Raw genomic sequence first — 72,089 nt, 5'->3', positions numbered from 1 at the left:
GACGGGAGCGGCACAATTCAGAAAAAGTGCTCAGCTCGCCGAGAAAATGCGATTTAAGCAATAAAATTAAAAATGCTTATTAAACATAAACCAAACGTTGGAGGTGGTCATTTCTTCATGCGCAGTGAATAACTCGGCACTCTAAAGCACCCGAGAGCGTTTTTTTCGATGCCAACCTAACCAGAGTGACGGGAGCGGCACAATTCAGAAAAAGTGCTCAGCTCGCTGAGAAAATGCGATTTAAGCAATACAATTAAAAATGCTTATTAAACATAAACCAAACGTTGGAGGTGGTCATTTCTTCATGCGCAGTGAATAACTCGGCACTCTAAAGCACCCGAGAGCGTTTTTTTCGATGCCAACCTAACCAGAGTGACGGGAGCGGCACAATTCAGAAAAAGCGCTCAGCTCGCCGAGAAAATGCGATTTAAGCAATAAAATTAAAAATGCTTATTAAACATAAACCAAACGTTGGAGGTGGTCATTTCTTCATGCGCAGTGAATAACTCGGCACTCTAAAGCACCCGAGAGCGTTTTTTTCGATGCCAACCTAACCAGAGTGACGGGAGCGGCACAATTCAGAAAAAGCGCTCAGCTCGCCGAGAAAATGCGATTTAAGCAATAAAATTTAAAATGCTTATAAAACATAAACCAAACGTTGGAGGTGGTCATTTCTTCATGCGCAGTGATAAACTCGGCACTCTAAAGCACCCGAGAGCGTTTTTTTCGATGCCAACCTAACCAGAGTGACGGGAGCGACACAATTCAGAAAAAGTGCTCAGCTCGCCGAGAAAATGCGATTTAAGCAATAAAATTAAAAATGCTTATAAAACATAAACCAAACGTTGGAGGTGGTCATTTCTTCATGCGCAGTGAATAACTCGGCACTCTAAAGCACCCGAGAGCGTTTTTTTCGATGCCAACCTAACCAGAGTGACGGGAGCGGCACAATTCAGAAAAAGTGCTCAGCTCGCCGAGAAAATGCGATTTAAGCAATAAAATTAAAAATGCTTATAAAACATAAACCAAACGTTGGAGGTGGTCATTTCTTAATGCGCAGTAATAAACTCGGCACTCTAAAGCACCCGAGAGCGTTTTTTTCGATGCCAACCTAACCAGAGTGACGGGAGCGGCACAATTCAGAAAAAGTGCTCAGCTCGCCGAGAAAATGCGATTTAAGCAATAAAATTAAAAATGCTTATAAAACATAAACCAAACGTTGGAGGTGGTCATTTCTTAATGCGCAGTAATAAACTCGGCACTCTAGAGCACCCGAGAGCGTTTTTTTCGATGCCAACCTAACCAGAGTGACGGGAGCGGCACAATTCAGAAAAAGTGCTCAGCTCGCCGAGAAAATGCGATTTAAGCAATAAAATTAAAAATGCTTATAAAACATAAACCAAACGTTGGAAGTGGTCATTTCTTCATGCGCAGTGATAAACTCGGCACTCTAAAGCACCCGAGAGCGTTCTTTTCGATGCCAACCTAACCAGAGTTACGGGAGCGGCACAATTCAGAAAAAGCGCTCAGCTCGCCGAGAAAATGCGATTTAAGCAATAAAATTAAAAATGCTTATAAAACATAAACCAAACGTTGGAGGTGGTCATTTCTTCATGCGCAGTGATAAACTCGGCACTCTAAAGCACCCGAGAGCGTTTTTTTCGATGCCAACCTAACCAGAGTGACGGGAGTGGCACAATTCAGAAAAAGCGCTCAGCTCGCCGAGAAAATGCGATTTAAGCAATACAATTAAAAATGCTTATAAAACATAAACCAAACGTTGGAGGTGGTCATTTCTTCATGCGCAGTGATAAACTCGGCACTCTAAAGCACCCGAGAGCGTTTTTTTCGATGCCAACCTAACCAGAGTGACGGGAGCGGCACAATTCAGAAAAAGTGCTCAGCTCGCCGAGAAAATGCGATTTAAGCAATAAAATTAAAAATGCTTATAAAACATAAACCAAACGTTGGAGGTGGTCATTTCTTCATGCGCAGTGAATAACTCGGCACTCTAAAGCACCCGAGAGCGTTTTTTTCGATGCCAACCTAACCAGAGTGACGGGAGCGGCACAATTCAGAAAAAGTGCTCAGCTCGCCGAGAAAATGCGATTTAAGCAATAAAATTAAAAATGCTTATAAAACATAAACCAAACGTTGGAGGTGGTCATTTCTTAATGCGCAGTAATAAACTCGGCACTCTAAAGCACCCGTGAGCGTTTTTTTCGATGCCAACCTAACCAGAGTGACGGGAGCGGCACAATTCAGAAAAAGTGCTCAGCTCGCCGAGAAAATGCGATTTAAGCAATAAAATTAAAAATGCTTATAAAACATAAACCAAACGTTGGAGGTGGTCATTTCTTCATGCGCAGTGATAAAGTCGGCACTCTAAAGCACCCGAGAGCGTTTTTTTCGATGCCAACCTAACCAGAGTGACGGGAGCGGCACAATTCAGAAAAAGTGCTCAGCTCGCCGAGAAAATGCGATTTAAGCAATAAAATTAAAAATGCTTATTAAACATAAACCAAACGTTGGAGGTGGTCATTTCTTCATGCGCAGTGATAAACTCGGCACTCTAAAGCACCCGAGAGCGTTTTTTTCGATGCCAACCTAACCAGAGTGACGGGAGCGGCACAATTCAGAAAAAGTGCTCAGCTCGCCGAGAAAATGCGATTTAAGCAATAAAATTAAAAATGCTTATAAAACATAAACCAAACGTTGGAGGTGGTCATTTCTTAATGCGCAGTAATAAACTCGGCACTCTAAAGCACCCGAGAGCGTTTTTTTCGATGCCAACCTAACCAGAGTGACGGGAGCGGCACAATTCAGAAAAAGTGCTCAGCTCGCCGAGAAAATGCGATTTAAGCAATAAAATTAAAAATGCTTATTAAACATAAACCAAACGTTGGAGCTGGTCATTTCTTCATGCGCAGTGAATAACTCGGCACTCTAAAGCACCCGAAAGCGTTTTTTTCGATGCCAACCTAACCAGAGTGACGGGAGCGGCACAATTCAGAAAAAGCGCTCAGCTCGCCGAGAAAATGCGATTTAAGCAATAAAATTAAAAATGCTTATAAAACATAAACCAAACGTTGGAGGTGGTCATTTCTTAATGCGCAGTAATAAACTCGGCACTCTAAAGCACCCGAGAGCGTTTTTTTCGATGCCAACCTAACCAGAGTGACGGGAGCGGCACAATTCAGAAAAAGTGCTCAGCTCGCCGAGAAAATGCGATTTAAGCAATAAAATTAAAAATGCTTATTAAACATAAACCAAACGTTGGAGGTGGTCATTTCTTCATGCGCAGTGAATAACTCGGCACTCTAAAGCACCCGAGAGCGTTTTTTTCGATGCCAACCTAACCAGAGTGACGGGAGCGGCACAATTCAGAAAAAGCGCTCAGCTCGCCGAGAAAATGCGATTTAAGCAATAAAATTAAAAATGCTTATAAAACATAAACCAAACGTTGGAGGTGGTCATTTCTTAATGCGCAGTAATAAATTCGGCACTCTAAAGCACCCGAGAGCGTTTTTTTCGATGCCAACCTCACCAGAGTGACGGGAGCGGCACAATTCAGAAAAAGTGCTCAGCTCGCCGAGAAAATGCGATTTAAGCAATAAAATTAAAAATGCTTATAAAACATAAACCAAACGTTGGAGGTGGTCATTTCTTAATGCGCAGTAATAAACTCGGCACTCTAAAGCACCCGAGAGCGTTTTTTTCGATGCCAACCTAACCAGAGTGACGGGAGCGGCACAATTCAGAAAAAGTGCTCAGCTCGCCGAGAAAATGCGATTTAAGCAATAAAATTAAAAATGCTTATTAAACATAAACCAAACGTTGGAGGTGGTCATTTCTTCATGCGCAGTGAATAACTCGGCACTCTAAAGCACCCGATAGCGTTTTTTTCGATGCCAACCTAACCAGAGTGACGGGAGCGGCACAATTCAGAAAAAGTGCTCAGCTCGCCGAGAAAATGCGATTTAAGCAATAAAATTAAAAATGCTTATAAAACATAAACCAAACGTTGGAGGTGGTCATTTCTTAATGCGCAGTAATAAACTCGGCACTCTAAAGCACCCGAGAGCGTTTTTTTCGATGCCAACCTAACCAGAGTGACGGGAGCGGCACAATTCAGAAAAAGTGCTCAGCTCGCCGAGAAAATGCGATTTAAGCAATAAAATTAAAAATGCTTATAAAACATAAACCAAACGTTGGAGGTGGTCATTTCTTCATGCGCAGTGATAAACTCGGCACTCTAAAGCACCCGAGAGCGTTTTTTTCGATGCCAACCTAACCAGAGTGACGGGAGCGGCACATTCAGAAAAAGCGCTCAGCTCGCCGAGAAAATGCGATTTAAGCAATAAAATTAAAAATGCTTATAAAACATAAACCAAACGTTGGAGGTGGTCATTTCTTAATGCGCAGTAATAAACTCAGCACTCTAAAGCACCCGAGAGCGTTTTTTTCGATGCCAACCTAACCAGAGTGACGGGAGCGGCACAATTCAGAAAAAGTGCTCAGCTCGCCGAGAAAATGCGATTTAAGCAATAAAATTAAAAACTGCTTATAAAACATAAACCAAACGTTGGAGGTGGTCATTTCTCAATGCGCAGTAATAAACTCGGCACTCTAAAGCACCCGAGAGCGTTTTTTTCGATGCCAACCTAACCAGAGTGACGGGAGCGGCACATTCAGAAAAAGCGCTCAGCTCGCCGAGAAAATGCGATTTAAGCAATAAAATTAAAAATGCTTATAAAACATAAACCAAACGTTGGAGGTGGTCATTTCTTAATGCGCAGTAAACTCGGCACTCTAAAGCACCCGAGAGCGTTTTTTTCGATGCCAACCTAACCAGAGTGACGGGAGCGGCACAATTCAGAAAAAGCGCTCAGCTCGCCGAGAAAATGCGATTTAAGCAATAAAATTAAAAATGCTTATAAAACATAAACCAAACGTTGGAGGTGGTCATTTCCTAATGCGCAGTAATAAACTCGGCACTCTAAAGCACCCGAGAGCGTTTTTTTCGATGCCAACCTAACCAGAGTGACGGGAGCGGTACAATTCAGAAAAAGTGCTCAGCTCGCCGAGAAAATGCGATTTAAGCAATAAAATTAAAAATGCTTATTAAACATAAACCAAACGTTGGAGGTGGTCATTTCTTCATGCGCAGTGAATAACTCGGCACTCTAAAGCACCCGAGAGCGTTTCTTTCGATGCCAACCTAACCAGAGTGACGGGAGCGGCACAATTCAGAAAAAGCGCTCAGCTCGCCGAGAAAATGCGATTTAAGCAATAAAATTAAAAATGCTTATTAAACATAAACCAAACATTGGAGGTGGTCATTTCTTCATGCGCAGTGAATAACTCGGCACTCTAAAGCACCCGAGAGCGTTTTTTTCGATGCCAACCTAACCAGAGTGACGGGAGCGGCACAATTCAGAAAAAGCGCTCAGCTCGCTGAGAAAATGCGATTTAAGCAATAAAATTAAAAATGTTTATAAAACATAAACCAAACGTTGGAGGTGGTCATTTCTTCATGCGCAGTGATAAACTCGGCACTCTAAAGCACCCGAGAGCGTTTTTTTCGATGCCAACCTAACCAGAGTGACGGGAGCGGCACAATTCAGAAAAAGTGCTCAGCTCGCCGAGAAAATGCGATTTAAGCAATAAAATTAAAAATGCTTATAAAACATAAACCAAACGTTGGAGGTGGTCATTTCTTCATGCGCAGTGAATAACTCGGCACTCTAAAGCACCCGAGAGCGTTTTTTTCGATGCCAACCTAACCAGAGTGACGGGAGCGGCACAATTCAGAAAAAGTGCTCAGCTCGCCGAGAAAATGCGATTTAAGCAATAAAATTAAAAATGCTTATAAAACATAAACCAAACGTTGGAGGTGGTCATTTCTTAATGCGCAGTAATAAACTCGGCACTCTAAAGCACCCGAGAGCGTTTTTTTCGATGCCAACCTAACCAGAGTGACGGGAGCGGCACAATTCAGAAAAAGTGCTCAGCTCGCCGAGAAAATGCGATTTAAGCAATAAAATTAAAAATGCTTATAAAACATAAACCAAACGTTGGAGGTGGTCATTTCTTAATGCGCAGTAATAAACTCGGCACTCTAGAGCACCCGAGAGCGTTTTTTTCGATGCCAACCTAACCAGAGTGACGGGAGCGGCACAATTCAGAAAAAGTGCTCAGCTCGCCGAGAAAATGCGATTTAAGCAATAAAATTAAAAATGCTTATAAAACATAAACCAAACGTTGGAAGTGGTCATTTCTTCATGCGCAGTGATAAACTCGGCACTCTAAAGCACCCGAGAGCGTTTTTTTCGATGCCAACCTAACCAGAGTTACGGGAGCGGCACAATTCAGAAAAAGCGCTCAGCTCGCCGAGAAAATGCGATTTAAGCAATAAAATTAAAAATGCTTATAAAACATAAACCAAACGTTGGAGGTGGTCATTTCTTCATGCGCAGTGATAAACTCGGCACTCTAAAGCACCCGAGAGCGTTTTTTTTCGATGCCAACCTAACCAGATTGACGGGAGCGGCACAATTCAGAAAAAGCGCTCAGCTCGCCGAGAAAATGCGATTTAAGCAATAAAATTAAAAATGCTTATAAAACATAAACCAAACGTTGGAGGTGGTCATTTCTTCATGCGCAGTGATAAACTCGGCACTCTAAAGCACCCGAGAGCGTTTTTTTCGATGCCAACCTAACCAGAGTGACGGGAGCGGCACAATTCAGAAAAAGTGCTCAGCTCGCCGAGAAAATGCGATTTAAGCAATAAAATTAAAAATGCTTATAAAACATAAACCAAACGTTGGAGGTGGTCATTTCTTCATGCGCAGTGAATAACTCGGCACTCTAAAGCACCCGAGAGCGTTTTTTTCGATGCCAACCTAACCAGAGTGACGGGAGCGGCACAATTCAGAAAAAGTGCTCAGCTCGCCGAGAAAATGCGATTTAAGCAATAAAATTAAAAATGCTTATAAAACATAAACCAAACGTTGGAGGTGGTCATTTCTTAATGCGCAGTAATAAACTCGGCACTCTAAAGCACCCGTGAGCATTTTTTTCGATGCCAACCTAACCAGAGTGACGGGAGCGGCACAATTCAGAAAAAGTGCTCAGCTCGCCGAGAAAATGCGATTTAAGCAATAAAATTAAAAATGCTTATAAAACATAAACCAAACGTTGGAGGTGGTCATTTCTTAATGCGCAGTAATAAACTCGGCACTCTAAAGCACCCGAGAGCTTTTTTTTCGATGCCAACCTAACCAGAGTGACGGGAGCGGCACAATTCAGAAAAAGTGCTCAGCTCGCCGAGAAAATGCGATTTAAGCAATAAAATTAAAAATGCTTATTAAACATAAACCAAACGTTGGAGGTGGTCATTTCTTCATGCGCAGTGAATAACTCGGCACTCTAAAGCACCCGAAAGCGTTTTTTTCGATGCCAACCTAACCAGAGAGACGGGAGCGGCACAATTCAGAAAAAGCGCTCAGCTCGCCGAGAAAATGCGATTTAAGCAATAAAATTAAAAATGCTTATAAAACATAAACCAAACGTTGGAGGTGGTCATTTCTTAATGCGCAGTAATAAACTCGGCACTCTAAAGCACCCGAGAGCGTTTTTTTCGATGCCAACCTAACCAGAGTGACGGGAGCGGCACAATTCAGAAAAAGTGCTCAGCTCGCCGAGAAAATGCGATTTAAGCAATAAAATTAAAAATGCTTATTAAACATAAACCAAACGTTGGAGGTGGTCATTTCTTCATGCGCAGTGAATAACTCGGCACTCTAAAGCACCCGAGAGCGTTTTTTTCGATGCCAACCTAACCAGAGTGACGGGAGCGGCACAATTCAGAAAAAGCGCTCAGCTCGCCGAGAAAATGCGATTTAAGCAATAAAATTAAAAATGCTTATAAAACATAAACCAAACGTTGGAGGTGGTCATTTCTTAATGCGCAGTAATAAACTCGGCACTCTAAAGCACCCGAGAGCGTTTTTTTCGATGCCAACCTAACCAGAGTGACGGGAGCGGCACAATTCAGAAAAAGTGCTCAGCTCGCCGAGAAAATGCGATTTAAGCAATAAAATTAAAAATGCTTATAAAACATAAACCAAACGTTGGAGGTGGTCATTTCTTAATGCGCAGTAATAAACTCGGCACTCTAAAGCACCCGAGAGCGTTTTTTTCGATGCCAACCTAACCAGAGTGACGGGAGCGGCACAATTCAGAAAAAGCGCTCAGCTCGCCGAGAAAATGCGATTTAAGCAATAAAATTAAAAATGCTTATAAAACATAAACCAAACGTTGGAGGTGGTCATTTCTTCATGCGCAGTGATAAACTCGGCACTCTAAAGCACCCGAGAGCGTTTTTTTCGATGCCAACCTAACCAGAGTGACGGGAGCGGCACAATTCAGAAAAAGCGCTCAGCTCGCCGAGAAAATGCGATTTAAGCAATAAAATTAAAAATGCTTATAAAACATAAACCAAACGTTGGAGGTGGTCATTTCTTCATGCGCAGTGATAAACTCGGCACTCTAAAGCACCCGAGAGCGTTTTTTTCGATGCCAACCTAACCAGAGTGACGGGAGCGGCACAATTCAGAAAAAGTGCTCAGCTCGCCGAGAAAATGCGATTTAAGCAATAAAATTAAAAATGCTTATTAAACATAAACCAAACGTTGGAGGTGGTCATTTCTTCATGCGCAGTGAATAACTCGGCACTCTAAAGCACCCGAGAGCGTTTTTTTCGATGCCAACCTAACCAGAGTGACGGGAGCGGCACAATTCAGAAAAAGTGCTCAGCTCGCCGAGAAAATGCGATTTAAGCAATAAAATTAAAAATGCTTATAAAACATAAACCAAACGTTGGAGGTGGTCATTTCTTCATGCGCAGTGATAAACTCGGCACTCTAAAGCACCCGAGAGCGTTTTTTTCGATGCCAACCTAACCAGAGTGACGGGAGCGGCACAATTCAGAAAAAGCGCTCAGCTCGCCGAGAAAATGCGATTTAAGCAATAAAATTAAAAATGCTTATAAAACATAAACCAAACGTTGGAGGTGGTCATTTCTTCATGCGCAGTGAATAACTCGGCACTCTAAAGCACCCGAGAGCGTTTTTTTCGATGCCAACCTAACCAGAGTGACGGGAGCGGCACAATTCAGAAAAAGTGCTCAGCTCGCCGAGAAAATGCGATTTAAGCAATAAAATTAAAAATGCTTATAAAACATAAACCAAACGTTGGAGGTGGTCATTTTTTAATGCGCAGTAATAAACTCGGCACTCTAGAGCACCCGAGAGCGTTTTTTTCGATGCCAACCTAACCAGAGTGACGGGAGCGGCACAATTCAGAAAAAGTGCTCAGCTCGCCGAGAAAATGCGATTTAAGCAATAAAATTAAAAATGCTTATAAAACATAAACCAAACGTTGGAAGTGGTCATTTCTTCATGCGCAGTGATAAACTCGGCACTCTAAAGCACCCGAGAGCGTTTTTTTCGATGCCAACCTAACCAGAGTGACGGGAGCGGCACAATTCAGAAAAAGCGCTCAGCTCGCCGAGAAAATGCGATTTAAGCAATAAAATTAAAAATGCTTATAAAACATAAACCAAACGTTGGAGGTGGTCATTTCTTCATGCGCAGTGATAAACTCGGCACTCTAAAGCACCCGAGAGCGTTTTTTTCGATGCCAACCTAACCAGAGTGACGGGAGCGGCACAATTCAGAAAAAGCGCTCAGCTCGCCGAGAAAATGCGATTTAAGCAATAAAATTAAAAATGCTTATTAAACATAAACCAAACGTTGGAGGTGGTCATTTCTTCATGCGCAGTGAATAACTCGGCACTCTAAAGCACCCGATAGCGTTTTTTTCGATGCCAACCTAACCAGAGTGACGGGAGCGGCACAATTCAGAAAAAGTGCTCAGCTCGCCGAGAAAATGCGATTTAAGCAATAAAATTAAAAATGCTTATAAAACATAAACCAAACGTTGGAGGTGGTCATTTCTTAATGCGCAGTAATAAACTCGGCACTCTAAAGCACCCGAGAGCGTTTTTTTCGATGCCAACCTAACCAGAGTGACGGGAGCGGCACAATTCAGAAAAAGTGCTCAGCTCGCCGAGAAAATGCGATTTAAGCAATAAAATTAAAAATGCTTATAAAACATAAACCAAACGTTGGAGGTGGTCATTTCTTAATGCGCAGTAATAAACTCGGCACTCTAAAGCACCCGAGAGCGTTTTTTTCGATGCCAACCTAACCAGAGTGACGGGAGCGGCACAATTCAGAAAAAGCGCTCAGCTCGCCGAGAAAATGCGATTTAAGCAATAAAATTAAAAATGCTTATAAAACATAAACCAAACGTTGGAGGTGGTCATTTCTTCGTGCGCAGTGAATAACTCGGCACTCTAAAGCACCCGAGAGCGTTTTTTTCGATGCCAACCTAACCAGAGTGACGGGAGTGGCACAATTCAGAAAAAGTGCTCAGCTCGCCGAGAAAATGCGATTTAAGCAATAAAATTAAAAATGCTTATAAAACATAAACCAAACGTTGGAGATGGTCATTTCTTAATGCGCAGTAATAAACTCGGCACTCTAAAGCACCCGAGAGCGTTTTTTTCGATGCCAACCTAACCAGAGTGACGGGAGCGGCACAATTCAGAAAAAGTGCTCAGCTCGCCGAGAAAATGCGATTTAAGCAATAAAATTAAAAATGCTTATTAAACATAAACCAAACGGTGGAGGTGGTCATTTCTTCATGCGCAGTGAATAACTCGGCACTCTAAAGCACCCGAGAGCGTTTTTTTCGATGCCAACCTAACCAGAGTGACGGGAGCGGCACAATTCAGAAAAAGCGCTCAGCTCGCCGAGAAAATGCGATTTAAGCAATAAAATTAAAAATGCTTATTAAACATAAACCAAACGTTGGAGGTGGTCATTTCTTCATGCGCAGTGAATAACTCGGCACTCTAAAGCACCCGAGAGCGTTTTTTTCGATGCCAACCTAACCAGAGTGACGGGAGCGGCACAATTCAGAAAAAGCGCTCATCTCGCCGAGAAAATGCGATTTAAGCAATAAAATTAAAAATGCTTATAAAACATAAACCAAACGTTGGAGGTGGTCATTTCTTCATGCGCAGTGATAAACTCGGCACTCTAAAGCACCCGAGAGCGTTTTTTTCGATGCCAACCTAACCAGAGTGACGGGAGCGGCACAATTCAGAAAAAGTGCTCAGCTCGCCGAGAAAATGCGATTTAAGCAATAAAATTAAAAATGCTTATAAAACATAAACCAAACGTTGGAGGTGGTCATTTCTTCATGCGCAGTGAATAACTCGGCACTCTAAAGCACCCGAGAGCGTTTTTTTCGATGCCAACCTAACCAGAGTGACGGGAGCGGCACAATTCAGAAAAAGTGCTCAGCTCGCCGAGAAAATGCGATTTAAGCAATAAAATTAAAAATGCTTATAAAACATAAACCAAACGTTGGAGGTGGTCATTTCTTAATGCGCAGTAATAAACTCGGCACTCTAGAGCACCCGAGAGCGTTTTTTTCGATGCCAACCTAACCAGAGTGACGGGAGCGGCACAATTCAGAAAAAGTGCTCAGCTCGCCGAGAAAATGCGATTTAAGCAATAAAATTAAAAATGCTTATAAAACATAAACCAAACGTTGGAAGTGGTCATTTCTTCATGCGCAGTGATAAACTCGGCACTCTAAAGCACCCGAGAGCGTTTTTTTCGATGCCAACCTAACCAGAGTTACGGGAGCGGCACAATTCAGAAAAAGCGCTCAGCTCGCCGAGAAAATGCGATTTAAGCAATAAAATTAAAAATGCTTATAAAACATAAACCAAACGTTGGAAGTGGTCATTTCTTCATGCGCAGTGATAAACTCGGCACTCTAAAGCACCCGAGAGCGTTTTTTTCGATGCCAACCTAACCAGAGTTACGGGAGCGGCACAATTCAGAAAAAGCGCTCAGCTCGCCGAGAAAATGCGATTTAAGCAATAAAATTAAAAATGCTTATTAAACATAAACCAAACGTTGGAGGTGGTCATTTCTTCATGCGCAGTGAATAACTCGGCACTCAAAAGCACCCAGAGCGTTTTTTTCGATGCCAACCTAACCAGAGTGACGGGAGCGGCACAATTCAGAAAAAGTGCTCAGCTCGCCGAGAAAATGCGATTTAAGCAATAAAATTAAAAATGCTTATAAAACATAAACCAAACGTTGGAGGTGGTCATTTCTTCATGCGCAGTGAATAACTCGGCACTCTAAAGCACCCGAGAGCGTTTTTTTCGATGCCAACCTAACCAGAGTGACGGGAGCGGCACAATTCAGAAAAAGTGCTCAGCTCGCCGAGAAAATGCGATTTAAGCAATAAAATTAAAAATGCTTATAAAACATAAACCAAACGTTGGAGGTGGTCATTTCTTAATGCGCAGTAATAATCTCGGCACTCTAGAGCACCCGAGAGCGTTTTTTTCGATGCCAACCTAACCAGAGTGACGGGAGCGGCACAATTCAGAAAAAGTGCTCAGCTCGCCGAGAAAATGCGATTTAAGCAATAAAATTAAAAATGCTTATAAAAAATAAACCAAACGTTGGAAGTGGTCATTTCTTCATGCGCAGTGATAAACTCGGCACTCTAAAGCACCCGAGAGCGTTTTTTTCGATGCCAACCTAACCAGAGTTACGGGAGCGGCACAATTCAGAAAAAGCGCTCAGCTCGCCGAGAAAATGCGATTTAAGCAATAAAATTAAAAATGCTTATAAAACATAAACCAAACGTTGGAGGTGGTCATTTCTTCATGCGCAGTGATAAACTCGGCACTCTAAAGCACCCGAGAGCGTTTTTTTCGATGCCAACCTAACCAGAGTGACGGGAGCGGCACAATTCAGAAAAAGCGCTCAGCTCGCCGAGAAAATGCGATTTAAGCAATAAAATTAAAAATGCTTATAAAACATAAACCAAACGTTGGAAGTGGTCATTTCTTCATGCGCAGTGATAAACTCGGCACTCTAAAGCACCCGAGAGCGTTTTTTTCGATGCCAACCTAACCAGAGTTACGGGAGCGGCACAATTCAGAAAAAGCGCTCAGCTCGCCGAGAAAATGCGATTTAAGCAATAAAATTAAAAATGCTTATAAAACATAAACCAAACGTTGGAGGTGGTCATTTCTTCATGCGCAGTGATAAACTCGGCACTCTAAAGCACCCGAGAGCGTTTTTTTCGATGCCAACCTAACCAGAGTGACGGGAGCGGCACAATTCAGAAAAAGCGCTCAGCTCGCCGAGAAAATGCGATTTAAGCAATAAAATTAAAAATGCTTATAAAACATAAACCAAACGTTGGAGGTGGTCATTTCTTCATGCGCAGTGATAAACTCGGCACTCTAAAGCACCCGAGAGCGTTTTTTTCGATGCCAACCTAACCAGAGTGACGGGAGCGGCACAATTCAGAAAAAGTGCTCAGCTCGCCGAGAAAATGCGATTTAAGCAATAAAATTAAAAATGCTTATAAAACATAAACCAAACGTTGGAGGTGGTCATTTCTTCATGCGCAGTGAATAACTCGGCACTCTAAAGCACCCGAGAGCGTTTTTTTCGATGCCAACCTAACCAGAGTGACGGGAGCGGCACAATTCAGAAAAAGTGCTCAGCTCGCCGAGAAAATGCGATTTAAGCAATAAAATTAAAAATGCTTATAAAACATAAACCAAACGTTGGAGGTGGTCATTTCTTAATGCGCAGTAATAAACTCGGCACTCTAAAGCACCCGAGAGCGTTTTTTTCGATGCCAACCTAACCAGAGTGACGGGAGCGGCACAATTCAGAAAAAGTGCTCAGCTCGCCGAGAAAATGCGATTTAAGCAATAAAATTAAAAATGCTTATAAAACATAAACCAAACGTTGGAGGTGGTCATTTCTTCATGCGCAGTGATAAACTCGGCACTCTAAAGCACCCGAGAGCGTTTTTTTCGATGCCAACCTAACCAGAGTGACGGGAGCGGCACAATTCAGAAAAAGCGCTCAGCTCGCCGAGAAAATGCGATTTAAGCAATAAAATTAAAAATGCTTATAAAACATAAACCAAACGTTGGAGGTGGTCATTTCTTAATGCGCAGTAATAAACTCGGCGCTCTAAAGCACCCGAGAGCGTTTTTTTCGATGCCAACCTAACCAGAGTGACGGGAGCGGCACAATTCAGAAAAAGTGCTCAGCTCGCCGAGAAAATGCGATTTAAGCAATACAATTAAAAATGCTTATAAAACATAAACCAAACGTTGGAGGTGGTCATTTCTCAATGCGCAGTAATAAACTCGGCACTCTAAAGCACCCGAGAGCGTTTTTTTCGATGCCAACCTAACCAGAGTGACGGGAGCGGCACAATTCAGAAAAAGCGCTCAGCTCGCCGAGAAAATGCGATTTAAGCAATAAAATTAAAAATGCTTATAAAACATAAACCAAACGTTGGAGGTGGTCATTTCTTCATGCGCAGTGATAAACTCGGCACTCTAAAGCACCCGAGAGCGTTTTTTTCGATGCCAACCTAACCAGAGTGACGGGAGCGGCACAATTCAGAAAAAGTGCTCAGCTCGCCGAGAAAATGCGATTTAAGCAATAAAATTAAAAATGCTTATAAAACATAAACCAAACGTTGGAGGTGGTCATTTCTTCATGCGCAGTGAATAACTCGGCACTCTAAAGCACCCGAGAGCGTTTTTTTCGATGCCAACCTAACCAGAGTGACGGGAGCGGCACAATTCAGAAAAAGTGCTCAGCTCGCCGAGAAAATGCGATTTAAGCAATAAAATTAAAAATGCTTATAAAACATAAACCAAACGTTGGAGGTGGTCATTTCTTCATGCGCAGTAATAAACTCGGCACTCTAAAGCACCCGAGAGCGTTTTTTTCGATGCCAACCTAACCAGAGTGACGGGAGCGGCACAATTCAGAAAAAGTGCTCAGCTCGCCGAGAAAATGCGATTTAAGCAATAAAATTAAAAATGCTTATAAAACATAAACCAAACGTTGGAGGTGGTCATTTCTTAATGCGCAGTAATAAACTCGGCACTCTAGAGCACCCGAGAGCGTTTTTTTCGATGCCAACCTAACCAGAGTGACGGGAGCGGCACAATTCAGAAAAAGTGCTCAGCTCGCCGAGAAAATGCGATTTAAGCAATAAAATTAAAAATGCTTACAAAACATAAACCAAACGTTGGAAGTGGTCATTTCTTCATGCGCAGTGATAAACTCGGCACTCTTAAGCACCCGAGAGCGTTTTTTTCGATGCCAACCTAACCAGAGTTACGGGAGCGGCACAATTCAGAAAAAGCGCTCAGCTCGCCGAGAAAATGCGATTTAAGCAATAAAATTAAAAATGCTTATAAAACATAAACCAAACGTTGGAGGTGGTCATTTCTTCATGCGCAGTGATAAACTCGGCACTCTAAAGCACCCGAGAGCGTTTTTTTCGATGCCAACCTAACCAGAGTGACGGGAGCGGCACAATTCAGAAAAAGCGCTCAGCTCGCCGAGAAAATGCGATTTAAGCAATAAAATTAAAAATGCTTATAAAACATAAACCAAACGTTGGAGGTGGTCATTTCTTCATGCGCAGTGATAAACTCGGCACTCTAAAGCACCCGAGAGCGTTTTTTTCGATGCCAACCTAACCAGAGTGACGGGAGCGGCACAATTCAGAAAAAGTGCTCAGCTCGCCGAGAAAATGCGATTTAAGCAATAAAATTAAAAATGCTTATAAAACATAAACCAAACGTTGGAGGTGGTCATTTCTTCATGTGCAGTGAATAACTCGGCACTCTAAAGCACCCGAGAGCGTTTTTTTCGATGCCAACCTAACCAGAGTGACGGGAGCGGCACAATTCAGAAAAAGTGCTCAGCTCGCCGAGAAAATGCGATTTAAGCAATAAAATTAAAAATGCTTATAAAACATAAACCAAACGTTGGAGGTGGTCATTTCTTAATGCGCAGTAATAAACTCGGCACTCTAAAGCACCCGTGAGCGTTTTTTTCGATGCCAACCTAACCAGAGTGACGGGAGCGGCACAATTCAGAAAAAGTGCTCAGCTCGCCGAGAAAATGCGATTTAAGCAATAAAATTAAAAATGCTTATAAAACATAAACCAAACGTTGGAGGTGGTCATTTCATCATGCGCAGTGATAAAGTCGGCACTCTAAAGCACCCGAGAGCGTTTTTTTCGATGCCAACCTAACCAGAGTGACGGGAGCGGCACAATTCAGAAAAAGTGCTCAGCTCGCCGAGAAAATGCGATTTAAGCAATAAAATTAAAAATGCTTATTAAACATAAACCAAACGTTGGAGTTGGTCATTTCTTCATGCGCAGTGATAAACTCGGCACTCTAAAGCACCCGAGAGCGTTTTTTTCGATGCCAACCTAACCAGAGTGACGGGAGCGGCACAATTCAGAAAAAGTGCTCAGCTCGCCGAGAAAATGCGATTTAAGCAATAAAATTAAAAATGCTTATAAAACATAAACCAAACGTTGGAGGTGGTCATTTCTTAATGCGCAGTAATAAACTCGGCACTCTAAAGCACCCGAGAGCGTTTTTTTCGATGCCAACCTAACCAGAGTGACGGGAGCGGCACAATTCAGAAAAAGTGCTCAGCTCGCCGAGAAATTGCGATTTAAGCAATAAAATTAAAAATGCTTATTAAACATAAACCAAACGTTGGAGGTGGTCATTTCTTCATGCGCAGTGAATAACTCGGCACTCTAAAGCACCCGAAAGCGTTTTTTTCGATGCCAACCTAACCAGAGTGACGGGAGCGGCACAATTCAGAAAAAGCGCTCAGCTCGCCGAGAAAATGCGATTTAAGCAATAAAATTAAAAATGCTTATAAAACATAAACCAAACGTTGGAGGTGGTCATTTCTTAATGCGCAGTAATAAACTCGGCACTCTAAAGCACCCGAGAGCGTTTTTTTCGATGCCAACCTAACCAGAGTGACGGGAGCGGCACAATTCAGAAAAAGTGCTCAGCTCGCCGAGAAAATGCGATTTAAGCAATAAAATTAAAAATGCTTATTAAACATAAACCAAACGTTGGAGGTGGTCATTTCTTCATGCGCAGTGAATAACTCGGCACTCTAAAGCACCCGAGAGCGTTTTTTTCGATGCCAACCTAACCAGAGTGACGGGAGCGGCACAATTCAGAAAAAGCGCTCAGCTCGCCGAGAAAATGCGATTTAAGCAATAAAATTAAAAATGCTTATAAAACATAAACCAAACGTTGGAGGTGGTCATTTCTTAATGCGCAGTAATAAACTCGGCACTCTAAAGCACCCGAGAGCGTTTTTTTCGATGCCAACCTAACCAGAGTGACGGGAGCGGCACAATTCAGAAAAAGTGCTCAGCTCGCCGAGAAAATGCGATTTAAGCAATAAAATTAAAAATGCTTATAAAACATAAACCAAACGTTGGAGGTGGTCATTTCTTAATGCGCAGTAATAAACTCGGCACTCTAAAGCACCCGAGAGCGTTTTTTTCGATGCCAACCTAACCAGAGTGACGGGAGCGGCACAATTCAGAAAAAGTGCTCAGCTCGCCGAGAAAATGCGATTTAAGCAATAAAATTAAAAATGCTTATTAAACATAAACCAAACGTTGGAGGTGGTCATTTCTTCATGCGCAGTGAATAACTCGGCACTCTAAAGCACCCGATAGCGTTTTTTTCGATGCCAACCTAACCAGAGTGACGGGAGCGGCACAATTCAGAAAAAGTGCTCAGCTCGCCGAGAAAATGCGATTTAAGCAATAAAATTAAAAATGCTTATAAAACATAGACCAAACGTTGGAGGTGGTCATTTCTTAATGCGCAGTAATAAACTCGGCACTCTAAAGCACCCGAGAGCGTTTTTTTCGATGCCAACCTAACCAGAGTGACGGGAGCGGCACAATTCAGAAAAAGTGCTCAGCTCGCCGAGAAAATGCGATTTAAGCAATAAAATTAAAAATGCTTATTAAACATAAACCAAACGTTGGAGGTGGTCATTTCTTCATGCGCAGTGAATAACTCGGCACTCTAAAGCACCCGAGAGCGTTTTTTTCGATGCCAACCTAACCAGAGTGACGGGAGCGGCACAATTCAGAAAAAGCGCTCAGCTCGCCGAGAAAATGCGATTTAAGCAATAAAATTAAAAATGCTTATTAAACATAAACCAAACGTTGGAGGTGGTCATTTCTTCATGCGCAGTGAATAACTCGGCACTCTAAAGCACCCGAGAGCGTTTTTTTCGATGCCAACCTAACCAGAGTGACGGGAGCGGCACAATTCAGAAAAAGCGCTCAGCTCGCCGAGAAAATGCGATTTAAGCAATAAAATTAAAAATGCTTATAAAACATAAACCAAACGTTGGAGGTGGTCATTTCTTCATGCGCAGTGATAAACTCGGCACTCTAAAGCACCCGAGAGCGTTTTTTTCGATGCCAACCTAACCAGAGTGACGGGAGCGGCACAATTCAGAGAAAGTGCTCAGCTCGCCGAGAAAATGCGATTTAAGCAATAAAATTAAAAATGCTTATAAAACATAAACCAAACGTTGGAGGTGGTCATTTCTTCATGCGCAGTGAATAACTCGGCACTCTAAAGCACCCGAGAGCGTTTTTTTCGATGCCAACCTAACCAGAGTGACGGGAGCGGCACAATTAAGAAAAAGTGCTCAGCTCGCCGAGAAAATGCGATTTAAGCAATAAAATTAAAAATGCTTATAAAACATAAACCAAACGTTGGAGGTGGTCATTTCTTAATGCGCAGTAATAATCTCGGCACTCTAGAGCACCCGAGAGCGTTTTTTTCGATGCCAACCTAACCAGAGTGACGGGAGCGGCACAATTCAGAAAAAGTGCTCAGCTCGCCGAGAAAATGCGATTTAAGCAATAAAATTAAAAATGCTTATAAAACATAAACCAAACGTTGGAAGTGGTCATTTCTTCATGCGCAGTGATAAACTCGGCACTCTAAAGCACCCGAGAGCGTTTTTTTCGATGCCAACCTAACCAGAGTTACGGGAGCGGCACAATTCAGAAAAAGCGCTCAACTCGCCGAGAAAATGCGATTTAAGCAATAAAATTAAAAATGCTTATAAAACATGAACCAAACGTTGGAGGTGGTCATTTCTTCATGCGCAGTGATAAACTCGGCACTCTAAAGCACCCGAGAGCGTTTTTTTCGATGCCAACCTAACCAGAGTGACGGGAGCGGCACAATTCAGAAAAAGTGCTCAGCTCGCCGAGAAAATGCGATTTAAGCAATAAAATTAAAAATGCTTATTAAACATAAACCAAACGTTGGAGGTGGTCATTTCTTCATGCGCAGTGAATAACTCGGCACTCTAAAGCACCCGAGAGCGTTTTTTTCGATGCCAACCTAACCAGAGTGACGGGAGCGGCACAATTAAGAAAAAGTGCTCAGCTCGCCGAGAAAATGCGATTTAAGCAGTAAAATTAAAAATGCTTATAAAACATAAACCAAACGTTGGAGGTGGTCATTTCTTAATGCGCAGTAATAAACTCGGCACTCTAGAGCACCCGAGAGCGTTTTTTTCGATGCCAACCTAACCAGAGTGACGGGAGCGGCACAATTCAGAAAAAGTGCTCAGCTCGCCGAGAAAATGCGATTTAAGCAATAAAATTAAAAATGCTTATAAAACATAAACCAAACGTTGGAAGTGGTCATTTCTTCATGCGCAGTGATAAACTCGGCACTCTAAAGCACCCGAGAGCGTTTTTTTCGATGCCAACCTAACCAGAGTTACGGGAGCGGCACAATTCAGAAAAAGCGCTCAACTCGCCGAGAAAATGCGATTTAAGCAATAAAATTAAAAATGCTTATAAAACATAAACCAAACGTTGGAGGTGGTCATTTCTTCATGCGCAGTGATAAACTCGGCACTCTAAAGCACCCGAGAGCGTTTTTTTCGATGCCAACCTAACCAGAGTGACGGGAGCGGCACAATTCAGAAAAAGTGCTCAGCTCGCCGAGAAAATGCGATTTAAGCAATAAAATTAAAAATGCTTATTAAACATAAACCAAACGTTGGAGGTGGTCATTTCTTCATGCGCAGTGAATAACTCGGCACTCTAAAGCACCCGAGAGCGTTTTTTTCGATGCCAACCTAACCAGAGTGACGGGAGCGGCACAATTCAGAAAAAGTGCTCAGCTCGTCGAGAAAATGCGAATTAAGCAATAAAATTAAAAATGCTTATAAAACATAAACCAAACGTTGGAGGTGGTCATTTCTTCATGCGCAGTGATAAATTCGGCACTCTAAAGCACCCGAGAGCGTTTTTTTCGATGCCAACCTAACCAGAGTGACGGGAGCGGCACAATTCAGAAAAAGCGCTCAGCTCGCCGAGAAAATGCGATTTAAGCAATAAAATTAAAAATGCTTATAAAACATAAACCAAACGTTGGAGGTGGTAATTTCTTCATGCGCAGTGATAAACTCGGCACTCTAAAGCACCCGAGAGCGTTTTTTTCGATGCCAACCTAACCAGAGTGACGGGAGCGGCACAATTCAGAAAAAGTGCTCAGCTCGCCGAGAAAATGCGATTCAAGCAATAAAATTAAAAATGCTTATTAAACATAAACCAAACGTTGGAGGTGGTCATTTCTTCATGCGCAGTGAATAACTCGGCACTCTAAAGCACCCGAGAGCGTTTTTTTCGATGCCAACCTAACCAGAGTGACGGGAGCGGCACAATTCAGAAAAAGTGCTCAGCTCGCCGAGAAAATGCGATTTAAGCAATAAAATTAAAAATGCTTATAAAACATAAACCAAACGTTGGAGGTGGTCATTTCTTAATGCGCAGTAATAAACTCGGCACTCTAAAGCACCCGAGAGCGTTTTTTTCGATGCCAACCTAACCAGAGTGACGGGAGCGGCACAATTCAGAAAAAGTGCTCAGCTCGCCGAGAAAATGCGATTTAAGCAATAAAATTAAAAATGCTTATAAAACATAAACCAAACGTTGGAGGTGGTCATTTCTTAATGCGCAGTAATAAACTCGGCACTCTAAAGCACCCGAGAGCGTTTTTTTCGATGCCAACCTAACCAGAGTGACGGGAGCGGCACAATTCAGAAAAAGTGCTCAGCTCGCCGAGAAAATGCGATTTAAGCAATAAAATTAAAAATGCTTATAAAACATAAACCAAACGTTGGAGGTGGTCATTTCTTAATGCGCAGTAATAAACTCGGCACTCTAAAGCACCCGAAAGCTTTTTTTCGATGCCAACCTAACCAGAGTGACGGGAGCGGCACAAGAAAAAGCGCTCAGCTCGCCGAGAAAATGCGATTTAAGCAATAAAATTAAAAATGCTTATAAACTATAAACCAAACGTTGGAGGTGGTCATTTCTTCGTGCGCAGTGAATAACTCGGCACTCTAAAGCACCCGAGAGCGTTTTTTTCGATGCCAACCTAACCAGAGTGACGGGAGCGGCACAATTCAGAAAAAGTGCTCAGCTCGCCGAGAAAATGCGATTTAAGCAATAAAATTAAAAATGCTTATAAAACATAAACCAAACGTTGGAGGTGGTCATTTCTTAATGCGCAGTAATAAACTCGGCACTCTAAAGCACCCGAGAGCGTTTTTTTCGATGCCAACCTAACCAGAGTGACGGGAGCGGCACAATTCAGAAAAAGTGCTCAGCTCGCCGAGAAAATGCGATTTAAGCAATAAAATTAAAAATGCTTATTAAACATAAACCAAACGGTGGAGGTGGTCATTTCTTCATGCGCAGTGAATAACTCGGCACTCTAAAGCACCCGAGAGCGTTTTTTTCGATGCCAACCTAACCAGAGTGACGGGAGCGGCACAATTCAGAAAAAGCGCTCAGCTCGCCGAGAAAATGCGATTTAAGCAATAAAATTAAAAATGCTTATTAAACATAAACCAAACGTTGGAGGTGGTCATTTCTTCATGCGCAGTGAATAACTCGGCACTCTAAAGCACCCGAGAGCGTTTTTTTCGATGCCAACCTAACCAGAGTGACGGGAGCGGCACAATTCAGAAAAAGCGCTCAGCTCGCCGAGAAAATGCGATTTAAGCAATAAAATTAAAAATGCTTATAAAACATAAACCAAACGTTGGAGGTGGTCATTTCTTCATGCGCAGTGATAAACTCGGCACTCTAAAGCACCCGAGAGCGTTTTTTTCGATGCCAACCTAACCAGAGTGACGGGAGCGGCACAATTCAGAAAAAGCGCTCAGCTCGCCGAGAAAATGCGATTTAAGCAATAAAATTAAAAATGCTTATAAAACATAAACCAAACGTTGGAGGTGGTCATTTCTTCGTGCGCAGTGAATAACTCGGCACTCTAAAGCACCCGAGAGCGTTTTTTTCGATGCCAACCTAACCAGAGTGACGGGAGCGGCACAATTCAGAAAAAGTGCTCAGCTCGCCGAGAAAATGCGATTTAAGCAATAAAATTAAAAATGCTTATAAAACATAAACCAAACGTTGGAGGTGGTCATTTCTTAATGCGCAGTGATAAACTCGGCACTCTAAAGCACCCGAGAGCGTTTTTTTCGATGCCAACCTAACCAGAGTTACGGGAGCGGCACAATTCAGAAAAAGCGCTCAGCTCGCCGAGAAAATGCGATTTAAGCAATAAAATTAAAAATGCTTATAAAACATAAACCAAACGTTGGAGGTGGTCATTTCTTCATGCGCAGTGATAAACTCGGCACTCTAAAGCACCCGAGAGCGTTTTTTTTCGATGCCAACCTAACCAGATTGACGGGAGCGGCACAATTCAGAAAAAGCGCTCAGCTCGCCGAGAAAATGCGATTTAAGCAATAAAATTAAAAATGCTTATAAAACATAAACCAAACGTTGGAGGTGGTCATTTCTTCATGCGCAGTGATAAACTCGGCACTCTAAAGCACCCGAGAGCGTTTTTTTCGATGCCAACCTAACCAGAGTGACGGGAGCGGCACAATTCAGAAAAAGTGCTCAGCTCGCCGAGAAAATGCGATTTAAGCAATAAAATTAAAAATGCTTATAAAACATAAACCAAACGTTGGAGGTGGTCATTTCTTCATGCGCAGTGAATAACTCGGCACTCTAAAGCACCCGAGAGCGTTTTTTTCGATGCCAACCTAACCAGAGTGACGGGAGCGGCACAATTCAGAAAAAGTGCTCAGCTCGCCGAGAAAATGCGATTTAAGCAATAAAATTAAAAATGCTTATAAAACATAAACCAAACGTTGGAGGTGGTCATTTCTTAATGCGCAGTAATAAACTCGGCACTCTAAAGCACCCGTGAGCATTTTTTTCGATGCCAACCTAACCAGAGTGACGGGAGCGGCACAATTCAGAAAAAGTGCTCAGCTCGCCGAGAAAATGCGATTTAAGCAATAAAATTAAAAATGCTTATAAAACATAAACCAAACGTTGGAGGTGGTCATTTCTTAATGCGCAGTAATAAACTCGGCACTCTAAAGCACCCGAGAGCTTTTTTTTCGATGCCAACCTAACCAGAGTGACGGGAGCGGCACAATTCAGAAAAAGTGCTCAGCTCGCCGAGAAAATGCGATTTAAGCAATAAAATTAAAAATGCTTATTAAACATAAACCAAACGTTGGAGGTGGTCATTTCTTCATGCGCAGTGAATAACTCGGCACTCTAAAGCACCCGAAAGCGTTTTTTTCGATGCCAACCTAACCAGAGAGACGGGAGCGGCACAATTCAGAAAAAGCGCTCAGCTCGCCGAGAAAATGCGATTTAAGCAATAAAATTAAAAATGCTTATAAAACATAAACCAAACGTTGGAGGTGGTCATTTCTTAATGCGCAGTAATAAACTCGGCACTCTAAAGCACCCGAGAGCGTTTTTTTCGATGCCAACCTAACCAGAGTGACGGGAGCGGCACAATTCAGAAAAAGTGCTCAGCTCGCCGAGAAAATGCGATTTAAGCAATAAAATTAAAAATGCTTATTAAACATAAACCAAACGTTGGAGGTGGTCATTTCTTCATGCGCAGTGAATAACTCGGCACTCTAAAGCACCCGAGAGCGTTTTTTTCGATGCCAACCTAACCAGAGTGACGGGAGCGGCACAATTCAGAAAAAGCGCTCAGCTCGCCGAGAAAATGCGATTTAAGCAATAAAATTAAAAATGCTTATAAAACATAAACCAAACGTTGGAGGTGGTCATTTCTTAATGCGCAGTAATAAACTCGGCACTCTAAAGCACCCGAGAGCGTTTTTTTCGATGCCAACCTAACCAGAGTGACGGGAGCGGCACAATTCAGAAAAAGTGCTCAGCTCGCCGAGAAAATGCGATTTAAGCAATAAAATTAAAAATGCTTATAAAACATAAACCAAACGTTGGAGGTGGTCATTTCTTAATGCGCAGTAATAAACTCGGCACTCTAAAGCACCCGAGAGCGTTTTTTTCGATGCCAACCTAACCAGAGTGACGGGAGCGGCACAATTCAGAAAAAGCGCTCAGCTCGCCGAGAAAATGCGATTTAAGCAATAAAATTAAAAATGCTTATAAAACATAAACCAAACGTTGGAGGTGGTCATTTCTTCATGCGCAGTGATAAACTCGGCACTCTAAAGCACCCGAGAGCGTTTTTTTCGATGCCAACCTAACCAGAGTGACGGGAGCGGCACAATTCAGAAAAAGCGCTCAGCTCGCCGAGAAAATGCGATTTAAGCAATAAAATTAAAAATGCTTATAAAACATAAACCAAACGTTGGAGGTGGTCATTTCTTCATGCGCAGTGATAAACTCGGCACTCTAAAGCACCCGAGAGCGTTTTTTTCGATGCCAACCTAACCAGAGTGACGGGAGCGGCACAATTCAGAAAAAGTGCTCAGCTCGCCGAGAAAATGCGATTTAAGCAATAAAATTAAAAATGCTTATTAAACATAAACCAAACGTTGGAGGTGGTCATTTCTTCATGCGCAGTGAATAACTCGGCACTCTAAAGCACCCGAGAGCGTTTTTTTCGATGCCAACCTAACCAGAGTGACGGGAGCGGCACAATTCAGAAAAAGTGCTCAGCTCGCCGAGAAAATGCGATTTAAGCAATAAAATTAAAAATGCTTATAAAACATAAACCAAACGTTGGAGGTGGTCATTTCTTCATGCGCAGTGCACTCTAAAGCACCCGAGAGCGTTTTTTTCGATGCCAACCTAACCAGAGTGACGGGAGCGGCACAATTCAGAAAAAGTGCTCAGCTCGCCGAGAAAATGCGATTTAAGCAATAAAATTAAAAATGCTTATTAAACATAAACCAAACGTTGGAGGTGGTCATTTCTTCATGCGCAGTGATAAACTCGGCACTCTAAAGCACCCGAGAGCGTTTTTTTCGATGCCAACCTAACCAGAGTGACGGGAGCGGCACAATTCAGAAAAAGTGCTCAGCTCGCCGAGAAAATGCGATTTAAGCAATAAAATTAAAAATGCTTATAAAACATAAACCAAACGTTGGAGGTGGTCATTTCTTAATGCGCAGTAATAAACTCGGCACTCTAAAGCACCCGAGAGCGTTTTTTTCGATGCCAACCTAACCAGAGTGACGGGAGCGGCACAATTCAGAAAAAGTGCTCAGCTCGCCGAGAAAATGCGATTTAAGCAATAAAATTAAAAATGCTTATTAAACATAAACCAAACGTTGGAGGTGGTCATTTCTTCATGCGCAGTGAATAACTCGGCACTCTAAAGCACCCGAAAGCGTTTTTTTCGATGCCAACCTAACCAGAGTGACGGGAGCGGCACAATTCAGAAAAAGCGCTCAGCTCGCCGAGAAAATGCGATTTAAGCAATAAAATTAAAAATGCTTATAAAACATAAACCAAACGTTGGAGGTGGTCATTTCTTAATGCGCAGTAATAAACTCGGCACTCTAAAGCACCCGAGAGCGTTTTTTTCGATGCCAACCTAACCAGAGTGACGAGAGCGGCACAATTCAGAAAAAGTGCTCAGCTCGCCGAGAAAATGCGATTTAAGCAATAAAATTAAAAATGCTTATTAAACATAAACCAAACGTTGGAGGTGGTCATTTCTTCATGCGCAGTGAATAACTCGGCACTCTAAAGCACCCGAGAGCGTTTTTTTCGATGCCAACCTAACCAGAGTGACGGGAGCGGCACAATTCAGAAAAAGCGCTCAGCTCGCCGAGAAAATGCGATTTAAGCAATAAAATTAAAAATGCTTATAAAACATAAACCAAACGTTGGAGGTGGTCATTTCTTAATGCGCAGTAATAAACTCGGCACTCTAAAGCACCCGAGAGCGTTTTTTTCGATGCCAACCTAACCAGAGTGACGGGAGCGGCACAATTCAGAAAAAGTGCTCAGCTCGCCGAGAAAATGCGATTTAAGCAATAAAATTAAAAATGCTTATAAAACATAAACCAAACGTTGGAGGTGGTCATTTCTTAATGCGCAGTAATAAACTCGGCACTCTAAAGCACCCGAGAGCGTTTTTTTCGATGCCAACCTAACCAGAGTGACGGGAGCGGCACAATTCAGAAAAAGTGCTCAGCTCGCCGAGAAAATGCGATTTAAGCAATAAAATTAAAAATGCTTATTAAACATAAACCAAACGTTGGAGGTGGTCATTTCTTCATGCGCAGTGAATAACTCGGCACTCTAAAGCACCCGATAGCGTTTTTTTCGATGCCAACCTAACCAGAGTGACGGGAGCGGCACAATTCAGAAAAAGTGCTCAGCTCGCCGAGAAAATGCGATTTAAGCAATAAAATTAAAAATGCTTATAAAACATAGACCAAACGTTGGAGGTGGTCATTTCTTAATGCGCAGTAATAAACTCGGCACTCTAAAGCACCCGAGAGCGTTTTTTTCGATGCCAACCTAACCAGAGTGACGGGAGCGGCACAATTCAGAAAAAGTGCTCAGCTCGCCGAGAAAATGCGATTTAAGCAATAAAATTAAAAATGCTTATTAAACATAAACCAAACGTTGGAGGTGGTCATTTCTTCATGCGCAGTGAATAACTCGGCACTCTAAAGCACCCGAGAGCGTTTTTTTCGATGCCAACCTAACCAGAGTGACGGGAGCGGCACAATTCAGAAAAAGCGCTCAGCTCGCCGAGAAAATGCGATTTAAGCAATAAAATTAAAAATGCTTATTAAACATAAACCAAACGTTGGAGGTGGTCATTTCTTCATGCGCAGTGAATAACTCGGCACTCTAAAGCACCCGAGAGCGTTTTTTTTCGATGCCAACCTAACCAGAGTGACGGGAGCGGCACAATTCAGAAAAAGCGCTCAGCTCGCCGAGAAAATGCGATTTAAGCAATAAAATTAAAAATGCTTATAAAACATAAACCAAACGTTGGAGGTGGTCATTTCTTCATGCGCAGTGATAAACTCGGCACTCTAAAGCACCCGAGAGCGTTTTTTTCGATGCCAACCTAACCAGAGTGACGGGAGCGGCACAATTCAGAGAAAGTGCTCAGCTCGCCGAGAAAATGCGATTTAAGCAATAAAATTAAAAATGCTTATAAAACATAAACCAAACGTTGGAGGTGGTCATTTCTTCATGCGCAGTGAATAACTCGGCACTCTAAAGCACCCGAGAGCGTTTTTTTCGATGCCAACCTAACCAGAGTTACGGGAGCGGCACAATTCAGAAAAAGCGCTCAGCTCGCCGAGAAAATGCGATTTAAGCAATAAAATTAAAAATGCTTATAAAACATAAACCAAACGTTGGAGGTGGTCATTTCTTCATGCGCAGTGATAAACTCGGCACTCTAAAGCACCCGAGAGCGTTTTTTTCGATGCCAACCTAACCAGAGTGACGGGAGCGGCACAATTCAGAAAAAGCGCTCAGCTCGCCGAGAAAATGCGATTTAAGCAATAAAATTAAAAATGCTTATAAAACATAAACCAAACGTTGGAGGTGGTCATTTCTTCATGCGCAGTGATAAACTCGGCACTCTAAAGCACCCGAGAGCGTTTTTTTCGATGCCAACCTAACCAGAGTGACGGGAGCGGCACAATTCAGAAAAAGTGCTCAGCTCGCCGAGAAAATGCGATTTAAGCAATAAAATTAAAAATGCTTATAAAACATAAACCAAACGTTGGAGGTGGTCATTTCTTCATGCGCAGTGATAAAGTCGGCACTCTAAAGCACCCGAGAGCGTTTTTTTCGATGCCAACCTAACCAGAGTGACGGGAGCGGCACAATTCAGAAAAAGTGCTCAGCTCGCCGAGAAAATGCGATTTAAGCAATAAAATTAAAAATGCTTATTAAACATAAACCAAACGTTGGAGGTGGTCATTTCTTCATGCGCAGTGATAAACTCGGCACTCTAAAGCACCCGAGAGCGTTTTTTTCGATGCCAACCTAACCAGAGTGACGGGAGCGGCACAATTCAGAAAAAGTGCTCAGCTCGCCGAGAAAATGCGATTTAAGCAATAAAATTAAAAATGCTTATTAAACATAAACCAAACGTTGGAGGTGGTCATTTCTTCATGCGCAGTGAATAACTCGGCACTCTAAAGCACCCGAGAGCGTTTTTTTCGATGCCAACCTAACCAGAGTGACGGGAGCGGCACAATTCAGAAAAAGCGCTCAGCTCGCCGAGAAAATGCGATTTAAGCAATAAAATTAAAAATGCTTATAAAACATAAACCAAACGTTGGAGGTGGTCATTTCTTAATGCGCAGTAATAAACTCGGCACTCTAAAGCACCCGAGAGCGTTTTTTTCGATGCCAACCTAACCAGAGTGACGGGAGCGGCACAATTCAGAAAAAGTGCTCAGCTCGCCGAGAAAATGCGATTTAAGCAATAAAATTAAAAATGCTTATTAAACATAAACCAAACGTTGGAGGTTGTCATTTCTTCATGCGCAGTGAATAACTCGGCACTCTAAAGCACCCGAGAGCGTTTTTTTCGATGCCAACCTAACCAGAGTGACGGGAGCGGCACAATTCAGAAAAAGCGCTCAGCTCGCCGAGAAAATGCGATTTAAGCAATAAAATTAAAAATGCTTATTAAACATAAACCAAACGTTGGAGGTGGTCATTTCTTCATGCGCAGTGAATAACTCGGCACTCTAAAGCACCCGAGAGCGTTTTTTTCGATGCCAACCTAACCAGAGTGACGGGACAGGCACAATTCAGAAAAAGCGCTCAGCTCGCCGAGAAAATGCGATTTAAGCAATAAAATTAAAAATGCTTATAAAACATAAACCAAACGTTGGAGGTGGTCATTTCTTCATGCGCAGTGATAAACTCGGCACTCTAAAGCACCCGAGAGCGTTTTTTTCGATGCCAACCTAACCAGAGTGACGGGAGCGGCACAATTCAGAAAAAGCGCTCAGCTCGCCGAGAAAATGCGATTTAAGCAATAAAATTAAAAATGCTTATAAAACATAAACCAAACGTTGGAGGTGGTCATTTCCTAATGCGCAGTAATAAACTCGGCACTCTAAAGCACCCGAGAGCGTTTTTTTCGATGCCAACCTAACCAGAGTGACGGGAGCGGCACAATTCAGAAAAAGTGCTCAGCTCGCCGAGAAAATGCGATTTAAGCAATAAAATCAAAAATGCTTATTAAACATAAACCAAACGTTGGAGGTGGTAATTTCTTCATGCGCAGTGAATAACTCGGCACTCTAAAGCACCCGAGAGCGTTTTTTTCGATGCCAACCTAACCAGAGTGACGGGAGCGGCACAATTCAGAAAAAGCGCTCAGCTCGCCGAGAAAATGCGATTTAAGCAATAAAATTAAAAATGCTTATTTAACATAAACCAAACATTGGAGGTGGTCATTTCTTCATGCGCAGTGAATAACTCGGCACTCTAAAGCACCCGAGAGCGTTTTTTTCGATGCCAACCTAACCAGAGTGACGGGAGCGGCACAATTCAGAAAAAGCGCTCAGCTCGCCGAGAAAATGCGATTTAAGCAATAAAATTAAAAATGCTTATAAAACATAAACCAAACGTTGGAGGTGGTCATTTCTTCATGCTCAGTGATAAACTCGGCACTCTAAAGCACCGAGAGCGTTTTTTTCGATGCCAACCTAACCAGAGTGACGGGAGCGGCACAATTCAGAAAAAGTGCTCAGCTCGCCGAGAAAATGCGATTTAAGCAATAAAATTAAAAATGCTTATAAAACATAAACCAAACGTTGGAGGTGGTCATTTCTTCATGCGCAGTGAATAACTCGGCACTCTAAAGCACCCGAGAGCGTTTTTTTCGATGCCAACCTAACCAGAGTGACGGGAGCGGCACAATTCAGAAAAAGTGCTCAGCTCGCCGAGAAAATGCGATTTAAGCAATAAAATTAAAAATGCTTATAAAACATAAACCAAACGTTGGAGGTGGTCATTTCTTAATGCGCAGTAATAAACTCGGCACTCTAAAGCACCCGAGAGCGTTTTTTTCGATGCCAACCTAACCAGAGTGACGGGAGCGGCACAATTCAGAAAAAGTGCTCAGTTCGCCGAGAAAATGCGATTTAAGCAATAAAATTAAAAATGCTTATAAAACATAAACCAAACGTTGGAGGTGGTCATTTCTTAATGCGCAGTAATAAACTCGGCACTCTAGAGCACCCGAGAGCGTTTTTTTCGATGCCAACCTAACCAGAGTGACGGGAGCGGCACAATTCAGAAAAAGTGCTCAGCTCGCCGAGAAAATGCGATTTAAGCAATAAAATTAAAAATGCTTATAAAACATAAACCAAACGTTGGAAGTGGTCATTTCTTCATGCGCAGTGATAAACTCGGCACTCTAAAGCACCCGAGAGCGTTTTTTTCGATGCCAACCTAACCAGAGTTACGGGAGCGGCACAATTCAGAAAAAGCGCTCAGCTCGCCGAGAAAATGCGATTTAAGCAATAAAATTAAAAATGCTTATAAAACATAAACCAAACGTTGGAGGTGGTCATTTCTTCATGCGCAGTGATAAACTCGGCACTCTAAAGCACCCGAGAGCGTTTTTTTCGATGCCAACCTAACCAGAGTGACGGGAGCGGCACAATTCAGAAAAAGCGCTCAGCTCGCCGAGAAAATGCGATTTAAGCAATAAAATTAAAAATGCTTATAAAACATAAACCAAACGTTGGAGGTGGTCATTTCCTAATGCGCAGTAATAAACTCGGCACTCTAAAGCACCCGAGAGCGTTTTTTTCGATGCCAACCTAACCAGAGTGACGGGAGCGGCACAATTCAGAAAAAGTGCTCAGCTCGCCGAGAAAATGCGATTTAAGCAATAAAATCAAAAATGCTTATTAAACATAAACCAAACGTTGGAGGTGGTAATTTCTTCATGCGCAGTGAATAACTCGGCACTCTAAAGCACCCGAGAGCGTTTTTTTCGATGCCAACCTAACCAGAGTGACGGGAGCGGCACAATTCAGAAAAAGCGCTCAGCTCGCCGAGAAAATGCGATTTAAGCAATAAAATTAAAAATGCTTATTTAACATAAACCAAACATTGGAGGTGGTCATTTCTTCATGCGCAGTGAATAACTCGGCACTCTAAAGCACCCGAGAGCGTTTTTTTCGATGCCAACCTAACCAGAGTGACGGGAGCGGCACAATTCAGAAAAAGCGCTCAGCTCGCCGAGAAAATGCGATTTAAGCAATAAAATTAAAAATGCTTATAAAACATAAACCAAACGTTGGAGGTGGTCATTTCTTCATGCTCAGTGATAAACTCGGCACTCTAAAGCACCGAGAGCGTTTTTTTCGATGCCAACCTAACCAGAGTGACGGGAGCGGCACAATTCAGAAAAAGTGCTCAGCTCGCCGAGAAAATGCGATTTAAGCAATAAAATTAAAAATGCTTATAAAACATAAACCAAACGTTGGAGGTGGTCATTTCTTCATGCGCAGTGAATAACTCGGCACTCTAAAGCACCCGAGAGCGTTTTTTTCGATGCCAACCTAACCAGAGTGACGGGAGCGGCACAATTCAGAAAAAGTGCTCAGCTCGCCGAGAAAATGCGATTTAAGCAATAAAATTAAAAATGCTTATAAAACATAAACCAAACGTTGGAGGTGGTCATTTCTTAATGCGCAGTAATAAACTCGGCACTCTAAAGCACCCGAGAGCGTTTTTTTCGATGCCAACCTAACCAGAGTGACGGGAGCGGCACAATTCAGAAAAAGTGCTCAGTTCGCCGAGAAAATGCGATTTAAGCAATAAAATTAAAAATGCTTATAAAACATAAACCAAACGTTGGAGGTGGTCATTTCTTAATGCGCAGTAATAAACTCGGCACTCTAGAGCACCCGAGAGCGTTTTTTTCGATGCCAACCTAACCAGAGTGACGGGAGCGGCACAATTCAGAAAAAGTGCTCAGCTCGCCGAGAAAATGCGATTTAAGCAATAAAATTAAAAATGCTTATAAAACATAAACCAAACGTTGGAAGTGGTCATTTCTTCATGCGCAGTGATAAACTCGGCACTCTAAAGCACCCGAGAGCGTTTTTTTCGATGCCAACCTAACCAGAGTTACGGGAGCGGCACAATTCAGAAAAAGCGCTCAGCTCGCCGAGAAAATGCGATTTAAGCAATAAAATTAAAAATGCTTATAAAACATAAACCAAACGTTGGAGGTGGTCATTTCTTCATGCGCAGTGATAAACTCGGCACTCTAAAGCACCCGAGAGCGTTTTTTTCGATGCCAACCTAACCAGAGTGACGGGAGCGGCACAATTCAGAAAAAGCGCTCAGCTCGCCGAGAAAATGCGATTTAAGCAATAAAATTAAAAATGCTTATAAAACATAAACCAAACGTTGGAGGTGGTCATTTCTTCATGCGCAGTGATAAACTCGGCACTCTAAAGCACCCGAGAGCGTTTTTTTCGATGCCAACCTAACCAGAGTGACGGGAGCGGCACAATTCAGAAAAAGTGCTCAGCTCGCCGAGAAAATGCGATTTAAGCAATAAAATTAAAAATGCTTATAAAACATAAACCAAACGTTGGAGGTGGTCATTTCTTCATGCGCAGTGAATAACTCGGCACTCTAAAGCACCCGAGAGCGTTTTTTTCGATGCCAACCTAACCAGAGTGACGGGAGCGGCACAATTCAGAAAAAGTGCTCAGCTCGCCGAGAAAATGCGATTTAAGCAATAAAATTAAAAATGCTTATAAAACATAAACCAAACGTTGGAGGTGGTCATTTCTTAATGCGCAGTAATAAACTCGGCACTCTAAAGCACCCGTGAGCGTTTTTTTCGATGCCAACCTAACCAGAGTGACGGGAGCGGCACAATTCAGAAAAAGTGCTCAGCTCGCCGAGAAAATGCGATTTAAGCAATAAAATTAAAAATGCTTATAAAACATAAACCAAACGTTGGAGGTGGTCATTTCTTCATGCGCAGTGATAAAGTCGGCACTCTAAAGCACCCGAGAGCGTTTTTTTCGATGCCAACCTAACCAGAGTGACGGGAGCGGCACAATTCAGAAAAAGTGCTCAGCTCGCCGAGAAAATGCGATTTAAGCAATAAAATTAAAAATGCTTATTAAACATAAACCAAACGTTGGAGGTGGTCATTTCTTCATGCGCAGTGATAAACGCGGCACTCTAAAGCACCCGAGAGCGTTTTTTTCGATGCCAACCTAACCAGAGTGACGGGAGCGGCACAATTCAGAAAAAGTGCTCAGCTCGCCGAGAAAATGCGATTTAAGCAATAAAATTAAAAATGCTTATAAAACATAAACCAAACGTTGGAGGTGGTCATTTCTTAATGCGCAGTAATAAACTCGGCACTCTAAAGCACCCGAGAGCGTTTTTTTCGATGCCAACCTAACCAGAGTGACGGGAGCGGCACAATTCAGAAAAAGTGCTCAGCTCGCCGAGAAAATGCGATTTAAGCAATAAAATTAAAAATGCTTATTAAACATAAACCAAACGTTGGAGCTGGTCATTTCTTCATGCGCAGTGAATAACTCGGCACTCTAAAGCACCCGAAAGCGTTTTTTTCGATGCCAACCTAACCAGAGTGACGGGAGCGGCACAATTCAGAAAAAGCGCTCAGCTCGCCGAGAAAATGCGATTTAAGCAATAAAATTAAAAATGCTTATAAAACATAAACCAAACGTTGGAGGTGGTCATTTCTTAATGCGCAGTAATAAACTCGGCACTCTAAAGCACCCGAGAGCGTTTTTTTCGATGCCAACCTAACCAGAGTGACGGGAGCGGCACAATTCAGAAAAAGTGCTCAGCTCGCCGAGAAAATGCGATTTAAGCAATAAAATTAAAAATGCTTATAAAACATAAACCAAACGTTGGAAGTGGTCATTTCTTCATGCGCAGTGATAAACTCGGCACTCTAAAGCACCCGAGAGCGTTTTTTTCGATGCCAACCTAACCAGAGTTACGGGAGCGGCACAATTCAGAAAAAGCGCTCAGCTCGCCGAGAAAATGCGATTTAAGCAATAAAATTAAAAATGCTTATAAAACATAAACCAAACGTTGGAGGTGGTCATTTCTTCATGCGCAGTGATAAACTCGGCACTCTAAAGCACCCGAGAGCGTTTTTTTCGATGCCAACCTAACCAGAGTGACGGGAGCGGCACAATTCAGAAAAAGCGCTCAGCTCGCCGAGAAAATGCGATTTAAGCAATAAAATTAAAAATGCTTATAAAACATAAACCAAACGTTGGAGGTGGTCATTTCTTCATGCGCAGTGATAAACTCGGCACTCTAAAGCACCCGAGAGCGTTTTTTTCGATGCCAACCTAACCAGAGTGACGGGAGCGGCACAATTCAGAAAAAGTGCTCAGCTCGCCGAGAAAATGCGATTTAAGCAATAAAATTAAAAATGCTTATAAAACATAAACCAAACGTTGGAAGTGGTCATTTCTTCATGCGCAGTGATAAACTCGGCACTCTAAAGCACCCGAGAGCGTTTTTTTCGATGCCAACCTAACCAGAGTTACGGGAGCGGCACAATTCAGAAAAAGCGCTCAGCTCGCCGAGAAAATGCGATTTAAGCAATAAAATTAAAAATGCTTATAAAACATAAACCAAACGTTGGAGGTGGTCATTTCTTCATGCGCAGTGATAAACTCGGCACTCTAAAGCACCCGAGAGCGTTTTTTTCGATGCCAACCTAACCAGAGTGACGGGAGCGGCACAATTCAGAAAAAGCGCTCAGCTCGCCGAGAAAATGCGATTTAAGCAATAAAATTAAAAATGCTTATAAAACATAAACCAAACGTTGGAGGTGGTCATTTCTTCATGCGCAGTGATAAACTCGGCACTCTAAAGCACCCGAGAGCGTTTTTTTCGATGCCAACCTAACCAGAGTGACGGGAGCGGCACAATTCAGAAAAAGTGCTCAGCTCGCCGAGAAAATGCGATTTAAGCAATAAAATTAAAAATGCTTATAAAACATAAACCAAACGTTGGAGGTGGTCATTTCTTCATGCGCAGTGAATAACTCGGCACTCTAAAGCACCCGAGAGCGTTTTTTTCGATGCCAACCTAACCAGAGTGACGGGAGCGGCACAATTCAGAAAAAGTGCTCAGCTCGCCGAGAAAATGCGATTTAAGCAATAAAATTAAAAATGCTTATAAAACATAAACCAAACGTTGGAGGTGGTCATTTCTTAATGCGCAGTAATAAACTCGGCACTCTAAAGCACCCGTGAGCGTTTTTTTCGATGCCAACCTAACCAGAGTGACGGGAGCGGCACAATTCAGAAAAAGTGCTCAGCTCGCCGAGAAAATGCGATTTAAGCAATAAAATTAAAAATGCTTATAAAACATAAACCAAACGTTGGAGGTGGTCATTTCTTCATGCGCAGTGATAAAGTCGGCACTCTAAAGCACCCGAGAGCGTTTTTTTCGATGCCAACCTAACCAGAGTGACGGGAGCGGCACAATTCAGAAAAAGTGCTCAGCTAGCCGAGAAAATGCGATTTAAGCAATAAAATTAAAAATGCTTATTAAACATAAACCAAACGTTGGAGGTGGTCATTTCTTCATGCGCAGTGATAAACTCGGCACTCTAAAGCACCCGAGAGCGTTTTTTTCGATGCCAACCTAACCAGAGTGACGGGAGCGGCACAATTCAGAAAAAGTGCTCAGCTCGCCGAGAAAATGCGATTTAAGCAATAAAATTAAAAATGCTTATAAAACATAAACCAAACGTTGGAGGTGGTCATTTCTTAATGCGCAGTAATAAACTCGGCACTCTAAAGCACCCGAGAGCGTTTTTTTCGATGCCAACCTAACCAGAGTGACGGGAGCGGCACAATTCAGAAAAAGTGCTCAGCTCGCCGAGAAAATGCGATTTAAGCAATAAAATTAAAAATGCTTATTAAACATAAACCAAACGTTGGAGCTGGTCATTTCTTCATGCGCAGTGAATAACTCGGCACTCTAAAGCACCCGAAAGCGTTTTTTTCGATGCCAACCTAACCAGAGTGACGGGAGCGGCACAATTCAGAAAAAGCGCTCAGCTCGCCGAGAAAATGCGATTTAAGCAATACAATTAAAAATGCTTATAAAACATAAACCAAACGTTGGAGGTGGTCATTTCTTAATGCGCAGTAATAAACTCGGCACTCTAAAGCACCCGAGAGCGTTTTTTTCGATGCCAACCTAACCAGAGTGACGGGAGCGGCACAATTCAGAAAAAGTGCTCAGCTCGCCGAGAAAATGCGATTTAAGCAATAAAATTAAAAATGCTTATAAAACATAAACCAAACGTTGGAAGTGGTCATTTCTTCATGCGCAGTGATAAACTCGGCACTCTAAAGCACCCGAGAGCGTTTTTTTCGATGCCAACCTAACCAGAGTTACGGGAGCGGCACAATTCAGAAAAAGCGCTCAGCTCGCCGAGAAAATGCGATTTAAGCAATAAAATTAAAAATGCTTATAAAACATAAACCAAACGTTGGAGGTGGTCATTTCTTCATGCGCAGTGATAAACTCGGCACTCTAAAGCACCCGAGAGCGTTTTTTTCGATGCCAACCTAACCAGAGTGACGGGAGCGGCACAATTCAGAAAAAGCGCTCAACTCGCCGAGAAAATGCGATTTAAGCAATAAAATTAAAAATGCTTATAAAACATAAACCAAACGTTGGAGGTGGTCATTTCTTCATGCGCAGTGATAAACTCGGCACTCTAAAGCACCCGAGAGCGTTTTTTTCGATGCCAACCTAACCAGAGTGACGGGAGCGGCACAATTCAGAAAAAGTGCTCAGCTCGCCGAGAAAATGCGATTTAAGCAATAAAATTAAAAATGCTTATAAAACATAAACCAAACGTTGGAGGTGGTCATTTCTTCATGCGCAGTGAATAACTCGGCACTCTAAAGCACCCGAGAGCGTTTTTTTCGATGCCAACCTAACCAGAGTGACGGGAGCGGCACAATTCAGAAAAAGTGCTCAGCTCGCCGAGAAAATGCGATTTAAGCAATAAAATTAAAAATGCTTATAAAACATAAACCAAACGTTGGAGGTGGTCATTTCTTAATGCGCAGTAATAAACTCGGCACTCTAAAGCACCCGTGAGCGTTTTTTTTCGATGCCAACCTAACCAGAGTGACGGGCGCGGCACAATTCAGAAAAAGTGCTCAGCTCGCCGAGAAAATGCGATTTAAGCAATAAAATTAAAAATGCTTATAAAACATAAACCAAACGTTGGAGGTGGTCATTTCTTCATGCGCAGTGATAAAGTCGGCACTCTAAAGCACCCGAGAGCGTTTTTTTCGATGCCAACCTAACCAGAGTGACGGGAGCGGCACAATTCAGAAAAAGTGCTCAGCTAGCCGAGAAAATGCGATTTAAGCAATAAAATTAAAAATGCTTATTAAACATAAACCAAACGTTGGAGGTGGTCATTTCTTCATGCGCAGTGATAAACTCGGCACTCTAAAGCACCCGAGAGCGTTTTTTTCGATGCCAACCTAACCAGAGTGACGGGAGCGGCACAATTCAGAAAAAGTGCTCAGCTCGCCGAGAAAATGCGATTTAAGCAATAAAATTAAAAATGCTTATAAAACATAAACCAAACGTTGGAGGTGGTCATTTCTTAATGCGCAGTAATAAACTCGGCACTCTAAAGCACCCGAGAGCGTTTTTTTCGATGCCAACCTAACCAGAGTGACGGGAGCGGCACAATTCAGAAAAAGTGCTCAGCTCGCCGAGAAAATGCGATTTAAGCAATAAAATTAAAAATGCTTATTAAACATAAACCAAACGTTGGAGGTGGTCATTTCTTCATGCGCAGTGAATAACTCGGCACTCTAAAGCACCCGAGAGCGTTTTTTTCGATGCCAACCTAACCAGAGTGACGGGAGCGGCACAATTCAGAAAAAGCGCTCAGCTCGCCGAGAAAATGCGATTTAAGCAATAAAATTAAAAATGCTTATAAAACATAAACCAAACGTTGGAGGTGGTCATTTCTTAATGCGCAGTAATAAACTCGGCACTCTAAAGCACCCGAGAGCGTTTTTTTCGATGCCAACCTAACCAGAGTGACGGGAGCGGCACAATTCAGAAAAAGTGCTCAGCTCGCCGAGAAAATGCGATTTAAGCAATAAAATTAAAAATGCTTATTAAACATAAACCAAACGTTGGAGGTGGTCATTTCTTCATGCGCAGTGAATAACTCGGCACTCTAAAGCACCCGAGAGCGTTTTTTTCGATGCCAACCTAACCAGAGTGACGGGAGCGGCACAATTCAGAAAAAGCGCTCAGCTCGCCGAGAAAATGCGATTTAAGCAATAAAATTAAAAATGCTTATAAAACATAAACCAAACGTTGGAGGTGGTCATTTCTTAATGCGCAGTAATAAACTCGGCACTCTAAAGCACCCGAGAGCGTTTTTTTCGATGCCAACCTAACCAGAGTGACGGGAGCGGCACAATTCAGAAAAAGCGCTCAGCTCGCCGAGAAAATGCGATTTAAGCAATAAAATTAAAAATGCTTATAAAACATAAACCAAACGTTGGAGGTGGTCATTTCTTCGTGCGCAGTGAATAACTCGGCACTCTCAAGCACCCGAGAGCGTTTTTTTCGATGCCAACCTAACCAGAGTGACGGGAGCGGCACAATTCAGAAAAAGTGCTCAGCTCGCCGAGAAAATGCGATTTAAGCAATAAAATTAAAAATGCTTATTAAACATAAACCAAACGGTGGAGGTGGTCATTTCTTCATGCGCAGTGAATAACTCGGCACTCTAAAGCACCCGAGAGCGTTTTTTTCGATGCCAACCTAACCAGAGTGACGGGAGCGGCACAATTCAGAAAAAGCGCTCAGCTCGCCGAGAAAATGCGATTTAAGCAATAAAATTAAAAATGCTTATTAAACATAAACCAAACGTTGGAGGTGGTCATTTCTTCATGCGCAGTGAATAACTCGGCACTCTAAAGCACCCGAGAGCGTTTTTTTCGATGCCAACCTAACCAGAGTGACGGGAGCGGCACAATTCAGAAAAAGCTCTCAGCTCGCCGAGAAAATGCGATTTAAGCCATAAAATTAAAAATGCTTATAAAACATAAACCAAACGTTGGAGGTGGTCATTTCTTCATGCGCAGTGAATAACTCGGCACTCTAAAGCACCCGAGAGCGTTTTTTTCGATGCCAACCTAACCAGAGTGACGGGAGCGGCACAATTCAGAAAAAGTGCTCAGCTCGCCGAGAAAATGCGATTTAAGCAATAAAATTAAAAATGCTTATAAAACATAAACCAAACGTTGGAGGTGGTCATTTCTTAATGCGCAGTAATAAACTCGGCACTCTAAAGCACCCGAGAGCGTTTTTTTCGATGCCAACCTAACCAGAGTGACGGGAGCGGCACAATTCAGAAAAAGTGCTCAGTTCGCCGAGAAAATGCGATTTAAGCAATAAAATTAAAAATGCTTATAAAACATAAACCAAACGTTGGAGGTGGTCATTTCTTAATGCGCAGTAATAAACTCGGCACTCTAGAGCACCCGAGAGCGTTTTTTTCGATGCCAACCTAACCAGAGTGACGGGAGCGGCACAATTCAGAAAAAGTGCTCAGCTCGCCGAGAAAATGCGATTTAAGCAATAAAATTAAAAATGCTTATAAAACATAAACCAAACGTTGGAAGTGGTCATTTCTTCATGCGCAGTGATAAACTCGGCACTCTAAAGCACCCGAGAGCGTTTTTTTCGATGCCAACCTAACCAGAGTTACGGGAGCGGCACAATTCAGAAAAAGCGCTCAGCTCGCCGAGAAAATGCGATTTAAGCAATAAAATTAAAAATGCTTATAAAACATAAACCAAACGTTGGAGGTGGTCATTTCTTCATGCGCAGTGATAAACTCGGCACTCTAAAGCACCCGAGAGCGTTTTTTTCGATGCCAACCTAACCAGAGTGATGGGAGCGGCACAATTCAGAAAAAGCGCTCAGCTCGCCGAGAAAATGCGATTTAAGCAATAAAATTAAAAATGCTTATAAAACATAAACCAAACGTTGGAGGTGGTCATTTCTTCATGCGCAGTGATAAACTCGGCACTCTAAAGCACCCGAGAGCGTTTTTTTCGATGCCAACCTAACCAGAGTGACGGGAGCGGCACAATTCAGAAAAAGTGCTCAGCTCGCCGAGAAAATGCGATTTAAGCAATAAAATTAAAAATGCTTATAAAACATAAACCAAACGTTGGAGGTGGTCATTTCTTCATGCGCAGTGAATAACTCGGCACTCTAAAGCACCCGAGAGCGTTTTTTTCGATGCCAACCTAACCAGAGTGACGGGAGCGGCACAATTCAGAAAAAGTGCTCAGCTCGCCGAGAAAATGCGATTTAAGCAATAAAATTAAAAATGCTTATAAAACATAAACCAAACGTTGGAGGTGGTCATTTCTTAATGCGCAGTAATAAACTCGGCACTCTAAAGCACCCGTGAGCGTTTTTTTCGATGCCAACCTAACCAGAGTGACGGGCGCGGCACAATTCAGAAAAAGTGCTCAGCTCGCCGAGAAAATGCGATTTAAGCAATAAAATTAAAAATGCTTATAAAACATAAACCAAACGTTGGAGGTGGTCATTTCTTCATGCGCAGTGATAAAGTCGGCACTCTAAAGCACCCGAGAGCGTTTTTTTCGATGCCAACCTAACCAGAGTGACGGGAGCGGCACAATTCAGAAAAAGTGCTCAGCTCGCCGAGAAAATGCGATTTAAGCAATAAAATTAAAAATGCTTATTAAACATAAACCAAACGTTGGAGGTGGTCATTTCTTCATGCGCAGTGATAAACTCGGCACTCTAAAGCACCCGAGAGCGTTTTTTTCGATGCCAACCTAACCAGAGTGACGGGAGCGGCACAATTCAGAAAAAGTGCTCAGCTCGCCGAGAAAATGCGATTTAAGCAATAAAATTAAAAATGCTTATAAAACATAAACCAAACGTTGGAGGTGGTCATTTCTTAATGCGCAGTAATAAACTCGGCACTCTAAAGCACCCGTGAGCGTTTTTTTCGATGCCAACCTAACCAGAGTGACGGGCGCGGCACAATTCAGAAAAAGTGCTCAGCTCGCCGAGAAAATGCGATTTAAGCAATAAAATTAAAAATGCTTATAAAACATAAACCAAACGTTGGAGGTGGTCATTTCTTCATGCGCAGTGATAAAGTCGGCACTCTAAAGCACCCGAGAGCGTTTTTTTCGATGCCAACCTAACCAGAGTGACGGGAGCGGCACAATTCAGAAAAAGTGCTCAGCTCGCCGAGAAAATGCGATTTAAGCAATAAAATTAAAAATGCTTATTAAACATAAACCAAACGTTGGAGGTGGTCATTTCTTCATGCGCAGTGATAAACTCGGCACTCTAAAGCACCCGAGAGCGTTTTTTTCGATGCCAACCTAACCAGAGTGACGGGAGCGGCACAATTCAGAAAAAGTGCTCAGCTCGCCGAGAAAATGCGATTTAAGCAATAAAATTAAAAATGCTTATAAAACATAAACCAAACGTTGGAGGTGGTCATTTCTTAATGCGCAGTAATAAACTCGGCACTCTAAAGCACCCGAGAGCGTTTTTTTCGATGCCAACCTAACCAGAGTGACGGGAGCGGCACAATTCAGAAAAAGTGCTCAGCTCGCCGAGAAAATGCGATTTAAGCAATAAAATTAAAAATGCTTATTAAACATAAACCAAACGTTGGAGGTGGTCATTTCTTCATGCGCAGTGAATAACTCGGCACTCTAAAGCACCCGAGAGCGTTTTTTTCGATGCCAACCTAACCAGAGTGACGGGAGCGGCACAATTCAGAAAAAGCGCTCAGCTCGCCGAGAAAATGCGATTTAAGCAATAAAATTAAAAATGCTTATAAAACATAAACCAAACGTTGGAGGTGGTCATTTCTTAATGCGCAGTAATAAACTCGGCACTCTAAAGCACCCGAGAGCGTTTTTTTCGATGCCAACCTAACCAGAGTGACGGGAGCGGCACAATTCAGAAAAAGTGCTCAGCTCGCCGAGAAAATGCGATTTAAGCAATAAAATTAAAAATGCTTATTAAACATAAACCAAACGTTGGAGGTTGTCATTTCTTCATGCGCAGTGAATAACTCGGCACTCTAAAGCACCCGAGAGCGTTTTTTTCGATGCCAACCTAACCAGAGTGACGGGAGCGGCACAATTCAGAAAAAGCGCTCAGCTCGCCGAGAAAATGCGATTTAAGCAATAAAATTAAAAATGCTTATTAAACATAAACCAAACGTTGGAGGTGGTCATTTCTTCATGCGCAGTGAATAACTCGGCACTCTAAAGCACCCGAGAGCGTTTTTTTCGATGCCAACCTAACCAGAGTGACGGGACAGGCACAATTCAGAAAAAGCGCTCAGCTCGCCGAGAAAATGCGATTTAAGCAATAAAATTAAAAATGCTTATAAAACATAAACCAAACGTTGGAGGTGGTCATTTCTTCATGCGCAGTGATAAACTCGGCACTCTAAAGCACCCGAGAGCGTTTTTTTCGATGCCAACCTAACCAGAGTGACGGGAGCGGCACAATTCAGAAAAAGCGCTCAGCTCGCCGAGAAAATGCGATTTAAGCAATAAAATTAAAAATGCTTATAAAACATAAACCAAACGTTGGAGGTGGTCATTTCCTAATGCGCAGTAATAAACTCGGCACTCTAAAGCACCCGAGAGCGTTTTTTTCGATGCCAACCTAACCAGAGTGACGGGAGCGGCACAATTCAGAAAAAGTGCTCAGCTCGCCGAGAAAATGCGATTTAAGCAATAAAATCAAAAATGCTTATTAAACATAAACCAAACGTTGGAGGTGGTAATTTCTTCATGCGCAGTGAATAACTCGGCACTCTAAAGCACCCGAGAGCGTTTTTTTCGATGCCAACCTAACCAGAGTGACGGGAGCGGCACAATTCAGAAAAAGCGCTCAGCTCACCGAGAAAATGCGATTTAAGCAATAAAATTAAAAATGCTTATTAAACATAAACCAAACATTGGAGGTGGTCATTTCTTCATGCGCAGTGAATAACTCGGCACTCTAAAGCACCCGAGAGCGTTTTTTTCGATGCCAACCTAACCAGAGTGACGGGAGCGGCACAATTCAGAAAAAGTGCTCAGCTCGCCGAGAAAATGCGATTTAAGCAATAAAATTAAAAATGCTTATAAAACATAAACCAAACGTTGGAGGTGGTCATTTCTTAATGCGCAGTAATAAACTCGGCACTCTAAAGCACCCGAGAGCGTTTTTTTCGATGCCAACCTAACCAGAGTGACGGGAGCGGCACAATTCAGAAAAAGTGCTCAGCTCGCCGAGAAAATGCGATTTAAGCAATAAAATTAAAAATGCTTATTAAACATAAACCAAACGTTGGAGCTGGTCATTTCTTCATGCGCAGTGAATAACTCGGCACTCTAAAGCACCCGAAAGCGTTTTTTTCGATGCCAACCTAACCAGAGTGACGGGAGCGGCACAATTCAGAAAAAGCGCTCAGCTCGCCGAGAAAATGCGATTTAAGCAATAAAATTAAAAATGCTTATAAAACATAAACCAAACGTTGGAGGTGGTCATTTCTTAATGCGCAGTAATAAACTCGGCACTCTAAAGCACCCGAGAGCGTTTTTTTCGATGCCAACCTAACCAGAGTGACGGGAGCGGCACAATTCAGAAAAAGTGCTCAGCTCGCCGAGAAAATGCGATTTAAGCAATAAAATTAAAAATGCTTATAAAACATAAACCAAACGTTGGAAGTGGTCATTTCTTCATGCGCAGTGATAAACTCGGCACTCTAAAGCACCCGAGAGCGTTTTTTTCGATGCCAACCTAACCAGAGTTACGGGAGCGGCACAATTCAGAAAAAGCGCTCAGCTCGCCGAGAAAATGCGATTTAAGCAATAAAATTAAAAATGCTTATAAAACATAAACCAAACGTTGGAGGTGGTCATTTCTTCATGCGCAGTGATAAACTCGGCACTCTAAAGCACCCGAGAGCGTTTTTTTCGATGCCAACCTAACCAGAGTGACGGGAGCGGCACAATTCAGAAAAAGCGCTCAGCTCGCCGAGAAAATGCGATTTAAGCAATAAAATTAAAAATGCTTATAAAACATAAACCAAACGTTGGAGGTGGTCATTTCTTCATGCGCAGTGATAAACTCGGCACTCTAAAGCACCCGAGAGCGTTTTTTTCGATGCCAACCTAACCAGAGTGACGGGAGCGGCACAATTCAGAAAAAGTGCTCAGCTCGCCGAGAAAATGCGATTTAAGCAATAAAATTAAAAATGCTTATAAAACATAAACCAAACGTTGGAAGTGGTCATTTCTTCATGCGCAGTGATAAACTCGGCACTCTAAAGCACCCGAGAGCGTTTTTTTCGATGCCAACCTAACCAGAGTTACGGGAGCGGCACAATTCAGAAAAAGCGCTCAGCTCGCCGAGAAAATGCGATTTAAGCAATAAAATTAAAAATGCTTATAAAACATAAACCAAACGTTGGAGGTGGTCATTTCTTCATGCGCAGTGATAAACTCGGCACTCTAAAGCACCCGAGAGCGTTTTTTTCGATGCCAACCTAACCAGAGTGACGGGAGCGGCACAATTCAGAAAAAGCGCTCAGCTCGCCGAGAAAATGCGATTTAAGCAATAAAATTAAAAATGCTTATAAAACATAAACCAAACGTTGGAGGTGGTCATTTCTTCATGCGCAGTGATAAACTCGGCACTCTAAAGCACCCGAGAGCGTTTTTTTCGATGCCAACCTAACCAGAGTGACGGGAGCGGCACAATTCAGAAAAAGTGCTCAGCTCGCCGAGAAAATGCGATTTAAGCAATAAAATTAAAAATGCTTATAAAACATAAACCAAACGTTGGAGGTGGTCATTTCTTCATGCGCAGTGAATAACTCGGCACTCTAAAGCACCCGAGAGCGTTTTTTTCGATGCCAACCTAACCAGAGTGACGGGAGCGGCACAATTCAGAAAAAGTGCTCAGCTCGCCGAGAAAATGCGATTTAAGCAATAAAATTAAAAATGCTTATAAAACATAAACCAAACGTTGGAGGTGGTCATTTCTTAATGCGCAGTAATAAACTCGGCACTCTAAAGCACCCGTGAGCGTTTTTTTCGATGCCAACCTAACCAGAGTGACGGGAGCGGCACAATTCAGAAAAAGTGCTCAGCTCGCCGAGAAAATGCGATTTAAGCAATAAAATTAAAAATGCTTATAAAACATAAACCAAACGTTGGAGGTGGTCATTTCTTCATGCGCAGTGATAAAGTCGGCACTCTAAAGCACCCGAGAGCGTTTTTTTCGATGCCAACCTAACCAGAGTGACGGGAGCGGCACAATTCAGAAAAAGTGCTCAGCTCGCCGAGAAAATGCGATTTAAGCAATAAAATTAAAAATGCTTATTAAACATAAACCAAACGTTGGAGGTGGTCATTTCTTCATGCGCAGTGATAAACTCGGCACTCTAAAGCACCCGAGAGCGTTTTTTTCGATGCCAACCTAACCAGAGTGACGGGAGCGGCACAATTCAGAAAAAGTGCTCAGCTCGCCGAGAAAATGCGATTTAAGCAATAAAATTAAAAATGCTTATAAAACATAAACCAAACGTTGGAGGTGGTCATTTCTTAATGCGCAGTAATAAACTCGGCACTCTAAAGCACCCGAGAGCGTTTTTTTCGATGCCAACCTAACCAGAGTGACGGGAGCGGCACAATTCAGAAAAAGTGCTCAGCTCGCCGAGAAAATGCGATTTAAGCAATAAAATTAAAAATGCTTATTAAACATAAACCAAACGTTGGAGCTGGTCATTTCTTCATGCGCAGTGAATAACTCGGCACTCTAAAGCACCCGAAAGCGTTTTTTTCGATGCCAACCTAACCAGAGTGACGGGAGCGGCACAATTCAGAAAAAGCGCTCAGCTCGCCGAGAAAATGCGATTTAAGCAATAAAATTAAAAATGCTTATAAAACATAAACCAAACGTTGGAGGTGGTCATTTCTTAATGCGCAGTAATAAACTCGGCACTCTAAAGCACCCGAGAGCGTTTTTTTCGATGCCAACCTAACCAGAGTGACGGGAGCGGCACAATTCAGAAAAAGTGCTCAGCTCGCCGAGAAAATGCGATTTAAGCAATAAAATTAAAAATGCTTATAAAACATAAACCAAACGTTGGAAGTGGTCATTTCTTCATGCGCAGTGATAAACTCGGCACTCTAAAGCACCCGAGAGCGTTTTTTTCGATGCCAACCTAACCAGAGTTACGGGAGCGGCACAATTCAGAAAAAGCGCTCAGCTCGCCGAGAAAATGCGATTTAAGCAATAAAATTAAAAATGCTTATAAAACATAAACCAAACGTTGGAGGTGGTCATTTCTTCATGCGCAGTGATAAACTCGGCACTCTAAAGCACCCGAGAGCGTTTTTTTCGATGCCAACCTAACCAGAGTGACGGGAGCGGCACAATTCAGAAAAAGCGCTCAGCTCGCCGAGAAAATGCGATTTAAGCAATAAAATTAAAAATGCTTATAAAACATAAACCAAACGTTGGAGGTGGTCATTTCTTCATGCGCAGTGATAAACTCGGCACTCTAAAGCACCCGAGAGCGTTTTTTTCGATGCCAACCTAACCAGAGTGACGGGAGCGGCACAATTCAGAAAAAGTGCTCAGCTCGCCGAGAAAATGCGATTTAAGCAATAAAATTAAAAATGCTTATAAAACATAAACCAAACGTTGGAGGTGGTCATTTCTTCATGCGCAGTGAATAACTCGGCACTCTAAAGCACCCGAGAGCGTTTTTTTCGATGCCAACCTAACCAGAGTGACGGGAGCGGCACAATTCAGAAAAAGTGCTCAGCTCGCCGAGAAAATGCGATTTAAGCAATAAAATTAAAAATGCTTATAAAACATAAACCAAACGTTGGAGGTGGTCATTTCTTAATGCGCAGTAATAAACTCGGCACTCTAAAGCACCCGTGAGCGTTTTTTTTCGATGCCAACCTAACCAGAGTGACGGGCGCGGCACAATTCAGAAAAAGTGCTCAGCTCGCCGAGAAAATGCGATTTAAGCAATAAAATTAAAAATGCTTATAAAACATAAACCAAACGTTGGAGGTGGTCATTTCTTCATGCGCAGTGATAAAGTCGGCACTCTAAAGCACCCGAGAGCGTTTTTTTCGATGCCAACCTAACCAGAGTGACGGGAGCGGCACAATTCAGAAAAAGTGCTCAGCTCGCCGAGAAAATGCGATTTAAGCAATAAAATTAAAAATGCTTATTAAACATAAACCAAACGTTGGAGGTGGTCATTTCTTCATGCGCAGTGATAAACTCGGCACTCTAAAGCACCCGAGAGCGTTTTTTTCGATGCCAACCTAACCAGAGTGACGGGAGCGGCACAATTCAGAAAAAGTGCTCAGCTCGCCGAGAAAATGCGATTTAAGCAATAAAATTAAAAATGCTTATAAAACATAAACCAAACGTTGGAGGTGGTCATTTCTTAATGCGCAGTAATAAACTCGGCACTCTAAAGCACCCGAGAGCGTTTTTTTCGATGCCAACCTAACCAGAGTGACGGGAGCGGCACAATTCAGAAAAAGTGCTCAGCTCGCCGAGAAAATGCGATTTAAGCAATAAAATTAAAAATGCTTATTAAACATAAACCAAACGTTGGAGGTGGTCTTTTCTTCATGCGCAGTGAATAACTCGGCACTCTAAAGCACCCGAGAGCGTTTTTTTCGATGCCAACCTAACCAGAGTGACGGGAGCGGCACAATTCAGAAAAAGCGCTCAGCTCGCCGAGAAAATGCGATTTAAGCAATAAAATTAAAAATGCTTATAAAACATAAACCAAACGTTGGAGGTGGTCATTTCTTAATGCGCAGTAATAAACTCGGCACTCTAAAGCACCCGAGAGCGTTTTTTTCGATGCCAACCTAACCAGAGTGACGGGAGCGGCACAATTCAGAAAAAGTGCTCAGCTCGCCGAGAAAATGCGATTTAAGCAATAAAATTAAAAATGCTTATTAAACATAAACCAAACGTCGGAGGTGGTCATTTCTTCATGCGCAGTGAATAACTCGGCACTCTAAAGCACCCGAGAGCGTTTTTTTCGATGCCAACCTAACCAGAGTGACGGGAGCGGCACAATTCAGAAAAAGCTCTCAGCTCGCCGAGAAAATGCGATTTAAGCAATAAAATTAAAAATGCTTATAAAACATAAACCAAACGTTGGAGGTGGTCATTTCTTCATGCGCAGTGAATAACTCGGCACTCTAAAGCACCCGAGAGCGTTTTTTTCGATGCCAACCTAACCAGAGTGACGGGAGCGGCACAATTCAGAAAAAGTGCTCAGCTCGCCGAGAAAATGCGATTTAAGCAATAAAATTAAAAATGCTTATAAAACATAAACCAAACGTTGGAGGTGGTCATTTCTTAATGCGCAGTAATAAACTCGGCACTCTAAAGCACCCGAGAGCGTTTTTTTCGATGCCAACCTAACCAGAGTGACGGGAGCGGCACAATTCAGAAAAAGTGCTCAGTTCGCCGAGAAAATGCGATTTAAGCAATAAAATTAAAAATGCTTATAAAACATAAACCAAACGTTGGAGGTGGTCATTTCTTAATGCGCAGTAATAAACTCGGCACTCTAGAGCACCCGAGAGCGTTTTTTTCGATGCCAACCTAACCAGAGTGACGGGAGCGGCACAATTCAGAAAAAGTGCTCAGCTCGCCGAGAAAATGCGATTTAAGCAATAAAATTAAAAATGCTTATAAAACATAAACCAAACGTTGGAAGTGGTCATTTCTTCATGCGCAGTGATAAACTCGGCACTCTAAAGCACCCGAGAGCGTTTTTTTCGATGCCAACCTAACCAGAGTTACGGGAGCGGCACAATTCAGAAAAAGCGCTCAGCTCGCCGAGAAAATGCGATTTAAGCAATAAAATTAAAAATGCTTATAAAACATAAACCAAACGTTGGAGGTGGTCATTTCTTCATGCGCAGTGATAAACTCGGCACTCTAAAGCACCCGAGAGCGTTTTTTTCGATGCCAACCTAACCAGAGTGACGGGAGCGGCACAATTCAGAAAAAGCGCTCAGCTCGCCGAGAAAATGCGATTTAAGCAATAAAATTAAAAATGCTTATAAAACATAAACCAAACGTTGGAGGTGGTCATTTCTTCATGCGCAGTGATAAACTCGGCACTCTAAAGCACCCGAGAGCGTTTTTTTCGATGCCAACCTAACCAGAGTGACGGGAGCGGCACAATTCAGAAAAAGTGCTCAGCTCGCCGAGAAAATGCGATTTAAGCAATAAAATTAAAAATGCTTATAAAACATAAACCAAACGTTGGAGGTGGTCATTTCTTCATGCGCAGTGAATAACTCGGCACTCTAAAGCACCCGAGAGCGTTTTTTTCGATGCCAACCTAACCAGAGTGACGGGAGCGGCACAATTCAGAAAAAGTGCTCAGCTCGCCGAGAAAATGCGATTTAAGCAATAAAATTAAAAATGCTTATAAAACATAAACCAAACGTTGGAGGTGGTCATTTCTTAATGCGCAGTAATAAACTCGGCACTCTAAAGCACCCGTGAGCGTTTTTTTCGATGCCAACCTAACCAGAGTGACGGGAGCGGCACAATTCAGAAAAAGTGCTCAGCTCGCCGAGAAAATGCGATTTAAGCAATAAAATTAAAAATGCTTATAAAACATAAACCAAACGTTGGAGGTGGTCATTTCTTCATGCGCAGTGATAAAGTCGGCACTCTAAAGCACCCGAGAGCGTTTTTTTCGATGCCAACCTAACCAGAGTGACGGGAGCGGCACAATTCAGAAAAAGTGCTCAGCTCGCCGAGAAAATGCGATTTAAGCAATAAAATTAAAAATGCTTATTAAACATAAACCAAACGTTGGAGGTGGTCATTTCTTCATGCGCAGTGATAAACTCGGCACTCTAAAGCACCCGAGAGCGTTTTTTTCGATGCCAACCTAACCAGAGTGACGGGAGCGGCACAATTCAGAAAAAGTGCTCAGCTCGCCGAGAAAATGCGATTTAAGCAATAAAATTAAAAATGCTTATAAAACATAAACCAAACGTTGGAGGTGGTCATTTCTTAATGCGCAGTAATAAACTCGGCACTCTAAAGCACCCGAGAGCGTTTTTTTCGATGCCAACCTAACCAGAGTGACGGGAGCGGCACAATTCAGAAAAAGTGCTCAGCTCGCCGAGAAAATGCGATTTAAGCAATAAAATTAAAAATGCTTATTAAACATAAACCAAACGTTGGAGCTGGTCATTTCTTCATGCGCAGTGAATAACTCGGCACTCTAAAGCACCCGAAAGCGTTTTTTTCGATGCCAACCTAACCAGAGTGACGGGAGCGGCACAATTCAGAAAAAGCGCTCAGCTCGCCGAGAAAATGCGATTTAAGCAATAAAATTAAAAATGCTTATAAAACATAAACCAAACGTTGGAGGTGGTCATTTCTTAATGCGCAGTAATAAACTCGGCACTCTAAAGCACCCGAGAGCGTTTTTTTGGATGCCAACCTAACCAGAGTGACGGGAGCGGCACAATTCAGAAAAAGTGCTCAGCTCGCCGAGAAAATGCGATTTAAGCAATAAAATTAAAAATGCTTATAAAACATAAACCAAACGTTGGAAGTGGTCATTTCTTCATGCGCAGTGATAAACTCGGCACTCTAAAGCACCCGAGAGCGTTTTTTTCGATGCCAACCTAACCAGAGTTACGGGAGCGGCACAATTCAGAAAAAGCGCTCAGCTCGCCGAGAAAATGCGATTTAAGCAATAAAATTAAAAATGCTTATAAAACATAAACCAAACGTTGGAGGTGGTCATTTCTTCATGCGCAGTGATAAACTCGGCACTCTAAAGCACCCGAGAGCGTTTTTTTCGATGCCAACCTAACCAGAGTGACGGGAGCGGCACAATTCAGAAAAAGCGCTCAGCTCGCCGAGAAAATGCGATTTAAGCAATAAAATTAAAAATGCTTATAAAACATAAACCAAACGTTGGAGGTGGTCATTTCTTCATGCGCAGTGATAAACTCGGCACTCTAAAGCACCCGAGAGCGTTTTTTTCGATGCCAACCTAACCAGAGTGACGGGAGCGGCACAATTCAGAAAAAGTGCTCAGCTCGCCGAGAAAATGCGATTTAAGCAATAAAATTAAAAATGCTTATAAAACATAAACCAAACGTTGGAGGTGGTCATTTCTTCATGCGCAGTGAATAACTCGGCACTCTAAAGCACCCGAGAGCGTTTTTTTCGATGCCAACCTAACCAGAGTGACGGGAGCGGCACAATTCAGAAAAAGTGCTCAGCTCGCCGAGAAAATGCGATTTAAGCAATAAAATTAAAAATGCTTATAAAACATAAACCAAACGTTGGAGGTGGTCATTTCTTAATGCGCAGTAATAAACTCGGCACTCTAAAGCACCCGTGAGCGTTTTTTTTCGATGCCAACCTAACCAGAGTGACGGGCGCGGCACAATTCAGAAAAAGTGCTCAGCTCGCCGAGAAAATGCGATTTAAGCAATAAAATTAAAAATGCTTATAAAACATAAACCAAACGTTGGAGGTGGTCATTTCTTCATGCGCAGTGATAAAGTCGGCACTCTAAAGCACCCGAGAGCGTTTTTTTCGATGCCAACCTAACCAGAGTGACGGGAGCGGCACAATTCAGAAAAAGTGCTCAGCTCGCCGAGAAAATGCGATTTAAGCAATAAAATTAAAAATGCTTATTAAACATAAACCAAACGTTGGAGGTGGTCATTTCTTCATGCGCAGTGATAAACTCGGCACTCTAAAGCACCCGAGAGCGTTTTTTTCGATGCCAACCTAACCAGAGTGACGGGAGCGGCACAATTCAGAAAAAGTGCTCAGCTCGCCGAGAAAATGCGATTTAAGCAATAAAATTAAAAATGCTTATAAAACATAAACCAAACGTTGGAGGTGGTCATTTCTTAATGCGCAGTAATAAACTCGGCACTCTAAAGCACCCGAGAGCGTTTTTTTCGATGCCAACCTAACCAGAGTGACGGGAGCGGCACAATTCAGAAAAAGTGCTCAGCTCGCCGAGAAAATGCGATTTAAGCAATAAAATTAAAAATGCTTATTAAACATAAACCAAACGTTGGAGGTGGTCTTTTCTTCATGCGCAGTGAATAACTCGGCACTCTAAAGCACCCGAGAGCGTTTTTTTCGATGCCAACCTAACCAGAGTGACGGGAGCGGCACAATTCAGAAAAAGCGCTCAGCTCGCCGAGAAAATGCGATTTAAGCAATAAAATTAAAAATGCTTATAAAACATAAACCAAACGTTGGAGGTGGTCATTTCTTAATGCGCAGTAATAAACTCGGCACTCTAAAGCACCCGAGAGCGTTTTTTTCGATGCCAACCTAACCAGAGTGACGGGAGCGGCACAATTCAGAAAAAGTGCTCAGCTCGCCGAGAAAATGCGATTTAAGCAATAAAATTAAAAATGCTTATAAAACATAAACCAAACGTTGGAGGTGGTCATTTCTTCATGCGCAGTGAATAACTCGGCACTCTAAAGCACCCGAGAGCGTTTTTTTCGATGCCAACCTAACCAGAGTGACGGGAGCGGCACAATTCAGAAAAAGTGCTCAGCTCGCCGAGAAAATGCGATTTAAGCAATAAAATTAAAAATGCTTATAAAACATAAACCAAACGTTGGAGGTGGTCATTTCTTAATGCGCAGTAATAAACTCGGCACTCTAAAGCACCCGTGAGCGTTTTTTTTCGATGCCAACCTAACCAGAGTGACGGGCGCGGCACAATTCAGAAAAAGTGCTCAGCTCGCCGAGAAAATGCGATTTAAGCAATAAAATTAAAAATGCTTATAAAACATAAACCAAACGTTGGAGGTGGTCATTTCTTCATGCGCAGTGATAAAGTCGGCACTCTAAAGCACCCGAGAGCGTTTTTTTCGATGCCAACCTAACCAGAGTGACGGGAGCGGCACAATTCAGAAAAAGTGCTCAGCTCGCCGAGAAAATGCGATTTAAGCAATAAAATTAAAAATGCTTATTAAACATAAACCAAACGTTGGAGGTGGTCATTTCTTCATGCGCAGTGATAAACTCGGCACTCTAAAGCACCCGAGAGCGTTTTTTTCGATGCCAACCTAACCAGAGTGACGGGAGCGGCACAATTCAGAAAAAGTGCTCAGCTCGCCGAGAAAATGCGATTTAAGCAATAAAATTAAAAATGCTTATAAAACATAAACCAAACGTTGGAGGTGGTCATTTCTTAATGCGCAGTAATAAACTCGGCACTCTAAAGCACCCGAGAGCGTTTTTTTCGATGCCAACCTAACCAGAGTGACGGGAGCGGCACAATTCAGAAAAAGTGCTCAGCTCGCCGAGAAAATGCGATTTAAGCAATAAAATTAAAAATGCTTATTAAACATAAACCAAACGTTGGAGGTGGTCTTTTCTTCATGCGCAGTGAATAACTCGGCACTCTAAAGCACCCGAGAGCGTTTTTTTCGATGCCAACCTAACCAGAGTGACGGGAGCGGCACAATTCAGAAAAAGCGCTCAGCTCGCCGAGAAAATGCGATTTAAGCAATAAAATTAAAAATGCTTATAAAACATAAACCAAACGTTGGAGGTGGTCATTTCTTAATGCGCAGTAATAAACTCGGCACTCTAAAGCACCCGAGAGCGTTTTTTTCGATGCCAACCTAACCAGAGTGACGGGAGCGGCACAATTTAGAAAAAGTGCTCAGCTCGCCGAGAAAATGCGATTTAAGCAATAAAATTAAAAATGCTTATTAAACATAAACCAAACGTTGGAGGTGGTCATTTCTTCATGCGCAGTGAATAACTCGGCACTCTAAAGCACCCGAGAGCGTTTTTTTCGATGCCAACCTAACCAGAGTGACGGGAGCGGCACAATTCAGAAAAAGCGCTCAGCTCGCCGAGAAAATGCGATTTAAGCAATAAAATTAAAAATGCTTATAAAACATAAACCAAACGTTGGAGGTGGTCATTTCTTAATGCGCAGTAATAAACTCGGCACTCTAAAGCACCCGAGAGCGTTTTTTTCGATGCCAACCTAACCAGAGTGACGGGAGCGGCACAATTCAGAAAAAGCGCTCAGCTCGCCGAGAAAATGCGATTTAAGCTATAAAATTAAAAATGCTTATAAAACATAAACCAAACGTTGGAGGTGGTCATTTCTTCGTGCGCAGTGAATAACTCGGCACTCTAAAGCACCCGAGAGCGTTTTTTTCGATGCCAACCTAACCAGAGTGACGGGAGCGGCACAATTCAGAAAAAGTGCTCAGCTCGCCGAGAAAATGCGATTTAAGCAATAAAGTTAAAAATGCTTATTAAACATAAACCAAACGTTGGAGGTGGTCATTTCTTCATGCGCAGTGAATAACTCGGCACTCTAAAGCACCCGAGAGCGTTTTTTTCGATGCCAACCTAACCAGAGTGACGGGAGCGGCACAATTCAGAAAAAGCTCTCAGCTCGCCGAGAAAATGCGATTTAAGCAATAAAATTAAAAATGCTTATAAAACATAAACCAAACGTTGGAGGTGGTCATTTCTTCATGCGCAGTGAATAACTCGGCACTCTAAAGCACCCGAGAGCGTTTTTTTCGATGCCAACCTAACCAGAGTGACGGGAGCGGCACAATTCAGAAAAAGTGCTCAGCTCGCCGAGAAAATGCGATTTAAGCAATAAAATTAAAAATGCTTATAAAACATAAACCAAACGTTGGAGGTGGTCATTTCTTAATGCGCAGTAATAAACTCGGCACTCTAAAGCACCCGAGAGCGTTTTTTTCGATGCCAACCTAACCAGAGTGACGGGAGCGGCACAATTCAGAAAAAGTGCTCAGTTCGCCGAGAAAATGCGATTTAAGCAATAAAATTAAAAATGCTTATAAAACATAAACCAAACGTTGGAGGTGGTCATTTCTTAATGCGCAGTAATAAACTCGGCACTCTAGAGCACCCGAGAGCGTTTTTTTCGATGCCAACCTAACCAGAGTGACGGGAGCGGCACAATTCAGAAAAAGTGCTCAGCTCGCCGAGAAAATGCGATTTAAGCAATAAAATTAAAAATGCTTATAAAACATAAACCAAACGTTGGAAGTGGTCATTTCTTCATGCGCAGTGATAAACTCGGCACTCTAAAGCACCCGAGAGCGTTTTTTTCGATGCCAACCTAACCAGAGTTACGGGAGCGGCACAATTCAGAAAAAGCGCTCAGCTCGCCGAGAAAATGCGATTTAAGCAATAAAATTAAAAATGCTTATAAAACATAAACCAAACGTTGGAGGTGGTCATTTCTTCATGCGCAGTGATAAACTCGGCACTCTAAAGCACCCGAGAGCGTTTTTTTCGATGCCAACCTAACCAGAGTGACGGGAGCGGCACAATTCAGAAAAAGCGCTCAGCTCGCCGAGAAAATGCGATTTAAGCAATAAAATTAAAAATGCTTATAAAACATAAACCAAACGTTGGAGGTGGTCATTTCTTCATGCGCAGTGATAAACTCGGCACTCTAAAGCACCCGAGAGCGTTTTTTTCGATGCCAACCTAACCAGAGTGACGGGAGCGGCACAATTCAGAAAAAGTGCTCAGCTCGCCGAGAAAATGCGATTTAAGCAATAAAATTAAAAATGCTTATAAAACATAAACCAAACGTTGGAGGTGGTCATTTCTTCATGCGCAGTGAATAACTCGGCACTCTAAAGCACCCGAGAGCGTTTTTTTCGATGCCAACCTAACCAGAGTGACGGGAGCGGCACAATTCAGAAAAAGTGCTCAGCTCGCCGAGAAAATGCGATTTAAGCAATAAAATTAAAAATGCTTATAAAACATAAACCAAACGTTGGAGGTGGTCATTTCTTAATGCGCAGTAATAAACTCGGCACTCTAAAGCACCCGTGAGCGTTTTTTTCGATGCCAACCTAACCAGAGTGACGGGCGCGGCACAATTCAGAAAAAGTGCTCAGCTCGCCGAGAAAATGCGATTTAAGCAATAAAATTAAAAATGCTTATAAAACATAAACCAAACGTTGGAGGTGGTCATTTCTTCATGCGCAGTGATAAAGTCGGCACTCTAAAGCACCCGAGAGCGTTTTTTTCGATGCCAACCTAACCAGAGTGACGGGAGCGGCACAATTCAGAAAAAGTGCTCAGCTCGCCGAGAAAATGCGATTTAAGCAATAAAATTAAAAATGCTTATTAAACATAAACCAAACGTTGGAGGTGGTCATTTCTTCATGCGCAGTGATAAACTCGGCACTCTAAAGCACCCGAGAGCGTTTTTTTCGATGCCAACCTAACCAGAGTGACGGGAGCGGCACAATTCAGAAAAAGTGCTCAGCTCGCCGAGAAAATGCGATTTAAGCAATAAAATTAAAAATGCTTATAAAACATAAACCAAACGTTGGAGGTGGTCATTTCTTAATGCGCAGTAATAAACTCGGCACTCTAAAGCACCCGAGAGCGTTTTTTTCGATGCCAACCTAACCAGAGTGACGGGAGCGGCACAATTCAGAAAAAGTGCTCAGCTCGCCGAGAAAATGCGATTTAAGCAATAAAATTAAAAATGCTTATTAAACATAAACCAAACGTTGGAGGTGGTCATTTCTTCATGCGCAGTGAATAACTCGGCACTCTAAAGCACCCGAGAGCGTTTTTTTCGATGCCAACCTAACCAGAGTGACGGGAGCGGCACAATTCAGAAAAAGCGCTCAGCTCGCCGAGAAAATGCGATTTAAGCAATAAAATTAAAAATGCTTATAAAACATAAACCAAACGTTGGAGGTGGTCATTTCTTAATGCGCAGTAATAAACTCGGCACTCTAAAGCACCCGAGAGCGTTTTTTTCGATGCCAACCTAACCAGAGTGACGGGAGCGGCACAATTCAGAAAAAGTGCTCAGCTCGCCGAGAAAATGCGATTTAAGCAATAAAATTAAAAATGCTTATTAAACATAAACCAAACGTTGGAGGTTGTCATTTCTTCATGCGCAGTGAATAACTCGGCACTCTAAAGCACCCGAGAGCGTTTTTTTCGATGCCAACCTAACCAGAGTGACGGGAGCGGCACAATTCAGAAAAAGCGCTCAGCTCGCCGAGAAAATGCGATTTAAGCAATAAAATTAAAAATGCTTATTAAACATAAACCAAACGTTGGAGGTGGTCATTTCTTCATGCGCAGTGAATAACTCGGCACTCTAAAGCACCCGAGAGCGTTTTTTTCGATGCCAACCTAACCAGAGTGACGGGACAGGCACAATTCAGAAAAAGCGCTCAGCTCGCCGAGAAAATGCGATTTAAGCAATAAAATTAAAAATGCTTATAAAACATAAACCAAACGTTGGAGGTGGTCATTTCTTCATGCGCAGTGATAAACTCGGCACTCTAAAGCACCCGAGAGCGTTTTTTTCGATGCCAACCTAACCAGAGTGACGGGAGCGGCACAATTCAGAAAAAGCGCTCAGCTCGCCGAGAAAATGCGATTTAAGCAATAAAATTAAAAATGCTTATAAAACATAAACCAAACGTTGGAGGTGGTCATTTCCTAATGCGCAGTAATAAACTCGGCACTCTAAAGCACCCGAGAGCGTTTTTTTCGATGCCAACCTAACCAGAGTGACGGGAGCGGCACAATTCAGAAAAAGTGCTCAGCTCGCCGAGAAAATGCGATTTAAGCAATAAAATCAAAAATGCTTATTAAACATAAACCAAACGTTGGAGGTGGTAATTTCTTCATGCGCAGTGAATAACTCGGCACTCTAAAGCACCCGAGAGCGTTTTTTTCGATGCCAACCTAACCAGAGTGACGGGAGCGGCACAATTCAGAAAAAGCGCTCAGCTCGCCGAGAAAATGCGATTTAAGCAATAAAATTAAAAATGCTTATAAAACATAAACCAAACGTTGGAGGTGGTCATTTCTTAATGCGCAGTAATAAACTCGGCACTCTAAAGCACCCGAGAGCGTTTTTTTCGATGCCAACCTAACCAGAGTGACGGGAGCGGCACAATTCAGAAAAAGTGCTCAGTTCGCCGAGAAAATGCGATTTAAGCAATAAAATTAAAAATGCTTATAAAACATAAACCAAACGTTGGAGGTGGTCATTTCTTAATGCGCAGTAATAAACTCGGCACTCTAGAGCACCCGAGAGCGTTTTTTTCGATGCCAACCTAACCAGAGTGACGGGAGCGGCACAATTCAGAAAAAGTGCTCAGCTCGCCGAGAAAATGCGATTTAAGCAATAAAATTAAAAATGCTTATAAAACATAAACCAAACGTTGGAAGTGGTCATTTCTTCATGCGCAGTGATAAACTCGGCACTCTAAAGCACCCGAGAGCGTTTTTTTCGATGCCAACCTAACCAGAGTTACGGGAGCGGCACAATTCAGAAAAAGCGCTCAGCTCGCCGAGAAAATGCGATTTAAGCAATAAAATTAAAAATGCTTATAAAACATAAACCAAACGTTGGAGGTGGTCATTTCTTCATGCGCAGTGATAAACTCGGCACTCTAAAGCACCCGAGAGCGTTTTTTTCGATGCCAACCTAACCAGAGTGACGGGAGCGGCACAATTCAGAAAAAGCGCTCAGCTCGCCGAGAAAATGCGATTTAAGCAATAAAATTAAAAATGCTTATAAAACATAAACCAAACGTTGGAGGTGGTCATTTCTTCATGCGCAGTGATAAACTCGGCACTCTAAAGCACCCGAGAGCGTTTTTTTCGATGCCAACCTAACCAGAGTGACGGGAGCGGCACAATTCAGAAAAAGTGCTCAGCTCGCCGAGAAAATTCGATTTAAGCAATAAAATTAAAAATGCTTATAAAACATAAACCAAACGTTGGAGGTGGTCATTTCTTCATGCGCAGTGAATAACTCGGCACTCTAAAGCACCCGAGAGCGTTTTTTTCGATGCCAACCTAACCAGAGTGACGGGAGCGGCACAATTCAGAAAAAGTGCTCAGCTCGCCGAGAAAATGCGATTTAAGCAATAAAATTAAAAATGCTTATAAAACATAAACCAAACGTTGGAGGTGGTCATTTCTTAATGCGCAGTAATAAACTCGGCACTCTAAAGCACCCGTGAGCGTTTTTTTCGATGCCAACCTAACCAGAGTGACGGGAGCGGCACAATTCAGAAAAAGTGCTCAGCTCGCCGAGAAAATGCGATTTAAGCAATAAAATTAAAAATGCTTATAAAACATAAACCAAACGTTGGAGGTGGTCATTTCTTCATGCGCAGTGATAAAGTCGGCACTCTAAAGCACCCGAGAGCGTTTTTTTCGATGCCAACCTAACCAGAGTGACGGGAGCGGCACAATTCAGAAAAAGTGCTCAGCTCGCCGAGAAAATGCGATTTAAGCAATAAAATTAAAAATGCTTATTAAACATAAACCAAACGTTGGAGGTGGTCATTTCTTCATGCGCAGTGATAAACTCGGCACTCTAAAGCACCCGAGAGCGTTTTTTTCGATGCCAACCTAACCAGAGTGACGGGAGCGGCACAATTCAGAAAAAGTGCTCAGCTCGCCGAGAAAATGCGATTTAAGCAATAAAATTAAAAATGCTTATAAAACATAAACCAAACGTTGGAGGTGGTCATTTCTTAATGCGCAGTAATAAACTCGGCACTCTAAAGCACCCGAGAGCGTTTTTTTCGATGCCAACCTAACCAGAGTGACGGGAGCGGCACAATTCAGAAAAAGTGCTCAGCTCGCCGAGAAAATGCGATTTAAGCAATAAAATTAAAAATGCTTATTAAACATAAACCAAACGTTGGAGCTGGTCATTTCTTCATGCGCAGTGAATAACTCGGCACTCTAAAGCACCCGAAAGCGTTTTTTTCGATGCCAACCTAACCAGAGTGACGGGAGCGGCACAATTCAGAAAAAGCGCTCAGCTCGCCGAGAAAATGCGATTTAAGCAATAAAATTAAAAATGCTTATAAAACATAAACCAAACGTTGGAGGTGGTCATTTCTTAATGCGCAGTAATAAACTCGGCACTCTAAAGCACCCGAGAGCGTTTTTTTCGATGCCAACCTAACCAGAGTGACGGGAGCGGCACAATTCAGAAAAAGTGCTCAGCTCGCCGAGAAAATGCGATTTAAGCAATAAAATTAAAAATGCTTATTAAACATAAACCAAACGTTGGAGGTGGTCATTTCTTCATGCGCAGTGAATAACTCGGCACTCTAAAGCACCCGAGAGCGTTTTTTTCGATGCCAACCTAACCAGAGTGACGGGAGCGGCACAATTCAGAAAAAGCGCTCAGCTCGCCGAGAAAATGCGATTTAAGCAATAAAATTAAAAATGCTTATAAAACATAAACCAAACGTTGGAGGTGGTCATTTCTTAATGCGCAGTAATAAACTCGGCACTCTAAAGCACCCGAGAGCGTTTTTTTCGATGCCAACCTAACCAGAGTGACGGGAGCGGCACAATTCAGAAAAAGTGCTCAGCTCGCCGAGAAAATGCGATTTAAGCAATAAAATTAAAAATGCTTATAAAACATAAACCAAACGTTGGAGGTGGTCATTTCTTAATGCGCAGTAATAAACTCGGCACTCTAAAGCACCCGAGAGCGTTTTTTTCGATGCCAACCTAACCAGAGTGACGGGAGCGGCACAAATCAGAAAAAGTGCTCAGCTCGCCGAGAAAATGCGATTTAAGCAATAAAATTAAAAATGCTTATTAAACATAAACCAAACGTTGGAGGTGGTCATTTCTTCATGCGCAGTGAATAACTCGGCACTCTAAAGCACCCGATAGCGTTTTTTTCGATGCCAACCTAACCAGAGTGACGGGAGCGGCACAATTCAGAAAAAGTGCTCAGCTCGCCGAGAAAATGCGATTTAAGCAATAAAATTAAAAATGCTTATAAAACATAAACCAAACGTTGGAGGTGGTCATTTCTTAATGCGCAGTAATAAACTCGGCACTCTAAAGCACCCGAGAGCGTTTTTTTCGATGCCAACCTAACCAGAGTGACGGGAGCGGCACAATTCAGAAAAAGTGCTCAGCTCGCCGAGAAAATGCGATTTAAGCAATAAAATTAAAAATGCTTATAAAACATAAACCAAACGTTGGAGGTGGTCATTTCTTCATGCGCAGTGATAAACTCGGCACTCTAAAGCACCCGAGAGCGTTTTTTTCGATGCCAACCTAACCAGAGTGACGGGAGCGGCACAATTCAGAAAAAGCGCTCAGCTCGCCGAGAAAATGCGATTTAAGCAATAAAATTAAAAATGCTTATAAAACATAAACCAAACGTTGGAGGTGGTCATTTCTTAATGCGCAGTAATAAACTCGGCACTCTAAAGCACCCGAGAGCGTTTTTTTCGATGCCAACCTAACCAGAGTGACGGGAGCGGCACAATTCAGAAAAAGTGCTCAGCTCGCCGAGAAAATGCGATTTAAGCAATAAAATTAAAAATGCTTATAAAACATAAACCAAACGTTGGAGGTGGTCATTTCTTCATGCGCAGTGAATAACTCGGCACTCTAAAGCACCCGAGAGCGTTTTTTTCGATGCCAACCTAACCAGAGTGACGGGAGCGGCACAATTCAGAAAAAGTGCTCAGCTCGCCGAGAAAATGCGATTTAAGCAATAAAATTAAAAATGCTTATAAAACATAAACCAAACGTTGGAGGTGGTCATTTCTTCATGCGCAGTGAATAACTCGGCACTCTAAAGCACCCGAGAGCGTTTTTTTCGATGCCAACCTAACCAGAGTGACGGGAGCGGCACAATTCAGAAAAAGTGCTCAGCTTGCCGAGAAAATGCGATTTAAGCAATAAAATTAAAAATGCTTATAAAACATAAACCAAACGTTGGAGGTGGTCATTTCTTAATGCGCAGTAATAAACTCGGCACTCTAAAGCACCCGTGAGCGTTTTTTTCGATGCCAACCTAACCAGAGTGACGGGAGCGGCACAATTCAGAAAAAGTGCTCAGCTCGCCGAGAAAATGCGATTTAAGCAATAAAATTAAAAATGCTTATAAAACATAAACCAAACGTTGGAGGTGGTCATTTCTTCATGCGCAGTGATAAACTCGGCACTCTAAAGCACCCGAGAGCGTTTTTTTCGATGCCAACCTAACCAGAGTGACGGGAGCGGCACAATTCAGAAAAAGTGCTCAGCTCGCCGAGAAAATGCGATTTAAGCAATAAAATTAAAAATGCTTATAAAACATAAACCAAACGTTGGAGGTGGTCATTTCTTAATGCGCAGTAATAAACTCGGCACTCTAAAGCACCCGAGAGCGTTTTTCTCGATGCCAACCTAACCAGTGACGGGAGCGGCACAATTCAGAAAAAGCGTTCAGCTCGCCGAGAAAATGCGATTTAAGCAATAAAATTAAAAATGCTTATAAAACATAAACCAAACGTTGGAGGTGGTCATTTCTTAATGCGCAGTAATAAACTCGGCACTCTAAAGCACCCGAGAGCGTTTTTTTCGATGCCAACCTAACCAGAGTGACGGGAGCGGCACAATTCAGAAAAAGTGCTCAGCTCGCCGAGAAAATGCGATTTAAGCAATAAAATTAAAAATGCTTATAAAACATAAACCAAACGTTGGAGGTGGTCATTTCTTAATGCGCAGTAATAAACTCGGCACTCTAAAGCACCCGAGAGCGATTTTTTCGATGCCAACCTAACCAGAGTGACGGGAGCGGCACAATTTAGAAAAAGCGCACAGCTCGCCGAGAATATGCGATTTAAGCAATAAAATTAAAAATGCTTATAAAACATAAACCAAACGTTGGAGGTGGTCATTTCCTAATGCGCAGTAATAAACTCGGCACTCTAAAGCACCCGAGAGCGTTTTTTTCGATGCCAACCTAACTAGAGTGACGACAGCGGCACAATTCAGAAAAAGTGCTCAGCTCGCCGAGAAAATGCGATTTAAGCAATAAAATTAAAAATGCTTATTAAACATAAACCAAACGTTGGAGGTGGTCATTTCTTCATGCGCAGTGAATAACTCGGCACTCTAAAGCACCCGAGAGCGTTTTTTTCGATGCCAACCTAACCAGAGTGACGGGAGCGGCACAATTCAGAAAAAGCGCTCAGCTCGCCGAGAAAATGCGATTTAAGCAATAAAATTAAAAATGCTTATAAAACATAAACCAAACGTTGGAGGTCGTCATTTCTTCATGCGCAGTGATAAACTCGGCACTCTAAAGCACCCGAGAGCGTTTTTTTCGATGCCAACCTAACCAGAGTGACGGGAGCGGCACAATTCAGAAAAAGTGCTCAGCTCGCCGAGAAAATGCGATTTAAGCAATAAAATAAAAAATGCTTATAAAACATAAACCAAACGTTGGAGGTGGTCATTTCTTAATGCGCAGTAATAAACTCGGCACTCTAAAGCACCCGAGAGCGTTTTTTTCGATGCTAACCTAACCAGAGTGACGGGAGCGGCACAATTCAGAAAAAGTGCTCAGCTCGCCGAGAAAATGCGATTTAAGCAATAAAATTAAAAATGCTTATAAAACATAAACCAAACGTTGGAGGTGGTCATTTCTTAATGCGCAGTAATAAACTCGGCACTCTAAAGCACCCGAGAGCGTTTTTTTCGATGCCAACCTAACCAGAGTGACGGGAGCGGCACAATTCAGAAAAAGCGCTCAGCTCGCCGAGAAAATGCGATTTAAGCAATAAAATTAAAAATGCTTATAAAACATAAACCAAACGTTGGAGGTGGTCATTTCTTCGTGCGCAGTGAATAACTCGGCACTCTAAAGCACCCGAGAGCGTTTTTTTCGATGCCAACCTAACCAGAGTGACGGGAGCGGCACAATTCAGAAAAAGTGCTCAGCTCGCCGAGAAAATGCGATTTAAGCAATAAAATTAAAAATGCTTATAAAACTTAAACCAAACGTTGGAGGTGGTCATTTCTTAATGTCCAGTAATAAACTCGGCACTCTAAAGCACCCGAGAGCGTTTTTTTCGATGCCAACCTAACCAGAGTGACGGGAGCGGCACAATTCAGAAAAAGTGCTCAGCTCGCCGAGAAAATGCGATTTAAGCAATAAAATTAAAAATGCTTATTAAACATAAACCAAACGTTGGAGGTGGTCATTTCTTCATGCGCAGTGAATAACTCGGCACTCTAAAGCACCCGAGAGCGTTTTTTTCGATGCCAACCTAACCAGAGTGACGGGAGCGGCACAATTCAGAAAAAGCGCTCAGCTCGCCGAGAAAATGCGATTTAAGCAATAAAATTAAAAATGCTTATAAAACACAAACCAAACGTTGGAGGTGGTCATTTCTTAATGCGCAGTAATAAACTCGGCACTCTAAAGCACCCGAGAGCGTTTTTTTCGATGCTAACCTAACCAGAGTGACGGGAGCGGCACAATTCAGAAAAAGTGCTCAGCTCGCCGAGAAAATGCGATTTAAGCAATAAAATTAAAAATGCTTATTAAACATAAACCAAACGTTGGAGGTGGTCATTTCTTCATGCGCAGTGAATAACTCGGCACTCTAAAGCACCCGAAAGCGTTTTTTTCGATGCCAACCTAACCAGAGTGACGGGAGCGGCACAATTCAGAAAAAGCGCTCAGCTCGCCGAGAAAATTCGATTTAAGCAATAAAATTAAAAATGCTTATTAAACATAAACCAAACGTTGGAGGTGGTCATTTCTTCATGCGCAGTGAATAACTCGGCACTCTAAAGCACCCGAAAGCGTTTTTTTCGATGCCAACCTAACCAGAGTGACGGGAGCGGCACAATTCAGAAAAAGCGCTCAGCTCGCCGAGAAAATGCGATATAAGCAATAAAATTAAAAATGCTTATAAAACATAAACCAAACGTTGGAGGTGGTCATTTCTTAATGCGCAGTAATAAACTCGGCACTCTAAAGCACCCGAGAGCGTTTTTTTCGATGCCAACCTAACCAGAGTGACGGGAGCGGCACAATTCAGAAAAAGTGCTCAGCTCGCCGAGAAAATGCGATTTAAGCAATAAAATTAAAAATGCTTATTAAACATAAACCAAACGTTGGAGGTGGTCATTTCTTCATGCGCAGTGAATAACTCGGCACTCTAAAGCACCCGAGAGCGTTTTTTTCGATGCCAACCTAACCAGAGTGACGGGAGCGGCACAATTCAGAAAAAGCGCTCAGCTCGCCGAGAAAATGCGATTTAAGCAATAAAATTAAAAATGCTTATAAAACATAAACCAAACGTTGGAGTGGTCATTTCTTCATGCGCAGTGATAAACTCGGCACTCTAAAGCACCCGAGAGCGTTTTTTTCGATGCCAACCTAACCAGAGTGACGGGAGCGGCACAATTCAGAAAAAGTGCTCAGCTCGCCGAGAAAATGCGATTTAAGCAATAAAATTAAAAATGCTTATAAAACATAAACCAAACGTTGGAGGTGGTCATTTCTTCATGCGCAGTGATAAACTCGGCACTCTAAAGCACCCGAGAGCGTTTTTTTCGATGCCAACCTAACCAGAGTGACGGGAGCGGCACAATTCAGAAAAAGTGCTCAGCTCGCCGAGAAAATGCGATTTAAGCAATAAAATTAAAAATGCTTATAAAACATAAACCAAACGTTGGAGGTGGTCATTTCTTCATGCGCAGTGAATAACTCGGCACTCTAAAGCACCCGAGAGCGTTTTTTTCGATGCCAACCTAACCAGAGTGACGGGAGCGGCACAATTCAGAAAAAGTGCTCAGCTCGCCGAAAAAATGCGATTTAAGCAATAAAATTAAAAATGCTTATAAAACATAAACCAAACGTTGGAGGTGGTCATTTCTTAATGCGCAGTAATAAACTCGGCACTCTAAAGCACCCGTGAGCGTTTTTTTCGATGCCAACCTAACCAGAGTGACGGGAGCGGCACAATTCAGAAAAAGTGCTCAGCTCGCCGAGAAAATGCGATTTAAGCAATAAAATTAAAAATGCTTATAAAACATAAACCAAACGTTGGAGGTGGTCATTTCTTCATGCGCAGTGATAAAGTCGGCACTCTAAAGCACCCGAGAGCGTTTTTTTCGATGCCAACCTAACCAGAGTGACGGGAGCGGCACAATTCAGAAAAAGTGCTCAGCTCGCCGAGAAAATGCGATTTAAGCAATAAAATTAAAAATGCTTATTAAACATAAACCAAACGTTGGAGGTGGTAATTTCTTCATGCGCAGTGATAAACTCGGCACTCTAAAGCACCCGAGAGCGTTTTTTTCGATGCCAACCTAACCAGAGTGACGGGAGCGGCACAATTCAGAAAAAGTGCTCAGCTCGCCGAGAAAATGCGATTTAAGCAATAAAATTAAAAATGCTTATAAAACATAAACCAAACGTTGGAGGTGGTCATTTCTTAATGCGCAGTAATAAACTCGGCACTCTAAAGCACCCGAGAGCGTTTTTTTCGATGCCAACCTAACCAGAGTGACGGGAGCGGCACAATTCAGAAAAAGTGCTCAGCTCGCCGAGAAAATGCGATTTAAGCAATAAAATTAAAAATGCTTATTAAACATAAACCAAACGTTGGAGCTGGTCATTTCTTCATGCGCAGTGAATAACTCGGCACTCTAAAGCACCCGAAAGCGTTTTTTTCGATGCCAACCTAACCAGAGTGACGGGAGCGGCACAATTCAGAAAAAGCGCTCAGCTCGCCGAGAAAATGCGATTTAAGCAATAAAATTAAAAATGCTTATAAAACATAAACCAAACGTTGGAGGTGGTCATTTCTTAATGCGCAGTAATAAACTCGGCACTCTAAAGCACCCGAGAGCGTTTTTTTCGATGCCAACCTAACCAGAGTGACGGGAGCGGCACAATTCAGAAAAAGTGCTCAGCTCGCCGAGAAAATGCGATTTAAGCAATAAAATTAAAAATGCTTATTAAACATAAACCAAACGTTGGAGGTGGTCATTTCTTCATGCGCAGTGAATAACTCGGCACTCTAAAGCACCCGAGAGCGTTTTTTTCGATGCCAACCTAACCAGAGTGACGGGAGCGGCACAATTCAGAAAAAGCGCTCAGCTCGCCGAGAAAATGCGATTTAAGCAATAAAATTAAAAATGCTTATAAAACATAAACCAAACGTTGGAAGTGGTCATTTCTTCATGCGCAGTGATAAACTCGGCACTCTAAAGCACCCGAGAGCGTTTTTTTCGATGCCAACCTAACCAGAGTTACGGGAGCGGCACAATTCAGAAAAAGCGCTCAGCTCGCCGAGAAAATGCGATTTAAGCAATAAAATTAAAAATGCTTATAAAACATAAACCAAACGTTGGAGGTGGTCATTTCTTCATGCGCAGTGATAAACTCGGCACTCTAAAGCACCCGAGAGCGTTTTTTTCGATGCCAACCTAACCAGAGTGACGGGAGCGGCACAATTCAGAAAAAGCGCTCAGCTCGCCGAGAAAATGCGATTTAAGCAATAAAATTAAAAATGCTTATAAAACATAAACCAAACGTTGGAGGTGGTCATTTCTTCATGCGCAGTGATAAACTCGGCACTCTAAAGCACCCGAGAGCGTTTTTTTCGATGCCAACCTAACCAGAGTGACGGGAGCGGCACAATTCAGAAAAAGTGCTCAGCTCGCCGAGAAAATGCGATTTAAGCAATAAAATTAAAAATGCTTATAAAACATAAACCAAACGTTGGAGGTGGTCATTTCTTCATGCGCAGTGAATAACTCGGCACTCTAAAGCACCCGAGAGCGTTTTTTTCGATGCCAACCTAACCAGAGTGACGGGAGCGGCACAATTCAGAAAAAGTGCTCAGCTCGCCGAGAAAATGCGATTTAAGCAATAAAATTAAAAATGCTTATAAAACATAAACCAAACGTTGGAGGTGGTCATTTCTTAATGCGCAGTAATAAACTCGGCACTCTAAAGCACCCGTGAGCGTTTTTTTCGATGCCAACCTAACCAGAGTGACGGGAGCGGCACAATTCAGAAAAAGTGCTCAGCTCGCCGAGAAAATGCGATTTAAGCAATAAAATTAAAAATGCTTATAAAACATAAACCAAACGTTGGAGGTGGTCATTTCATCATGCGCAGTGATAAAGTCGGCACTCTAAAGCACCCGAGAGCGTTTTTTTCGATGCCAACCTAACCAGAGTGACGGGAGCGGCACAATTCAGAAAAAGTGCTCAGCTCGCCGAGAAAATGCGATTTAAGCAATAAAATTAAAAATGCTTATAAAACATAAACCAAACGTTGGAGGTGGTCATTTCTTAATGCGCAGTAATAAACTCGGCACTCTAAAGCACCCGAGAGCGTTTTTTTCGATGCCAACCTAACCAGAGTGACGGGAGCGGCACAATTCAGAAAAAGTGCTCAGCTCGCCGAGAAAATGCGATTTAAGCAATAAAATTAAAAATGCTTATTAAACATAAACCAAACGTTGGAGGTGGTCATTTCTTCATGCGCAGTGAATAACTCGGCACTCTAAAGCACCCGAAAGCGTTTTTTTCGATGCCAACCTAACCAGAGTGACGGGAGCGGCACAATTCAGAAAAAGCGCTCAGCTCGCCGAGAAAATGCGATTTAAGCAATAAAATTAAAAATGCTTATTAAACATAAACCAAACGTTGGAGGTGGTCATTTCTTCATGCGCAGTGAATAACTCGGCACTCTAAAGCACCCGAAAGCGTTTTTTTCGATGCCAACCTAACCAGAGTGACGGGAGCGGCACAATTCAGAAAAAGCGCTCAGCTCGCCGAGAAAATGCGATTTAAGCAATAAAATTAAAAATGCTTATAAAACATAAACCAAACGTTGGAGGTGGTCATTTCTTCATGCGCAGTGATAAACTCGGCACTCTAAAGCACCCGAGAGCGTTTTTTTCGATGCCAACCTAACCAGAGTGACGGGAGCGGCACAATTCAGAAAAAGTGCTCAGCTCGCCGAGAAAATGCGATTTAAGCAATAAAATTAAAAATGCTTATAAAACATAAACCAAACGTTGGAGGTGGTCATTTCTTCATGCGCAGTGAATAACTCGGCACTCTAAAGCACCCGAGAGCGTTTTTTTCGATGCCAACCTAACCAGAGTGACGGGAGCGGCACAATTCAGAAAAAGTGCTCAGCTCGCCGAGAAAATGCGATTGAAGCAATAAAATTAAAAATGCTTATAAAACATAAACCAAACGTTGGAGGTGGTCATTTCTTCATGCGCAGTGAATAACTCGGCACTCTAAAGCACCCGAGAGCGTTTTTTTCGATGCCAACCTAACCAGAGTGACGGGAGCGGAACAATTCAGAAAAAGTGCTCAGCTCGCCGAGAAAATGCGATTTAAGCAATAAAATGAAAAATGCTTATAAAACATAAACCAAACGTTGGAGGTGGTCATTTCTTAATGCGCAGTAATAAACTCGGCACTCTAAAGCACCCGTGAGCGTTTTTTTCGATGCCAACCTAACCAGAGTGACGGGAGCGGCACAATTCAGAAAAAGTGCTCAGCTCGCCGAGAAAATGCGATTTAAGCAATAAAATTAAAAATGCTTATAAAACATAAACCAAACGTTGGAGGTGGTCATTTCTTCATGCGCAGTGATAAAGTCGGCACTCTAAAGCACCCGAGAGCGTTTTTTTCGATGCCAACCTAACCAGAGTGACGGGAGCGGCACAATTCAGAAAAAGTGCTCAGCTCGCCGAGAAAATGCGATTTAAGCAATAAAATTAAAAATGCTTATTAAACATAAACCAAACGTTGGAGGTGGTCATTTCTTCATGCGCAGTGATAAACTCGGCACTCTAAAGCACCCGAGAGCGTTTTTTTCGATGCCAACCTAACCAGAGTGACGGGAGCGGCACAATTCAGAAAAAGTGCTCAGCTCGCCGAGAAAATGCGATTTAAGCAATAAAATTAAAAATGCTTATAAAACATAAACCAAACGTTGGAGGTGGTCATTTCTTAATGCGCAGTAATAAACTCGGCACTCTAAAGCACCCGAGAGCGTTTTTTTCGATGCCAACCTAACCAGAGTGACGGGAGCGGCACAATTCAGAAAAAGTGCTCAGCTCGCCGAGAAAATGCGATTTAAGCAATAAAATTAAAAATGCTTATTAAACATAAACCAAACGTTGGAGGTGGTCATTTCTTCATGCGCAGTGAATAACTCGGCACTCTAAAGCACCCGAGAGCGTTTTTTTCGATGCCAACCTAACCAGAGTGACGGGAGCGGCACAATTCAGAAAAAGCGCTCAGCTCGCCGAGAAAATGCGATTTAAGCAATAAAATTAAAAATTCTTATAAAACATAAACCAAACGTTGGAGGTGGTCATTTCTTCATGCGCAGTGATAAAGTCGGCACTCTAAAGCACCCGAGAGCGTTTTTTTCGATGCCAACCTAACCAGAGTGACGGGAGCGGCACAATTCAGAAAAAGTGCTCAGCTCGCCGAGAAAATGCGATTTAAGCAATAAAATTAAAAATGCTTATTAAACATAAACCAAACGTTGGAGGTGGTCATTTCTTCATGCGCAGTGATAAACTCGGCACTCTAAAGCACCCGAGAGCGTTTTTTTCGATGCCAACCTAACCAGAGTGACGGGAGCGGCACAATTCAGAAAAAGTGCTCAGCTCGCCGAGAAAATGCGATTTAAGCAATAAAATTAAAAATGCTTATAAAACATAAACGAAACGTTGGAGGTGGTCATTTCTTAATGCGCAGTAATAAACTCGGCACTCTAAAGCACCCGAGAGCGTTTTTTTCGATGCCAACCTAACCAGAGTGACGGGAGCGGCACAATTCAGAAAAAGTGCTCAGCTCGCCGAGAAAATGCGATTTAAGCAATAAAATTAAAAATGCTTATTAAACATAAACCAAACGTTGGAGGTGGTCATTTCTTCATGCGCAGTGAATAACTCGGCACTCTAAAGCACCCGAGAGCGTTTTTTTCGATGCCAACCTAACCAGAGTGACGGGAGCGGCACAATTCAGAAAAAGCGCTCAGCTCGCCGAGAAAATGCGATTTAAGCAATAAAATTAAAAATGCTTATAAAACATAAACCAAACGTTGGAGGTGGTCATTTCTTAATGCGCAGTAATAAACTCGGCACTCTAAAGCACCCGAGAGCGTTTTTTTCGATGCCAACCTAACCAGAGTGACGGGAGCGGCACAATTCAGAAAAAGTGCTCAGCTCGCCGAGAAAATGCGATTTAAGCAATAAAATTAAAAATGCTTATTAAACATAAACCAAACGTTGGAGGTGGTCATTTCTTCATGCGCAGTGAATAACTCGGCACTCTAAAGCACCCGAGAGCGTTTTTTTCGATGCCAACCTAACCAGAGTGACGGGAGCGGCACAATTCAGAAAAAGCGCTCAGCTCGCCGAGAAAATGCGATTTAAGCAATAAAATTAAAAATGCTTATTAAACATAAACCAAACGTTGGAGGTGGTCATTTCTTCATGCGCAGTGAATAACTCGGCACTCTAAAGCACCCGAGAGCGTTTTTTTCGATGCCAACCTAACCAGAGTGACGGGAGCGGCACAATTCAGAAAAAGCGCTCAGCTCGCCGAGAAAATGCGATTTAAGCATTAAAATTAAAAATGCTTATAAAACATAAACCAAACGTTGGAGGTGGTCATT

This window comes from Syngnathus typhle, unplaced genomic scaffold, assembly GCF_033458585.1.
Source record: "Syngnathus typhle isolate RoL2023-S1 ecotype Sweden unplaced genomic scaffold, RoL_Styp_1.0 HiC_scaffold_31, whole genome shotgun sequence".
Classification (NCBI taxonomy): domain Eukaryota; kingdom Metazoa; phylum Chordata; class Actinopteri; order Syngnathiformes; family Syngnathidae; genus Syngnathus; species Syngnathus typhle.
This window is presented reverse-complemented; position numbering follows the sequence as displayed.